The sequence below is a fragment of the Trichosurus vulpecula genome, chromosome 7 (genome assembly GCF_011100635.1).
Source record: "Trichosurus vulpecula isolate mTriVul1 chromosome 7, mTriVul1.pri, whole genome shotgun sequence".
NCBI lineage: Eukaryota > Metazoa > Chordata > Mammalia > Diprotodontia > Phalangeridae > Trichosurus > Trichosurus vulpecula.
The window spans coordinates 38,521,136-38,582,083 of record NC_050579.1 but is presented as its reverse complement, the minus strand read 5'-3'; the positions used below and the strand labels follow the sequence as shown (position 1 = coordinate 38,582,083).

At 43.3% G+C, this 60,948-nt stretch overlaps 2 protein-coding genes across 2 annotated transcripts in view; one reads left to right on the top strand and one right to left on the bottom strand.

Moving 5' to 3' along the window:
- Positions 1 to 276: 276 nt before the first annotated feature.
- On the bottom strand, positions 277 to 34,624 carry ADAP2 (ArfGAP with dual PH domains 2). The gene is made up of 11 exons (XM_036768648.1): positions 34,441 to 34,624; positions 33,668 to 33,798; positions 30,965 to 31,056; positions 26,265 to 26,344; positions 23,596 to 23,708; positions 21,953 to 22,099; positions 16,796 to 16,879; positions 9,481 to 9,543; positions 6,026 to 6,103; positions 4,559 to 4,787; positions 277 to 2,241 (listed from the first exon to the last, which is right to left on the bottom strand). The coding sequence occupies exons 1-11, from the start codon at positions 34,532 to 34,534 to the stop codon at positions 2,216 to 2,218; spliced, it is 1,137 nt and encodes a 378-aa protein (XP_036624543.1). The 5' UTR covers positions 34,535 to 34,624; the 3' UTR covers positions 277 to 2,215.
- A 17,618-nt stretch (positions 34,625 to 52,242) lies between these two features.
- Positions 52,243 to 60,948, top strand: part of TEFM (transcription elongation factor, mitochondrial) — an 8,720-nt gene continuing 14 nt past the window's right edge. Inside the window, exons 1-4 of the mRNA XM_036765937.1 lie at positions 52,243 to 52,331; positions 54,565 to 55,034; positions 56,819 to 56,968; positions 59,273 to 60,948. The exon at positions 59,273 to 60,948 is cut by the window's right edge and continues 14 nt beyond it. Of these exons, the coding sequence (XP_036621832.1) occupies positions 52,295 to 52,331; positions 54,565 to 55,034; positions 56,819 to 56,968; positions 59,273 to 59,710 (1,095 nt within the window). The 5' untranslated portion in view covers positions 52,243 to 52,294 and the 3' untranslated portion in view covers positions 59,711 to 60,948. The remainder of the gene's footprint in view (positions 52,332 to 54,564; positions 55,035 to 56,818; positions 56,969 to 59,272) is intronic.

Genomic DNA, 60,948 nt, shown 5'->3' with positions numbered 1-60,948 from the left:
TTTAAGGAGATGGTGTGATATAGTAAAATGTGGGATGGGTTTGGAGTCATAAAGGCTGGGTCTGTATCCCAGCCCTCTTCCCCCATTACCTGTGTGACATTGGATAAGTCTCTTAATTTCCTCAGTTGCATAATGAATTAGAGGAGGTGGCTGCTAAGGTCCCTTTCAGCTCAAAACCTAGGACCTTCCAAGGTTTGCAAAGAGTGACATATTATGTCATCGGATGTCATAAGATGTTGTTTAATTTGCCTTATTTAACTCTCAGGACCTTGGTAGTTAATTCAATAAATATTTATTGAGTGTCTTTCTATGTGAACGAAAGCAGACGATTGCATACTGGGCCACACATGGCCCACCCTACTCACCTGGCAGATATCGAAAGTCCAAAATGAAAAACTGACCCAGTTCTTCAAGGAAGCATTTTCCAGCATCCTCTGAGTCTTTTCCTTCCTTCACTTCCAAACCTAAGAAGCCTACAATAGGAAAACTGCTAAGCAAGGAATCTTGTTGAGGGCAGCATTCACTCCTGTGGAGAACATGATCTAGTTTCCCAGAATCTTCCAGCTTCGAAGAGTAAAGTGCAGTCAGATTTTCATTACGCCTAGAGGCAGCCTGTCCATTTGGTCCATGACCTCAGCCAGAGCCCAGAGTGGCTGTTTTTGCACTTTGGGGAAGCAGCAGAAAATTCAACCTAAATCCGTCTATTTAAGATAAATTCAGTTATGGGGGAGGAGGAAGGAAAGACCCCGAGACATAAGGCTCTGTGGGGGCAAATATACCACCCTATGTGTATATATGTGGGAGAACCAGAAACCCAGGATGGAGGCCTTAGGAGGATCAGTGTATGCTGCTGCTGGAAGAATCAGTATAAGGCAAGAGAGGGGAAGATTTTCACCTGGTGTACATGGGTGCTGGTGGGGAAAACATGACCTGGTGGCTTCCCATCTGAACTAATTTATCTCACTAACTAGATGCTAAGAATAGTTGTTTTCACCTCCTGAAGAACTTGAAGTGTAACTGGCACCCTCTAAATTTTGATGCCCTAGGGAAAAATCCCAGCCTCCCCATCCTAGTTACACTTCTATCTGTTCTACTTCCAGCACATGTTAGATTTGCTGTGGTATCATCAGCTTTGAAATCCCCTGGACACACACCACCACTGCTGTCTCCTAGCACGCATTTGAGGGATGTAAGACCATTTTAAAGTATGCTGGTAGAAGACAATCAGATTATATCCACTCTTGATTTTTTATGGATTCGAGGTCCAGATTCTCTGCAGCCAGCAAGCACTCTGTTCCTTTGTGCCTTCCTGGTACCAAGTGAACTGTGCCCTCAAATTTTTTCTGCATACTATCTAACTTATTCTATATTCAATTTATTCTACAATCTCATTATCTATTTATTCTGCATACTGTCCTCCATAGCCCAATGCTGTGTGCAAATATCTACTTAATGAATGTGCTTTCAGAAGGAGGGAGAGGAGAAAGAGGAGGAAGATGATGCCCAACTGGTGAGATTCTCTTCTACCCAGGATGATGGAGATTGTAGGTGTCAAGACGGATCCCTCAAGTTTGCTGAAGGTCTCTAAGCAGGATAGAAGACCACCAAACAGCCTTCTGATTTTGTCTGGGACAGAAGGAACATGGGCCTGAGAGGCTCAGGCATCAAGGAGAGAAGTCACAGTCCTGCAAGGAGGGTGCTCTCAGTTGGTTTCTTGCTTCCTAGACGTCCTGCCAGGATGTTGCAATCATTGCTGGCTTGGGTTCTAGCATTACCTATGCTTTTATTGCCCTTAGAGTCTCCACCATTTGATTGGTGAAGGGAAGAAGTCTTCCACTCAGTCACTATCAGGACTTACAGAGACCAAGGCAAATAATGGTCCCAAGGGAACTGTTGGGAGGCAGATGAAATTTCCATCTGTTGTCGTTTTTGTTGTTGATCCTTCATTCTTGAGGACCACAAATGTGATGTCTTGCCTTGCTCGTGAACTGGGTTTAACAGCTGTCTTGACTTTTGTCTTGCCTGATTTCCATATAGAGCAAAGCCTGAGACAAGAAAACCACTGACCACAGTTTGTCTTTTGCTAGTCCTTCCTACTACAGACAGAGATTATGCCCCAAGAGTGAACTTCTCCTTCCTGAAGCAGAATGGGCACCCAACGGCCCAAAGTCAAAGTTAGGCATGGTGAGAACTGAGCAAGTCCGCAAAGCCTTAGTCATCTCTGTCCAGCAGCTGCTGTTGCTGCAACAGAAGGAAAAGAGAGAATGATTGGGATCTTGTATAGAAATGAGTGTGGCAAAGAAGAGCAACCACTAGTGAGAGAAGAGTGAGAGAGAGAGGGAGAAGAAGAGAGAGAGAGAGAAAGAAATTGAGAGAGAGGGAGAGAAACAGAGAGAAAGAAAGAAAAAGAGAGAGAAAGAAAAGGAGGTTGAGAGGGAAAGGGAGAGAAAGAAACAGAGAGGTAGAAAGAAGGGGAGAGAGGGAGAGAAAGAGGAAGACAGAGGGTGAGTGTGAGAAAGAGGGAAAGGTAAGAAGAGAGGAGAGAGGGTGAGAGAGATAGAGGAAAGGAAAGAAAGGAAGAGAGAGGGACAGAGGAGAGAGAGGGAGAAACAGAGAGGGAAGAGAGGGAGACAGATAAACAGAGAGAAACAAAAGAAGAGAGAGAAAGAAAGAAAAGGAAGGAAGGAAGGAATGAGAGAGGACAGGGAAAAACAGAAAGAGAAAATAAGGAAGGAAGAAAACAAAGAAGGCAAAAAGTATGGGAAAAAGAAGAGGAAACAGAAAAAAAAGAAAGGAAGAAATAAAAATATTTAGCAAATATTTTTAGCAATATTTAGCAAATAAAAAAGAGGGAAAGGAAAAAAAACGAAGAAAAGTTTTATCTACTACCTTTAATCCAGAAAATTCCTACTACCATCCCCTCTCCCCCCCCCCCCCATTAAGGTCAAAGGCCACATTGCTTTGAGGGCTGAAATTAGTTTGTGCTCATTCAGGCCAAGTTTACTGCCTGTGGTGAACTTGGTCACTGCCCATGGTGAACTTGGCCGAGTGCCTCCAGGGGGCGCTGTGGGGTCACTTTCAAAGCCTGCTTTTTTTCCAGACCAAATTTTTTCTTTGGCCAGATCAAATTTCTTCTTTGGGCCCCTGTAGGAGGAGGGGCCCCCAGGCTTTGGGTCAGGATGCAAAGGGATTAAAAGAGGAACTTTGGGGCTTTTGGAAGTGCTACAGCTACTGGAGGGACTTAAGTTAGACCTAAAAAAGGACTTCCTGACCACAAAGAACACAAGACACTGGAAGGAGGGCTGGGGGATGGGGAGGCCAGGGAGCACATTTTCTCTTTCCTTTAGTATTTTTAAACACAAAAACAATTCTCATCATTCTGGGATTTCACAGGGTCCTGCCTGAGGCTGGGGAGAGGCAGATCCCATCTCCAGGTCTCTTCCTGTTCTGGGATTCTCTAGGATGTGTTTTTCGCATAAAATTTAGAACTAGAAGGCATCTTTGAGATAACCCGATCCCAACACCATACCCCCTCCCCAAGCCATGTTAGAGAGGAGGAAACTGAGTCTTAGAGACCACAAGGGACTGTATGCAGGGGATGAATTAGTATCTATATCTATAAAAGAGACAACTTTATTTTTTCTTTATAAAAATTATTGAATTACTTTTCCCATACACATCTCCACCTCTAACCTATCCCCATTTCTGCTGTTTGGGCTGGAATTTAACCTGTGAGATGGTCAGGTGACGAGAGAGAGAGAGAGAGAGAGAGAGAGAGAGAGAGAGAGAGAGAGAGAGAGAGAGAGAGAGAGAGAGGGAGGAGGAGGAGGAGAGAGACAAAGAAAAAGAAAGTTATTGGCAGTTCTTCTTTCTACTGAGTCGTAGCCCAGTGGTCAAGTAGGAAAAGAGGAAAAGTGGTTCAAGTTGGGGAGGGAGAAGGGGGGTAATTGGGGGAAAAGCAGACGCAAGGGGAAGGGAGTTGCTGACAAGAACAAAAAAGAACCGAGGCTAAAAATAGACTTCCCTTCCTGTATACTCTGAAAAGTCCCAGGGGTGGCCCAGTGGGTGCAGGGCCTCAACTAATAATAAATAATTCAGCAACAAGACCCACATTTTTCTCATGAGAAAAGGGCTGAATTTTCCCTCCACTAGAGATTTGGTGGATTGGGTAAGGTAGGGACCAACAGCCAGCTTCTAGTCTATGGTGGTGGCATTCCTTCAGAGTTAGCAGCATTGACTCCCCTGGAGGGGTGGGACCTGAACTGTGTGTACGTTTCAGGGATAGAGCAGGAGGCATAGCAGGAACGGCAGCGACCCTGATCTTCAGAGTCCTGGCATCCTGGGAACATCCCCAGGTGGCTGGAAGGAAATTCACCACCCTGCTCTCTACCTTTGTCTAAAAAAAAAAAAAAAAAGAGTGTTGCCTGGGTGACTTTGAACAAGTAATTTTGATTCCCGGGCCCTCAGTTTCTCCACTTGTAAAATGGGGAGATTGGACCAGATTGGACTAGTGCCCCTTCTAGCTTTAAGCTGATATCTATGATTTTGTGGGTCTTACCATGAGGACTGAGGGCAGTCATGGGGAGGGCCAGGACAAGCTGCAAACTCTCCAGCCATTCCTTCTGTTCCTTCTCGTTGGGACAGGCAAAGACAAATCTTCGCTCTGGGGTGACCATAGTGATGCCAGCTTTCCAGCGGTTCCCCCGGATACCCTTAGGCAGTTCATCATGGATCTCATAGCCCTGCTCCTTGCTCCCGATGAAAACCTGACCCTGCTCAAATGCATCCTGGAAGGAGAACAGCAGGTGGGGAGGTGATTGATGGTAAGCAACTGCTCTGACATGGAGGTAACTGTCACCCTGCATCAATGCGGCCCCACGGAAGGACTCTCCCCTAGAATAAGGCTTCTTCCTCTTTTCCCAAGGGACTTAAGGGTCTTCTGGATATTTTTTTCTGGGAGCCCTAGGATGTGATCAAGCAGCAGTGCAATTTGAAGCCATAACTAGGGTGGGACAAGTGAGACTTTTTGTTTTTGTTTTCTTCCCAGGGTACCAAAATTTAGAAGGCATTAATGGCCCTTGGGCACCTTTATCAGATAGGAACTACCAATCTTAGCATCTCATTAACATAAATAATTAGACCACATCCCTCCCTGCTGGACTCCCCAGTAGTAACCTCACAGCGTCCTAGGGTATGTGTCTCCCTCTCACAGAATGGTGCCAGGAGTCTCTCCCACCATAAGTTCAAAGTCTCTCCTCTTTATCCTCCTCAGCTGAATTTAGGTTTGCCCCAGGGTACAAGAGTTGCTAATTTCTCTGTTTCTGGATAAGGCGAAGATTTGGAAAATGAATCATTTGCATCCAGGACAAGAGTTCCTAACCTAGTGTACAGGACCTCCAGGCAGCACCAAAAGCTTGTCAAAGGAGTGTGAGGACTATCCTAAAATTAGGGAATTAGTGAGCAGGGGGGGAATTGTAGATTAGAAGGAGTACAGCTTGATGATACCATAAAATGTTATATACCAAATAAAGTTTGTAGGAGAAACATATATTCTTCTCTGCGTGTACATAGCAAAGTATAGAATTTATTTCCTTTCATATCGAATGGGGACAATGAGAAAGTTTACTGAAAGCCGAAGGGTCTGAAGACTGAAGAAAGTTGAGAATCCTTGAACCAGAGAACAATTAACTCCAGAAGTTATGCTGGCAACAACAACAAAAAAGAAACAGGCTCATTAGTTGTAGCAGGAAAGATTTAGGATAGATAGAGAAGCCCTTCCTGGAGGAAGGAAATATCTGACTCTAGAATGAACAACCACAAGGATGAGGCTGTCCATTGGTCTTATACAATTCGGGAGCATTTCTACCCTGAGACACAAGGCTGAATGAGATAACTCCCTGACATGTTTCTGTGTCCATTAGTAAGCTAGCATACCCTAGATAAATTGCAGTTATTGTCCACACTAGACTCCACACTTCCTTTTGGGGTCTGGGGCTTCCTTTGAGTCAACACAACTGTCTCTTACCAATGGGTTCTTGTAATACAGCAGCCTCCTCTCCTGAGGGTCAAGAGCGAACCATCGTTTCTTAAATGCTTCCCTCTGCTACGAGACAGAGACAGATATAGTAAGAGACAGACATAGTAAAAGAGAGACAGAGACAGAGACAGATAAACCGTGAGAGAAAGAGAGAGACACACAGAGAGAAAATGAACCTCTTTATCACATAGGATGGGGTGATGGGGCATCTCCCAAGGCTAGAAGTCAGAAACCAGACATGGACTGAGCCCGCACAGAATGCCAGTCCCCCAAACAGGCTAGGTACTTTCCTAGGGTGTCAATGGGAAGTGTTCAGGCATCTGGGATGTTGATGCTTCTCCTCCCTTCTAAACACCTCCCAGGAAAACAGCATAGATTATCCTTCCCTCACTTCTGGAAGAACCATAGGACCATGGATTTAGAGCTTGAAGGGAACTTATAGGACAGAGTCTAGCTCCTCATTTTTACAGATGAGGAAAATAAGGCACTGAGTGGGAAAGTGACTTGCCCCAAAGTCGATAGTTTATAAAGGGAAGAAAGGATTTGAACCCAGGTTTCTGACTGCAACTCCATTGCTTTTTCTGCTATACACACCCTGGAACCCCTTCCTTCAATTAATTAATCAACAGGCATTTGTTAAGTGCCTACTATGTGCCAGGCACTAGGCTAGGTGTTAGGGATACAAATACAAAGGATGGAGCAGTCCCTACTATCAAGAACTTTCCTTGGACTCATGATGGTGGAAAGCAAGTTGGGAATAAATCAACCCTTCCTCCTAGGAGTTTTCCCACATTCATTCCCTGATTCCCTCACTTGGCCTTGCTCTTACTCTCCTAATATAGCAAAAGGCCATTCATTTGGTGGAGAGGGGGTTAAGAAAGGGATTTGTAGAGAAACCCCACTAAGGTGATGAGAGCCATGCCCATTCTTTTCTATCCCTGTTTTTCCCATGGGTTGGGGACCCTGTAGCTCCCTCAATCATTTCCCCTCTCTGATGGGTCTTCTCAGGCTCTGAATATGGAGGCTCCTTGACCAAAAAGGAAAACGACAAATGCTGGAGAGACTATGGGAAAATGAATACATTGATATATAATTGGGAGAGTATAAACTGGTCCAGTCTTTCTGGAAACTAATTTGAAATGTGCCCCAAAAGTTATTAGGCTGCATATATCCTTTGACTCAGTAATAACACTACTAGGTCTAAACCCCAAAGAGATCAAAGAGAGAGGGAGAGAACCCAGATGTACAAAAGTATTTATAGCAACTATTTTTGTATTGGCAAAGAACTGGACACTGGGAGGACATCGCCATCAATTTGGGGGAGGTGATTGAACAAGTTGTGGTACATGAATGTTATAGAATGCTATGTTGTTATTCAGGTACTTCAGCCATGTCTGACTCTGTGACCCCATTCGGGGTTTTCTTGGCAAAGGATACTGGAGTGGTTTACCATTTCCTTCTCCAGCTCATTTTATAGAAGAGGAAACTGAAGCAAACAGGGTTAGGTAATTTACCAGGGTCACACAGCTACTAAGTGTCTGAGGCAGGATTTGAAATCAGTTCTTTCTGACCCCAGCCCTGGCACTCTATCTTAGTTATAAGAAATGATGATAGGGATGGTTTTAGAGAAATCTAGGAAGACTTGTATGAACTGATGCAGCGTGAGACGAGCAGAACCAGGAGAACAATTTATACAAATGAATTTGAAAGACTCAGTAATTCTTGTTAACACAATGATCAACTATGACTCCAGAGGACTCATGAAGAAACATGCCACTGATAAAGAGATGATGTACTCAGTGCAGACATACATGGGCAATGCGCAAATTTGCTTTGCTTCACTATACATGTTTGAAACAGGGATTTTGTTTCTCTTACTTTCTCACTGGGGGTGGGTGCGAGGGACAGAAGGCAGATTTTTGTTGATTGAAAAATTTTAAAAAAGAAAATGTAGTCACCACCATATACCCATCTCTGCCATCTCTACCAAGCACCTCTCTCTCTTTCTGAGCTGTGATCTAGAAGCCAGTAGGTAACCCTTTCAACAGAGAAACAAACGTTTCCCTATCTCAGGCTGTGGGCAAGACGTCCCAGAAAAAGGAAGCCCAGAAAACCAGACACGTCAACTGCTAGGAAGGACAAAAATCTAGGCCTTGAACAGAAACCAACCCCAGCCCCAACCCATTCTAGCATGTAGGCTGTGGGTCTGGGGCATGACGTAGTGGCTCTGAGTCATAGGGACAGTCAAAAAAGGAGTCTGAGGAGGCTATTTCGTTCCCTCTGTGAACCAGATACAGGGTCCCCAAGCACAAGGGAAAGAAAAAGAGAGCCTGTAGGTATCTCCCCTTACACATGAAATGTACAAGTGAGTCTTTGTATCTAGCATGTGTGTATTTGGGTAGTGTGGCAGGGTGGACTTGGATTGAGAAGGACCTGTTTTCATTTCCTGCCTCTGACTCTTAGTAGCTCTGTGACCCTAGGGAAATCCTTTGATCAGCGTCCTTCTCTGCAAAGCAGGAAGAACAGCATCAGCTTCACTGGGAGGCCATGAGGATCAAATAAGATAATGTATTGTATCTAAGTGCGAGTCACTATCATTAAGTCTGTGGGCTATTTTCTTGAGCTCGAAGTTACTTAAATCTGAATACATTGGACTTCCTGTTTTTAATCTCTTGGAAATAAAACAATTTGAGGCTGGCCCAATCTAACAGTAGAACAGGATAGGTGCTATGTTCTTTCTCTACTTCTGCATGAGCGGGGTTCCTTCAAAGTTATCTTATATTTATTTCGCACATAGTAATATGTTTGCATGTTGTCTCCCTGAAATTGAATGTAAGCCGCTCGAGGGCAGGGAGAATTTCATTTTGGTCTTTGTATCTCATGGTATCTGGCCCACAGTAGGTCTTAATAAATACTTGTTGACTGATTGACATCCCTGAAGAGATTTTATTGTTTACTTGTGATTGCTCAGAAATTGGGGTTGGAGAGGAAGAGTGACAGCTAGGAGGTAAGGTAGCTAGAGCGCTCAACCTGGAATCAAGAAACCCTATGTTCAAATCTGCCCTCAGACACTGGTTTTATAAACCCTGGGCAAATCACTTAACCTCTGCTTGCCTCTGCTTGCTCATCTGTAAAATAATAGCCCCTGTCTTCAAGTTGTTGTGAGGATAAAATGAGAAATGTTTTGCAGTCCTTAAAGGACTATATAAACACTAGCTGTTAATAATTAGGCTGAGCTTAAGGGACGTGTCCAACTTTTCACTGTGACTTGGAAAGTTCAGATAACACTACTTTTGGGGGGTGGGGTGGAGGTGTCTTCACCAGGGCTCTTCAGCTAAGAGATTTAGGGCAAACTGATTTAGAGAGGTGCCTCCCTCCTACCTGCCCCTGGCCTCTCTCCCCCATGATACTAGCTTCCCCGTCCTCCCCACCCAAAAGCTTACCTTTGGACCAGTCTTTTCCATATAGCCTTGTTTGAGGTAATTTCTGGTGATGTGAGGCAGGAGCTAGGATGGAAAAAGAGGAAAACACTGATTGCCCACTTATTCCAGCATGGCCCACTCCAGTTTGAAACCTACCCACCACAATGTGTTATCAAGGTTGTATTTGGACTCATAACCAAAGGGAAGATGAGAATGGGGAAGGAGGTGTGTTTGTTGTCCACAGGGTTATATTTGGAGTATGAGGGGTTTTAATACTGCTCCTGAAACAGAATCACTGCCAGGTGGGATGGCAGGGGACCCCTTTCCAGCTCCTTGGAGAAGAGCTCTCTGTCTTCTCTGTCTGGGGAAGTTGCAGGGGTGAAGGACCATTTCAAAATCATCTTGCCGGCTCCTAGCTCTATCTACCAACCTTTGTGAGAGAGGCTGGGAAAGGCTGGTGAAAAGGACAAGCTATCTCACACTCATGGCATAGGGTTACTCCTATACCACTTTTTCAATGTATTTTCAAGCTCTCCCCTACTGGCTCTTTCCCTACTGCCCTCAAACATGCCATGCCTCTCCCATCCTCAAAAAACTCTCACTTGACCCTTCCATCCCCAGTAAATATACCCTATATCTCTTCTGCCCTCTGTAGCTAAAATCCTCAAAAAGGCCATTGACAATAGAAGCCTCTTCTCCCTTTCCTCTCACTTTTTTCTTAACCCCTTACAATTTGGCTTCTGACCTCACCATTCCACCAAAACTGCTCTCTCCAAAGTAACCAATGATCTCTTAGTTGCCAAATCCAGTGATTTTCTCTATCCCCACTCTCTTTGACCTCTCTTCAGCCTTTGATGCTGATGATCACTCTCTTCTCCTTGATATCTTCTCTCTAAGTTTTCAGGACACCCTCTTCTCTCTCCTGATTCTCCTCCTACCTCTCTGACCATTCATTCTCAGTTTCCTTTGCTGGATCCTCCTCCAGATCATGCCCTCTAGGGTCCTTGGTGTCCTTCATGGTTCTGTCCTGGGTCCTTTTCTTTTCTCCCTGTATACTACATCAACTGGTGATTTCATCGTCTCTATGCTAAAGATTCTCATAACTACCTTTCCTGCCCTCATCTCTCTGCTGAGCTCCAATCTCTCATCTCGAACTGCTTTTCAGACATCTCAAAATGGAAGCCCAGTAGACATCTTAAACTCAATATGTCCAAATCAGACTCTTCTTCTTCCTGAACCCTCCCCTCCTCTTACCTTCCCTATTACTGTGGAAGGCAATGCCATCCTCCCAATCTCCCAGATTTACAACCTAGGAGTCTTCCTAGATTCCTCAGTATCTCACACCCTCTCATGTCTAAGCTGTTGCCAAGACCTGCTGTTTTTACCCTTGCAACATCTCTCAAACATGCCCCCTTCTCTCTTTAGGACACTGTCAACACCCTGGTACAGGCCCTTGTCACCTGAGCCCAGTATCATTGCAATAACTTGCTGATGGTCTGCCTGTCTCAAGTCTCTCCCCACTCCAATCCACCCTCCATTAAGCCACCAAAGTGATTTTCCCAAAGTACAAGTCTGATCGTGTTACTACCTCCACTCAATAAACTCTAGTGGTTCCCTGTTGTCTCCAGGATCATATACAAAATGCTTGGGGGCAGCTAGGTGGCACAGTGAGTCAGGAAGACCTGAGTTCAAGTCTGGCCTCAGACACCTGACGTATGTACTAGCTGTGTGACTTGGGCAAGTCACTTAACCCCAACTGCCCTGCCAAAAAACAAAAAAAAATGTTGTTTGGCATTCAAAGCCCTTCATAACCTGACCCCTCTTACCTTTCCAGTCTTATACCTTACTCCCCAACATGTACCCTTTGATCCAATGACACTGTCTTCCTTGCTGTTCCTTGAACAAGACACTCCCTCTCTCTGTTCTGCGCATTTTCTCTGGCTGTCCGCCATGTTTGGAATGTTTCCCTTAAGTACCAACTAAAATCCCACCTTCTACAGAAAATCTTTCCCAACCCCTCTTAATCCTATTGCCTTCCCTCTCTTAATTATCTCATATTTATCCTATGTATAACTTGACTTATAAATGTAGAGCTGAAAAGGACCTCAGAGGCCATCAAGTCCACAACCCTCATTTTACAGATGAAAAAACCGAAGTCCATAGAAGTTATATGACTTGCCTAAGGTCACACAACCAGTACATGTTAAAGGCAAGATTTGTAACACTATCTTCCTATCTCCCCATGTCTTCACTCTATCCATTACATCACCATCAGCTTTCCCTCAAGCTGATGCACTCTTCAAACAACAGTTTACCATCAGAGACTATAGGAAAAATCTGGACAAATTCATGAGTCTCATGAGCCCCCTCCAAACTTCAGAGACTACACGAAGCAATGAGGGAGAGGGGGAAAAAGCTTAAGGTCCTGAGCTCAAGTGAATGGTCTGGCAGCAGAGATTACAAGGAGGAAGCAGGGAAAGGGAGAGCTCAGAGGAGCACGTCTGTAGGGCAGAAGTGAAGATTCTGAGATGGGGAACATTAAGAACTGGAAACTGAAAAAAACTCAAAAACTGCTACCCAGGACTCAACAGTGAATGGTGAAGGTCAAGCAATGGTAGGCAGTTGGTGAAGGGAAATTGATCAAGGAGATGATTAAGTATCATGCCTGACCTCATGAATGGAGCTATAGAGGAGGAAGCAGGTCCAAGGGAGGATATAAAGGTCCTCTATCATGATCGAAAGAGTAGTTCATTTAAGAGGTGGGTGTCCATGGTTGAGGAACATGGCACATGATGTCTGATTTCTTTTCGGGGTGGGGGAGGATGTCTTTATTCATTTTTCTAATATTTTTCTCTTCTTTTTTACAACAAATTTTTATTTTTAAGGGATAGCTCTCTGGGAGGGAACAGAGAGAGGGGGAAATGTAGGTGATATTAAAAGCAAAATATATCAATACAATATTTTTAAAATAACTACAATATATAGCACTTTAAGGTTTACAAAGCATTATAATATGTTTTCTCATTTTTTCAAATAAAGAGCATTCAGTTTTGAGTGACAGAGGACTGAAATCCTGGCTAAGCTATTCATTGTCTCTGTGACCTTGGGCAAGGCATTTGATAACTCTTGGGGTCTGTTTCCAAATGAGAGGGTTAGACAAGGTCCCCTTCTGGTACTAAATCTGTAATCCAATGGATATGGCTTGGTGAAAAGATCATTGGCCCCAGAGAGTCAGAAGATCTAGGTTCAAGCTTTGTTCTGATACAATCTAACAGGGTAACCCTGGGCCAGCCTGACCCCTCCGTAGCTCAGTTTTGGTCTCTAAAAATGAGAGAATTGAGCTAAATGATCTAGAAGTGATCTAATGCTTCATTGTTCGAAATCAGACTCAGATAATTATTTGGGATAACAGGCCCCAAGAACAGGAACAGCCTGGGAAGAGAGAGGAGGAGAGGAGGGATGGGGTAGGGAGGGGGAGGAAGATAAAGGATTAAGATGGTTGAGGGAAAGGATGGGAATGAGATTGCTGACCAATGACTAACTTCCTACTGATGGGTCAGCAACATTTTTAAAGCCACTTCAGGTCAAATAAGGCTAAACATTTGTGCTTTGTCCTGTTTGTCACTGTTGAGTCGTTTTCAGTCATGTCCAACTCTTCATGTCCCCATTTGGGATTTTCTTGGCAGAGATACGGAGTGGTTTGCCATTTCCTTCTCCGGCTCATTTGACAGATGAGGAAATTGAGGCAAACAGGGTGAAGTGACTGGCCCAGGGTCACACAGCTACTGAGTGTCTGAGGCTAGATTTGAACTCAGGAAGATGAGTCTTCCTGACTCCAAGCTGAGAGCTCTGTGCACTCTGGAGATACCTAGCTGCTCCAACTTTGTCCTTTCAAAGGGATCCCTCTCCCCTGAAACCTACAGAAAACCCTGCAAGAGGGGAGGGTTGCCTCCCAGGCCCAAGGCCCAACAACGTATCCCCCTTTCATCTCATCAGTTGAGAAGCCCTCCTGTCCCCACCCATAATCCCAATGGAAAACACTTCCATTTTAACCACTTCGAAAAAATGCTTGGCTCCTTTTCAAAGCCCCAGGTCCAGCACTTAGCTCTTCCACTTCCACTTTTTCCCTCCCTCTCCCCACCCCACTCTGTCCAAACCCTCAGTTTGGCACACTCTTCCTGTTTCTGACCCCATCTCAGTCTGTGTTCCAGTCAACTCCTTCCTTAAAAAGACAGCTAGACTCCAGGCATCTAAATATAGATGTCAGATCTGTCCTGTTCCCTTCCTGTTTCAGTTATAATGGAAATGATCCAGCCTGCCTACCTGGGCAGGTGGTAGTTGTTGTTTGTCCTTCCTTCTCGAAGAGGACCGTGACATTCAGAGGGTGGTGTCATGACTTGCATGCTATCTGGGGGGGGGGACACCATGAGGCAAAGGCCCATCCCTTCCACTAGGCCAGGGGCACCTACCTAGCACCTACCACAGTGCCTGGCACATAGTAGGCACATGTACTTACTGAATTGAATGGATGGCCTGGGGTTCTAACCCTAGCTCTGCCTGGATTTCAAGCTAGAAGGGATTTTAGAGGTCAATCAGTCCTGAGGAGACCTAAGGTGACCCATGTGCCCCAGGTCACATAAACAGTAAGATCCGCCTCAGACACTAAATGAAGCATTCATTCCCCAGCACCACGCCAGACTTAGCTTCTCATTCTGTGAAATGGGGAGAATAATACCCATCCCAACCATTCTCACAGGGTCATTTTGAGGATTAAATGTGAAAGTGAATGGAAGCTATGCCTGAACACATTTTAGAGAGGGATAAGGGAATGACAACCAGCTGTTAAATTAATCTCCCTAAAGAATACTTTTTATGATGTCACTTTCCTACCCTAAAGCCATCAATGGTTCCCCATTCATTGCCTACTGAATCAAGGCCAAACTCTTTAGCTTGGCATTCAAGGTCCTCTGTGATCTAGCACCAACTTCCTTTCCCAGGTTTCTCTCTCTGTACTCCCCTCATCACATCTCCATCTCTCCCAGAAAGAGCAGGCTAAGAAATGGGGATAACTCAGCAACCCTGACACAGATCCTGTGTTTCACGACCTCCTCCATGATATTCTCTGATTTCTCAGCCTTAAACAACCTTTACCTATTCAGGAATCCCACCCACACTGTGTTCTTTGCCTTTAGCATCAGAGAGAGCGCCTGCCTGTAGCACAGTGAACAGAAAGCTGGCCTCAGTCAGGAAGACCTGAGTTTGAGTCTTGCCTCTGATACATATTTGGTGTGTGATCCTAGATAAGTCATTTAACATCTAAATCACCCAGAGGACTCTAAGATTCTAAGATGCATCACAAGTACCCATCTGTACCGGTAGAGAGAACCTCTGCATCCAGAAGTCCCTGAACTCTTCAGAGTTCTAATCCAAATACATTTTTTTTTACATTTGGTTTTGTCCCATTACTCATTTGTTTAAGAGGGGCATTTGGATATAGCAAGACCTGTATGAACTGATGCAAAGTGAAGCAAGAAGAACCGGGAGATTATCGTGCACAGTAAAGCAATGTTGTAATGATGATCAACAGCAAAAAGCCTTGGCTACTCTGGCCGACACAATGACCCAAGACCATTCCAAAGAACTCATAATGAGAAATGCTATCCACCTCCAGAGACAGAACTGATGAATTCTAAGTACAAATTGAAGTCTAATTTTCTCATTTTCTTTTTCTGGATTTTTAAAAAAATATGGCTAACGTGGAAATATGTTTTCACATGTACAATTGATATATTGCTTGTCTTCTCAGTGGATGGGAGAAGGGGTGGGAGGGAAGGAAAGAATTTGGAACTCAAAATTTAAAAAGAAAAGAATCTTTTTTTTTGTTGTTTTTGTTTTGCAGGGGGGGAAAGGCAGGGCAATTGGGGTTAAGTGACTTGCCCAAGGTCACATAGCCAGTAAATGTGTCAAGTATCTGAGGCTGGATTTGAACTCAGGTCCTCCTGACTCCAGGGCCGATGCTTTACTTGCTGCACCACCTAGCTGCCCCAAAAGAAAAGAATCTTTAAAATAAATAATTAAAATTGGAGGGAGGGGCATTTTGGTATGAAAGGCAACTAAGCAGGAGTGTGCTAGTAAATGTTTAACAAGCAGTTTGGGGGAGGGGGCAGACAAGGAAAGAAATAAGTTTAGTTATTTAACATTTTTCCATCATTTTCTTAAGTCTAGACAATCAAAAGAAGAAATCAAACCTTGATCTGTAGCATATACTAATTTCCAAGATGTCACTCTTCACACTGAAAAATTTAACAATCAGGCTCTCTCTGGTTTGAGTCGGCCCCAGCATACCCCTACAGCAAGGTGTAATGCAGAAAGAGCTGGCCTCAAAGCTGGGCAGATTTGGGTTCAAGTCCTACCTTTGACATGTCCTGGTGGTGTGACCTTCAACGCTCTAGTGGAGGGAGTTTCCTACCTGTGAGTTTCCTGTATTAGTGAAATCCCAGGTCCAGTCCCACCTTGATATAACGAAGGAACCACTGGGATGGGAAGTCAGGAGATCTGGGCTTGAATCTGATTTCTATCACTTACTAGCTTTGTGGCTATGGGCAAGGGCCTCCCCTCCCCAAGCCTCAGTTTTCTCTTCTGTAAAATGGAGAGGATAATTCTCACCACCTATCTCATGATGTTATTGGGAGGAATTCACATCTCAAGGATGTGAATTATTGTTATCATCATCATCCTGGTTGGAGAGGCGTCTCCAAGTGAGGCTGAGTCTATGCTGGTAAAATTCTTTGTTAGCCTCAGTTGGAACAGAAGTTGCTGTGACCTGGGAAACCACTGCAAGATGCGTAACCTCCAGCCTCCCAGGAGATGGGTCATAGAATCATAGGATCCTGCATCTGGAGTTGGAGACCTCAGAGGCTATCTAGTCTAATATCATTTTACAGATGAGGAAACTGAGGTGCAAAGTGGTTAAATGACTTGCCCAAGGTCATACAGTGCATTTCAGGGGCAGGTCTTTGGCTTCCTTTAGAGCCTACCCTCCAGTAAGTCTCTGGGTCTCCTGGCATTCAACCACCGGTATCAGTCTAAAAGCAAAAGAGGATCCTTTCAAACCCATGACTCCCTATCCAGTCTGACAAAAGCTCAGGGCTGGGGTGTTCAGGAAGTGTGGAAAACAGGAATTTCTTCTCTCTTCCCTTTGCATAGAAGACTGGGTGCAAACAAGTCTCTGCTTTGGATGATTGAGACTTAAGAGAAAATGAAAGATTGCAGCATGGGATTGAAGCAAGAGGAGTGTGGAAGAGTTCATTGAAATTAGGGCCCTCACATAGCTCACCTCGGACTCTGGGAGCTCAGGAAAGGCTGTCTTCAGGTAGTGTAGACGGGCTGCTCGGAGGGCATTAAACCAATCCACTATCTCCTATAGAAAAAAAAATAGAGTCAAGGCAGTTAGTGAAGTGGGGAGCCGAGCTCCCTACATTTGGGGAGTGGAGATTAGATAGGTTTCCTGGATGATAAAGAGTCATGTGCTGCCTAATCAGCCACACAATGCTCAACTCCTTCCCCCACCCCCAAAAAACAATATGCTTAGGTTTCTCTTATTCTACAAACCTCGTCTCATTTTCAAGGCATTGTTCCAAATCTTGTCCCTGCCTCTCTCCTAAACTCCAAGAAAAAGTCCTTTACATTTGCATTCTCCAAACTTTTTTTTAATCTCCTATCCCTATCAGTAAAAAAATTGTATATTTACTCACTTATAAATTATGTATATTTATAAATTTATGTGTACAAACAAACTAGTAATTATGTACGTTATAAACTTAAAAATAGAACTTACAAAAGGTTGAGATAAAGAGAAAATTATATTGGATCCTAGAGTCAATAGGGAGCCACTGGATTTTCTTGAGAGGAGGAGCAACAGGGGAAAACATGTACTTGGGGACAATCACTTGGCTAGCTGGAGTATGGTTGGAGGAGGAGGGAACTTGAGGCAGAGAGCCCAATTATAAGTAAAAGGAGAGGTATTGAGGAGCTAGACTAGGGCTTTAGCTATTTGAGAAGAGAGGAGATAAATATAATACATCACATCCACCAAGTTGAGTTAATAAGTCTTGCTTTGTTGGGTAAGGAAGAGTAGGGAATAAGGATGATTCCCAAGGTTATAAACCTATAGGCGCCTGGAAGAAAGTAATGCTCTTAACAAAAATGGAAACATAATAGAAAGAGACAAGAGATCTAGGGAAAGAGAATGAGTTTAGCATTGGACATGCTGAGTTTGAGATGTCAATAGGACATCCAGCGGGAAATGTCCGCTGGGCAGTTGGTGACCAAGACTGAAGCTCAGGAGAAAGCCTAGGGCTGGATATAGGGATCTGGGAGTCAAGTCGTCTACACAGAGATGATAATGGAACCATGGAAGCTGATGAGCTCACTCAGAGAGAGGATGTAGTGACAGAAAAAAAAGGGGCAGCCTAGGACAGAGCCTTGGGGTATGTATGGTATACCCATAGTTAGGGGATGAGATGCAATGCTCAAATCATGACCCAGCAAAGGAAACGGAGAAGAAGCATCCAGACAGGTAGCAACACAAGGGTCATGAAATCCCAAGAGGATGTCCAGGAGGAGAGGATGACCAGCGGTGGAGAGAAGTCAAGAACAAGGAAGACTAAGAAAAAAACAATGAATTGGCCATGAAGAGATCACTGGTAACTTTGAAAGGAGCAATTTCAGCAAAGTGTCAGGAGGTTAGCAGAAGGTTAAAAAAAGTGGGGGTAATGAGTGTCAAGGTGAGAGGAGATGGTTAACCTTGAAGTTTGCAATATGAGGCAGTAGGAGAAAACACTAAATTTGGAGCCTGAGGATCTGAGTTCAAATTCTGATTCTGCTATTTACTACTCTGCAACCTTGGACAAATCATTTAATTTGATCAGGCTCCAGTTTCATTATTTGTAAAATGAGGAGATTAGACTTGATCACAGGTGTCAAACATGTGGTCTGTAGGCCCCATGCAGCCCAAAATGCTCTGGGATATGAGCAGAATGAGATTAAAATGTAATGGGGAAATAGTTAACAAAATAAATAAAAATACAATAAAAATAGATAATGTTAACCTGTGGTTTTCTAAGTCAACATGTGGCCTCAGGGACTCTTGTGTATCGTTTAGTGGCCTCCCATCCTTTCTATTGGACTAGATTTCCCTGAGGTCCCTTCCAGTGCTGACTCGATGGTCCTGTCTACCTTAGCTCTTCCATCTCTATTATCCAAGACGTTGCTAAGTCACAATTCTGCTTTTACACTCTCTTATATCTGTCTCCCCTCTACTCACAGAGCCACAACCTAGCTTAAGGCCCCTATCATCATTCTTTTTTGTCTTTCTCAATGGTCTCCAAACCCTCTCAGTCCACCCTTCAAATTTATTGACCAGACTATCTTCCGGAAGCACAGAGCTGCTCAAAACCCATCAGTGGATCCTTTTTGACTCAAGGATAAAATCCGAACTTCTTGCCTGGGCGTTCAAGGCTCTCTACAATCCATCTTTCCAGCTTTATTTCACATAACTCCCATGCATCTTTTGTCCATTCTGCCTAAACTAGACTGTCATATCCCTCTGTCCTGCTGCTTCTGTGCACTTCCAAAGGTCCCCACCCCCATGTCTAGAGTTCACATCCTTCTCATCTCTATTTGTTGACATCCTCCCCTCTCTTTGAAGCTCAACCATCTCCTCCACAAAATCTTCCTCCAGCCCAGGTGAAAGTGTCTGTCTTGGGGCAGCTAGGTGGAGCAGTGAGTAGAGCACCCAGCCCTGCAGTCAAGAGGACCTGAGTTCAAATGCGGCCTTAGACACTTGACACACTTACTAGCTATATGACCTTGGGCAAGTCACTTAACCCCGATTAAGAAAGCGTCTGTCCTGCCTTAAATTTTTTTGGAGCCCTTTGGATTTCTCCTTTGCTCCAGTCATATTTCACCTTGGATTACGCTTATTTGCCTGTCTCCCCTTCTCTCATCTTTGTGATCCCACCATCCAGCACAGAGTCTGGCTTAATAAATGCCTGTTATTTTTGACCAAATTAAAACATTAGAACATCTCATGAGTCTATCTAAGGTATGGTTGACTTGCATGGCTAGAGAGACCTTAAAAAGAAAAAAAAGAGGGTTATTGAGACATCTCCTTTAAAAACACTGAGAACAGAAAGCTGGACAGAAGCACAGACAAGCAGGAAGCTATAGGCTGACCTAATAGTATATTTAAAAAGAAAAGCAAGCTGTACATAATAGAGACCTTCAGTTTTATGTATAATAATCTTTTTTTGTTCTCCTCTATGTGGGAATGTCACAGAGGGGGACAGGGAGGATAGCTGGGAGGGGCTTTATTAAGTTCAAAATAAAAATAAGTTTATTATTGGCCTTGATCCCGTATGGGACTATCAGCATCCATAACCAGTCCTTTCACAGGATATAACATGAACAGCCAAAATGTTACTGACACCTTGAAAGTGCCTTCCATTTGATCTGTGTATATATTATATGTACATAGTTGTTTGCATATTATCTACACCATTAGAAGGTAAGTTCCTTGAAGGTAGGGCCCATGTTTTTCCCTTTCTTTCCCCAGGTTTACAAAGTGCCTGGCACCTAAGAAGTGACTGGTAAAAACTTATTGACTGTGCCCCTTGAAGTGGGCTGCACAGATAGCAGAAAACAAGGTATTTGGAAGGTGCAGAGCTAGAGTACCTACGGTCAGGTGCCAGGGGATATTGGAGACCCATCTCACTCAGGCTGCTATTCAGGATGAGGCTAGGCTTGGTGGCTAGTGTCAGCACTGCTCCAATCACACTGTGAGAAATGAGAGGTGTGTGGAAATGGCCTTGGATTTGAAGCCAGAAGACCTTAGCTCCTAATCTTGGTCCTACCTACCACCTGTGTGGTCTCGGAGAAGATATTTTACTTCTCTGGACCTCAGTTTCTCCCTCTGTAAAAATCAGGGGTTCCATTGGATGACCTCTCAAGGCTCTTTTCAGATTTAACTTAAATTCTTTTTGTGGTCTCTTGGAACAACTCCAACCAGCTCACCAGAGCCAATGGTTGAATTTTCTGGGTGAGCATTTACACCTCAGAAATTGGTAAACAGTACAAATCAGGCCTTCATTTGTTTTTTTGTTATTGTTGATTGTTGGAACTTAATAAAGTGATGGAGAAAATGGTAACAATGAGGAGAAAACTGAAAAGTGTCATGTGTGCTTTTTTTTCTTTCTGGAGAGCCAGCTGTTACACATTTACCAACACCCCACTGGGTATACCCATACCTGTGATTTCATTAGCACAGGGAATTCCCAGTTTGGAAACTCCCTCTACCAGTGAAGATGCCACACCTTTCCTGGGACTTAATCTTGTTGCCTTTACCCTGAAAAGTTAAAGTGACTTGAGCAGGGTCATGGAGCTAGAATGTGCCAGAAGAAGGACATGGACCCAGGCCTTTCTGATTTCAAGGCTGGCCTCTCCACCACACCAAATGCCCCTCAATCTGTCTTCCTCTGACAGGGCAGGTGTTAGGATTCCTGGAGGGTGCCAAATCCTCTGTTTTTGGCTACAAATCAAGAAAGAACATCTGGTCTCTGCCTTTCTGAATTTCTGCCTTTCTCTGGAGGCTTTTACATATTGGCCAGCCCGTGATTGGCCACACCAAGAAGCAGGAAGCTGAAAACCTAAAACCTAAAACTTCTGCCCTACAACTGGTATATGGCTGGCATTTATGTAACATTTTACATTTTACAAAATGCTTTACAGAATTCTATCATTTGATTCTCCCAAGGTGAGGTAGATTGAACAAATATTTCCACTTTATAGAAGATTAAAAGGAGGCTAAGAGAGATCAGGTGATTTATCTAAGGTTCCACAGATAGTAGCAGAGTCAAGATCTGAATGGTTCCATCTTGCCTGTACTAAAGCCCAAGGTCCCTTGCTCAGCCTTACGCTGCTTGTATTCCTGTTGCCTATCTCTTCTTACAGATCAGACTCTATCTTCACCTCTGTGTTCGGCCTTTTGCTCTTTTCCTGTCCCTCTATGCTCATGTTGATCTCCTGGACCTCTCAACCTGGACTGTTTCACTGTATTTGGGACCAAGGCACCCAACCGCTCTCCCCCAATTTCTCTGGGCATCCCATCCACTGCCACCCTCACACTGAATCTAAAACTTCTACCTTCCATGGACTCCCCATACCCCCAGGACTCCCTCATACTAACTGATTTCCCCTTTGTGATTCATTGCTATCTAAAAAAACCCTGCCCCTGGGATTGTCAGGTCTCTGCTCTGCCTTGTTCTGATGCCTCCCCTAGATTTAGTGATTAGAGTTTAGTTAGGGTAATGCCTTTCATCCGTGGAGAGAGAATGTCAAGACACAGAGGAGAGTGATTAAGAACAAGTACATTAGTCAGCCAGAGGACCCTGACCAAACATCCTAAAAGAGAAACTGGGGGCTCTGAGCTATTTACCTTTCCACTCTCATGATATACAAAGAGGTTCCGGGTGTTGCCATCTCTCTTGTAGGTGATCTGCAGCCCATGGGGGTTTCCTATCTTCTCTGTCTGGAATGTGGCATTCAAGTCCTTTATGCTAATGATGGCTTTTGGTGCTTTTCCCTGAAAGAAAAACAATTACCTTGAAGAAACAGTCCCTTTACTAGACTAGAAGCTGCTGGAGGCAGAGCCCCCTTATTATCCACATTTCCTATCTCCCTAATGCTCTGCACACAGTAGGTGCTTAATAAGTGTTTATCGAATGAGTAGATGAATGAATGAAAAGAGAATGATGGGCAACATGGTGGCCCTATCCATCAAATGCCTCTCATCTCCTAGTTCAGCTAACCCAGAGATATTCACCATCTCACATATCCAACCCAGCCACCCCAGCTGCTAGAGTTTTCCCTTCCAGGGTTAGGTCCTGTCTCCTTTTTAGGTATCTTGCCTGTACCTATCTTCATTCATGTTGTCATTCCCATGAGAATGTATACTACTTGAGGGTAGGGTCTGATTTTGCCTTTGTATTCACAGGTCTTAGCACTGTGCCTGATACATAATCAATGCTTACTGACCGACTCTCTGGCCCTGCTCACTGAGCTCAGAGAGACGTGGTCTAGGCATCAGGAGACCTCGGCTCCAACTCTTCCTAACTGTGCGACTTTGGGCAAAGGGTTTAACCTCTCTGAGTCAGTTTCTTCATTGGTAAAGTGGGATCTTGGGACCGCAGATTTAGAGCCAGAGGGCCCTTGGAGATCACCTAGTCCAGCTCCCTCCATTTAAAGATTTGCCATTTACACTGTTAGCTGGATGCTGACTTCCCTTGCTACCCAAGGTCCTTTGAGCCTTGCCATCTACCCTGCTAGCTCAAGTACTTCCTGGCCTTTTCATCTGCCATAAACTGAACATGAGAATAAACTCCCCTCTATGTGTTGTTCTTCAGCCATTTTTCAGTCACGTCCAACTCTTCGTGGCCCCATTTGGAGTTTCCTTGGCAAAGATATGGGAGAGGTTTGCTTTTTCCTTCTCCAGTTCATTTTACAGATGAGGAAACTGAGGCAAACAGGGTTAAGTGACTTGCCAAGGGTCATACAGATAGCACGTATCTGAGGCCAGATTGGAACTCAGGTTTTCCTGTCTCTAGGACCAGCAATCTATCTACTATGCCAGCTAGCTGTTCCCCTTTACCTACTATCTCCTTTTAACTAAAATGTGAGCTCTTAGAGAGCAGAGACTGCCTCAATTGTCCATCCCAGCTCTAAAGACATAGTAAGAGCTTAATAACTGCTTTTCATTAATTGTTAAGAATACCTGTGGTACTAGGGTACAAGTGAGCACAATTGACCCTCTATTGGGATAATGGCTGACCCTATTGATCTAACCCAGGGGTTCTTAACCTTTATGTGTGTGTATTTCATAGATCCCTTTGGCGACCCAGTGATGTCTATGCTCCCCTTCTCAGAATAACATTTTTTAAACACACAAAGTATGATATGTAGAATTACAAAGAAAATTAATTACACCGAAATGTAGTTATTGAATTTAAAAAAAAAAACAAGCTTATAAACCCCAGATTCGGAACTCTGTTCCAACCTATTAGAATCAACAGTAACACTTACCTCTTCTTTAGAGTAATATTTCAAAAAGCCTTCTCTTGCCAAAAGGACAAACTTCCTCTTCAGGTACTGCCCATTGTCCCTTCCCCGCTTCCATAGGACCCCTTCTCGGTTGCCTTTAATTAACAAGGATGAGAAACAGACTCATCAGTGTCTATGGTCCTACTCCTAAATCCCCTCACCAAGGAAACTCTGCATTGATTTGGTTACTTCAGTTCAACAAGAGTGGAAGCTGCTCTCTGCCGCCAATGATGTCCAGAAGAATATGGCGGAAGAAGCATGGGACTTGGGACTTAGGTGAGACCTGCATTACAAGGTATGTTCTTTGCCTAAAACAAAATCTGGTATTTAATAATGACTTTTTGATTGATTAATAAACCCAAACCCAGCCTCTGATACCTAATAGATGTGTGACCATGGATGACCGAGTCATTCAACTCTCCTAGCCTCAGTTTCTTGATCTGTTCAATAAGGATGATGATAATACTGGCAGTACCCTCCTCATGGAATTGTATAATATACATAAAAAGCTTTGTCAACTCCAAAGAGCCATTTAAATGTCAGTTATCCTCATTGTTATCAAAAGAATCAAAAGTATGGATGATGCCAGTCGAAGACACATAGGCGTCCAAGCAGGCCACAGCATATTGAAAGCACAAACATGCCCAAAAGTAGGTATAAAAGACAACATCAAGGATGTGTCTAATGGGGAAGAAGTAAGCCAGTCATGTGGTCAGGGCAAGGATCAACAGATGGACTGCCCAATAGACTATAGAACTATCTGTGAGATGATAAAGGAGTTAGGAGGCCTTCAGAATGTTGGGGAGATCTTCTCTGGAGGAATGTGGAAAAGCACTCAAACAAAAAAAAAAGCAAACAGGATGAGAAGTCAAGGGTGTGTTCTGATTGGCATTAGCACCAATGAGAGCAGTGATAGTTGCTGGCTGTCCCAAGCTATTAAACTGCCCTAAGACTTTTGGGACACTTTATACATCAGAAGTTCCAAGTTAAGGACCTCTGTCCTAAGTGAGAAGAGCCATTTCTGACCCCTTTCCCCAAGCATCCACCAAATCAAATGCAGTTTTGTTATCCACATAGGGGTTATTTAATTTGTGGATTAGCTGTAGCAGCTTTTAAAAGAGGAAACTGGAAAAATAAACCAACAAACGTATTTGTTTTTTAAAAGAGGCCTCTGAGCCATCAGAGCCACCAGAGGGCCAGGCCCTTTGAACTCCAGAGCTACGATTCTCTGTGTGACTTAGGAAAGCAGTTTTATTTCTCTGGGCCTCAGTTTCCTCATCTGTACAATCCTTTCAGTTCTTGAACTGTGATCCTATGAATAGAAAATCCCAAGCTGGCTATCCCAAAGTACAATATATAAACTCACCTAACCCTGATTAATACATTCAATAGTCTAACCATAGTGACTTAATAGGACTAAGGCTAAGGACTGGACCTATGATTTCATTAGTAAAGGAAATGCCCAAGTGAGGAAACTTCTCTACCTGCATGCAGATCAACACCTTCTCTGCAGCCTAGTGTCTTAGAAGGTTGCCTTGGACAAATCAAGTAACTTGCTCAGGGTCACACAGTCATTTTGAATTGGAGGCAGGATCTTCCTGGTGACAGCAGCAGTTTATGGTTTCAGAGCCCTATGGAAGGCTCGATTCATTTGATTTGTTCCACCTTCGTGAAATAGGTGGCCGAATACTATCTTCATTAGATAGTGTTTTGTAGTATCTGTGCTACTGGTCCTTCTCACTGGCACTAGATAGCTGAAAGCTGACTACACTGATTTGGTAATCATAACCAGTCACTCAATCAACAAGTGCTTATTAAGTGCCTACTGTATGCCAGGTACTGTAATAAGCAGAAGGAATATAAAGAAAAGCAAAAGACAGTCCCTGCTCTCAAGGAGGTCGAAGTCTAATTGAGGAGACAACATGCCAACAAACATGTTCAAACAAGCTATATTTGGGATAAATCGTAGACAATTAACAGAGGAAAAGCAGTAGAATTAAGAAGGATAGGGAAAGGCTTCCTGTAAAAGAAAGTGAGATTCGGTTGCAAACAGCAATGATTTTATCCATCTGTACAATAGCCAGAATTACGTCTATCTGAAGTCTATTGAAAAAGATGAGAAGAATGGAAGCCAGCGGCAGCTCCTCCTTCATCACAGGGAATAGAGAGCCAGTCTCAGAGACAAGAAGACCTACATCAGACACAACCTGGCTGTGTGACCCTGGGTAAGCCTTTCACTCTTTCTGGGTCTCAGTTTCTTCATCTGTAAAATGGAGGCAATTGGATTCATTAGCCTCTAAGGTCCCCAATGGTCCCGATATGATCCTAGATAAGTCACTTAACTTTCCAGTGTCTCATGAAGCTCTCTCATACAGTAAGTTACAAACCAGGTTCTGATCTGCTACTAATGGATATAAAGTAAATTTTCTCATTAAGAATTTCCCTATATGAGTGAAATCAGAGGACCTCTATAAAATAAAGGAATTGGACTATGTCATCTTTAAGGACTCTTCCTACCTTGAATCTACTATCTGTACATAAAATATAACTGGGGATCCAGCATCCCTCTGTTAAGATTCTGCTCATGACACAGAAGTCACATTTCCTTGTGCCCATAAATACACAAACTTTAACGGCAGAATATGCCTTACCGGAGATTGTCCAGATGAGACTGCCAGACACAAATTCCTGTCTCTCATATTTGGCTCGGATCCATTGCTCCTTTAAGACCCTGAAGAGAGAAAGGCCGTGGTTAGTTAGCTGGGGCTGCAGCGTTCTTTTCCATGGGAAAATTGTGGTTTGTCCTTCGTTCTCAAAGAGGACCACGACATCAGAGAGATGATGACATGACTTGCAATTGAATTCGATTTGAGTGAGGGAGGGCTATGCAAAGTCACCAGCCTCACTTTCAAGCTTTTGATGAAATTCCAATACCTGGAGGGAAACCAGTGGTACAGCCTCATACTAGGTTGGTACCAGGCTCCCTCCTCCAAATGTCCCCTGTTTAGTGAAGCAGGGACCCTGATACCCCTAAACTGTTTGAACCCCCAAAAGGGCATTTGAATTTAGATAATTAAGCTTGCTGAGTCCATGTTCACCCTGTTGCCTATGACAGGAGTCAAGTAGCAACTTCTTGGCAATGTCACCTGTAACATCTGGAGAAAGAACACACACATACTATATATATATATATATATACACATATATATGTATATGTATATATACATACATACATACATATGTATGTATGTATGTATGTATATATACATATATATAGTATTCTAGATTCTAGAACTAAGAAGTCATCCCAAGACCTGAGTATTTGTGGTGATGGGAAAAACTGTGTCCAGGGTGGCCACAGCTTAGCAAGAATAAATATTGAATATTGAAATTAAATTGAATATTGATTATTAATTAATATTATTAATATTGAATATTGAAATTAAAAATTGAAAGGAGACCAGCCCTGGGTCTTGGTCTAGGGCTTTTAAAGAGTTTAATGGATTTCTTTGGGGCTTTTCCTTCAAGATAAAGCAGCTTAAAATGTCCTCAACTTTCTAACTCCTTTTGATCATATCCAATTTTATTTATATATATATATATATATATGCATATGAAATATGTGTGTGATACGTGTGTGCATATATACACATATCTCATTTACACATAGTTGTTTGCATGTTGTCTCTCACATTAGACTGGGAAATCCTTGACAGAAGGGACTGATTTTGCCTTTCTTTGCATCTCTAGAGTTTAGTTCAGTATCTGGCACATAGTAGGCACTTAATAAGAGCTTGCTGGCTTATTTGAGTTCTTAAGGAGTAAGGACTAGAAAAGGGTTCAAAACCGTCTCAAAGGCAGCCAGGCAGACCCCACCCCTTCACCCCACCTCCCCTGCCTTAGGTAAGTCCCCCAGGAGTTAAGTGCCTCAGTAGCACTCAGGCTACTGTTTCTCACTCCCTTACTAGGAAAGAGCATGCGCCCCTTTGCTGTCCTACCTTGAATTAGAAAGCTAAGTTCCTAGGGTAAGATTTTGCAGCTGACACAAGCATTTCTGTGGCATGTGGTCTCCCCCATTAGAATGGATGCTCCTGGAGGGCAGCACTGGGTTTCTTTGTTTTACCATCTCTTAGTACACAGTAAGCGCTTAATAAATGCTTGTTGTCTGACTGACTGACTGACTCTATGCCTCTGCTTATTAGGCTCAGGGAGACACAGTCTGGGCGTCTAGGTTCTAGTTTTGAGTCTAACTCTTCCTAGCTACATGACCTTGGGCAAATGGTTTAATCTGTCTGAGCTGGTTGAGCCTGAGCCATCGGTAAGGTAGGATCCTAGAATCATGGATTTAGAGCTGAAAGAAAGTCTTAAAGGTCACTTAGTCCAATCCTTCCATTTAAATATTCGCATTTTCTTTTTTATGGTTTTTAATTTTTTTAATATTCTCTTTATATTTAGTTCCAAACTCTCTCCCTCATTGCAGTTCCTTCCCTACCCATTGAGAAGGCAAGCAATATGATGACCACCATACAGATTTGCATCTTACGCTACCAGTTGGATTCTGACCCCTTACATGCCTTTCGTCTCTGTTAGAGATCTCCCCAAACCCCACTCCACCCTTAACTCTTTTTTTGGAGGTGGGAAGGCAGGGCAGTTGGGGTTACGTGACTTGCCCAAGGTCACATAGCTAGTGGGTCAAGTGTCTGAAGCCAGATTTGAACTCATGTCCTCCTGACTCCAGGGCCAGTGCTCTACTCACTGTGCCAACTACCTGCCCCACCACCCTTAACTCTTGAACACACTGACTTCTTGGTAGGGAACCATCATCCCTGACATTGCTCCCCCCAGGTTCTCAAGACCTTGCCTTCTGCCCTGCTGCTTTCCAAGTACTTTCTAGCCTTGTCCTTCCATGAAGAGAACAAGAATATGAGTCCTCTTGTAGGTGCTTTGTGTCCCAATTAGAATGTGAGCACCTTGAGGGCAGGAACTGTCTGGATTTTCCATTTATATGCTCAGCACTTAGCGTAGAGCTTGGAATATAGTGAGTACTTAAAAATGCTTTTCCATCCATTCCAGATGAAGAAATGCCTCCCTTATGGTCCTCGCAGAGTTGTTGTAAGGATCAAATAAGGCGTGAAAGCTCTCTGAAAACTGCAACATGATAGATATGGATGTGGATGGTACAGATATAGATTTGGTTAGACAGAGATATATAGGAGAAGCCAGGTGGTGCAGTGGCTAGAGCACTATACATGGAGTCAGGAAGACCTGAGTTCAAATCCAGCCTCAAAGACTCACTAGTTATGTGACTCTGGGAGAGTAATTTAGCCTCTGTTTGCCTCAGTTTTCTCATCAGTAAAATGGGGATGATAATAGCACTTCCTTCCCCTGGTTGTTGTGAGGATCAAATGAGATGATACTTGTAAAGTGCTCAGCACTGTCTTAGGCACACGGTAAGCGCTGTTGTGATTAGCTATTATCTATCGATGCCAATTATCATCACCTTCACTCACAGGAAATCTACTGCATACCGTTACAGCAGTTTCTGACCCCAGCCCACTGTTACAAGACAAGCAGCACTTAGAATGAAAAGAATGGCCTTTGGGATCCAATGTCTCACTCCTACAACATTCCAAATCCTTTCGCTCTATTGCAAAACTCTCTCCCCAATTCAACTCAATTGAATTCAATTTAACAAGCACTTTATTAAACGCATACCATGTGCAAAGTAAATTAAGTTCTGAGCAATGCAAAGACAAAACCCAAAGAGTCCCTGACCTCAGGGAGTTTACTTTCTACTTATTCAATTCCAAAGTTAGGTGACCGGGCAGTTCAGGGACCTGCCTTTTGCTTACCTACCTAAGTAGGCTGCTACATAGGGACCAGGCTGAGTGTGGGGCACACCCGGTGCTGTCTCTTGTAAAGGCAACTTGGTTCTTCCCTTGAGCTGACCTATGCAATCATTTTAAATGGTGAGATGCTCACCAGATCCAGAGAACCCCCACAAAAACATGCAAGGAGGTCGAATCTCAAGTCCATTTTAAATACACCCAAGATGGCGATGTTAAAGAAACAACGTACTCCTTTCTGTCAGTATAATAGTGGAGTTGACAGGTATGGCCAGGTCAGCAGAAGGGCTGCCTACGGGTTCTTTGGCCCCAAAAGAGTGCTGAGTTTTTGCTGCATATGTTCAAAAATGTAGAAAGTGGTGGGGAACTAAAGGGTTTGGATGTGGATTCTCTTGTCCATATCAATTCATTAATTAATTAAGCCTGTCCAGATTAATAAGGCTTCCAAATGCACAGGTATACTTACAGGGCTCCTGAACTAATCAGCTCACATAAGAGCAAGTCACTTACTATACTGATATGACACTTATTGAAAAGGAAGAACTCATTCCTAAACCAGAAGAGGAGGTTACTCAAAAGAAATGGAAGAAACCAAAACTTACTGCTCGGGAGTAAATGTGACTTGAACATGTAAATAAAAGTGGAATTAAAATGTTTTTAAAAAGAGAAGTAAGAACCCAGTCATCCTCTCCAACACTCATACCTGACTCCTAGTCAACCTTCTGGAACCAGGAATTATCTGAGCTAGATAATAAGAGGCTATTTAGTACAAATCCAGGGAAGGAAACAGGAGTTCCCTCACAAGGGAGATGACTTGTTCAAGGTCATACTAACTAATGAAGGAACTAGGACTAGAACGCAAGACTCCTGACTGCCATGCCACTGAGACTTCCCCCTCGATCACACTGTGTCCCTGAAGAGGAAGTCACCTAGAAGAGTTTGGCCTTGATATCAGGAAGAACATCTCTATTTAGAGCTGTCTCAAAGGGGAATAAATAGGCTGCCTTGAGAATCGGCAGGTTCCCCATCCCTGGCTGGTCTTCAAGCAGAAACTAGGCGACCACTCGTCTGGTGGGTTGTCCCGGGGGTTCCTTTCTTGTACAGTCTGGATCACAGGGCTGCTGAGCAGCTTTTCAACTCCCAGACTCTGTGATTCTGTGACTTAAATCCTGGTTAGATAGCAGCCAACCAAACATGGGCTCTCTCTGTGGGCGAGAAGAGCTTGAAGATCAGAATGGTGTAGTGAATATAGGGCACTGGACCTGAAGTTGAGAAGACCTGGGTTCAAAACTTGCCTCAGACACTTATTAGTTGTGCTATCTGGGTGAGCCTGAGGACCTCTCTTCTGTAAAATGAGAGAGCTGGACACAATGACTTTCCAAGATCCTTCCAGCTCTAAATCTATGATCTTATGAGAGCCTGAGGGTCCATGACTAGAAGTTCTTTGACTTGGGTGATAGTAATGGGAGGGGGACCAGCTCAGACCCTAAAAGAGCCCCACTTACAGGCAGTCCTCAGACTGGGGGATGTAGTAGAAAGCGGGGACTTTTGCTTCGTATTTTGCCTTGGAACAGAGGTTTCCGTTTCGTGTCATAAACTGAAAAACAAAAGTCAGCCTGGTAACTGGTCTCCACAGCATCAGTGTCTGGGCCTGGGCCCTTCCTCCTCTCCAGCCCCCGCCCTCCCCCCTGCCCCTTGCACTCCCCCATTTCCCCGAATGATCTTAGGGCCTAAAATATGAAATGAAACCACAGCGAGTGCAGACAAATCTATCCTTTCCTGTCTTTCAAGGGCAGCGCTCCATGGTCACCCCTGGTCCTAGACTCAGTGCCGGTAATTCTGCCATAAGCCTAATGGCTCCAAACTCCAATAGCGAGCTCTGGCCACGCGTAGCTGGGGAACCAATGGGGCCAACAGACAGAGCAACCTGGCATGCTGCTGGCCAGGATAGTGGTAGAGCAGGCTCAGCCAGGGTGGCCTTCCAAGAGAGCAGAAGGATCCACATCATGGAGCCGGGCAGATGTTTGCAGACACTAGGAAGCATTTGGAGGCTTGGCAATTGGATTAGCCACACATCTGATTTTTCCCTTTTGACCCGGATGCTTGTAGCCCCCTGAGGCTAACCATAGGGGGTGCTGAAAACAGTGGCTACTGCCGGACCAGGCTGGATGAGTGCCCAGGGAGGAGCAGAATGCCAATCCTGCTGTAATCACTGTTAACATTTATACAAAGTTCACAAACACTCTGCCCGTGTTCTCTCCCTTGATCCTCACAACTTGAGCTGCCTATAAACATTATTATCATCCTCCATTTTTACAGATGAGCAAGCTGATTTAGAAAGGTTCAAGGACCTTGCCCAAAGCCACAGAGTTCAGATGAGGCAAAGCTGGGAAGAGAACCACAGTCTTCTTATTCCAAATCCCCAAGCATTCTCTGCTCTGTCACAGCGAACCTTTTAGTTAAAATATCTGCCCATGGACACAGTTAACTCTCTATCATCCAGATTCACTTTCTGGATTGCCTGGAGGATCAGATTAACAGCTGGCTAGCTGCTTCTTAACCAGCACATTTCTGGAGAGCTTCCTAGCCATCAGCCTACTATAGGTCTGAAAATAAGTGTGTGTGTGTGTGTGTGTGTGTGTGTGTGTGTGTGTGTGTGTGCGCGCGCGCGCGCGTGGGGGGGGAGGGAGAGGGAGAGGGAGAGGGAGAGAGGGAGAGGGAGAGGGAGAGAGAGAGAGAGAGAGAGAGAGAGAGAGAGAGAGAGAGAGAGAGAGAGAGAGAGAGATTTCTTTGTTGTAGGAAACTCCCAGGCTAGGAAACTCCCTTCACTGATACAGCTTGACAGCTGCTCTGCACCATAAAGTCTTAGAGAGTTTTCCTGGGGCACTAACAGCTTAAGTCACTTGCTTAGGGTCTCAATGTCAATATGTGTTCAAGTTGGGATTTGAACTCAGGTCTTACTGACTCCAGGACAGCTTTCTATCTACTATTCCAAAATGCATTTTGCATTCTCATTTTAACATCAACCTAAGCTAAGCTGTAAGGAGGTAAATCTTTGGGGGAAAGGACTGAGTTCTATCTCCCCCGTCAGAGAGATCTGGGGGGATTATCTGATATTTGGGGATTTTATAGCCACCCTACCCTCTGTGAGAGAGGAAACCTGGGAGAGAGCTGGCTGCTGAACCAGGCAGAGCTGGCTCTAACTCCCTCCCTGACACACACTGACTGGCTTATTTATATTTTACTCCCCTCCACCACACACTCTATGAATCTGCCAGACTGACCAGCTATAAGTTCCTTGAATACACACCTAAGCCTTTCCATGTTGCATCTCAGTATCTTTGTCTGTCTTTTATGCCTAGAATACTCCCCTTCCCCCTTCCCCTTGAACCCCTGGCTTCCTGCAAGGTTCAGCTCAAATGCCACCTTCCACTGAAAGCCTTTCCTGGCCCCCTGCCAGGTGCTAGAGCCTTGCCCTCTAAAGTTACCTTCCAACTGCTCAGTAGGTATCTAGTGTGTAACTACTTAGGCACCTGCTTTTGACTACTAGACAACTCCCGAATTCGAATCTAAGTTCGTTCCTTGAGAGCAGAGACTATTTCTGCCTTTTCTTGCACTTAGCACTATGCCAGACACATAAGTGCTTAATAAATGCTGATTTACTAGGGGTTGTTGAAGCCCTTAACCTTTCAGTACCCAAGGCAATTCTCTAAGACTAAGTTGTAGAGACGGGGTTAGATCTGTCTTGGTAGAGAGAATTTCTCATCCAGGAGTTCTCTATACCAATGAAATCAGAGGTCCAGTACCTGAGCAGGGAAAAAGGAAGATTAGCACCAGGGAGGCCCATTAGTATCACCTTTACATCTGAGAGATGGGAATGTGTGGGGCTAGCCTAGAACACTGCTGCTTTGGCCTCAGTGTTTCTTGGCTAGGTCATCCTTCTTTCCTGGTGTTGTGGGGAAAAGCATTGGCTTGGGAAGCAAGGAATAAATCCCTTCTGTGCAGGTATCTGGTATGGAATTATGCTGCATGCACAACGTTTTTGATCGCCAGACTGTTGTCTGTTCCATCAGAATGTAAGCTCGTTTGGACAAATCGCTTCTCTCCCGGCCTCAGTTTCCTCCTCTGTAAAAGGAGAGAGTCTGGGAGTCCCTGTCATCTTTGACATTCTTTCGCCTATGATTCTCTAGCCCCGTTCCCGCTTCTACCTCCACCATACTGTCATCCCAGAAGTCCAGTCGAACCGATTTCACTTTACTGATCTCAGGGAAGTTACGATGCACGCCAGAACAATTCAGGCAGATGAAAACCCCCAGCTTGTAAGAGGCCCAGTCCGGATCTGCAGAGGGAAGAGAGAACAGCTAGAAAACTGGATTCGGGTCCGGATTAGGTGCAAACAGCCCAGCGTGCTGCTGGCACTTTGGGAAGTAGGGGTGGATTCTCATGGTGCGTGGGGAAGGCGCTGGTGTACAGTCTAATGGACACATGGAGGAAAACCTGGCCTTGAGACAGAGTCTGGGAATCAGGGTTACTGGCTCTAACTTCCATTCCAACACCAACTCTTAGAAAGCATTTTAAGGGAGCGCCCTACTTTCTCAACTTCAAAATCTTCCCAAGCCCCCTCTTCCCCAACAGGTGGACACCTCACCTGAGCAGGAGTCTTACTGAATACTAAACAGCCTTGTTGAAAGAACGGTGAATCTGAGTGAAGACAAATCACTGAAAGGTCCATTTCTAAGGGCATAGGAAGAACTGGGCTAGGAAATACCAAAGGAGTGAGGAGGGGAAAGCGGGTTTGGGCCAGGGAGCCAGTAGAAAAGCGCAGAGGAAATAAGGGAGTTAGGATGGGCAGGTGCAAGAGAAGACTGAGGACTCTCCGGGTGTGCGTCCGACTGCTAGGAGGCTCTGGATGCTAGGGTCCAGGCCGGGGGTGGGCTATCACCAGGCGCACCCGGGGCCCGCAGGTCTCCAGGTCTCTTACCTGGCGCCCCGCAGTCCGCGCACACCGCGTTGCCAGTGCCAGCCGCCCGCAGCAGCTCCAGTAGGCGCCTCTTGTTATGCTCCCGGTCCCCCATCGCCCGCCAGGAGCTCCCTGCTCAGCCAGTGCGGCCGCCAAGACGCTCTCGGGATTCCTGGCGAGCCCTGGCTCCGGCCATGGTGCGTGCGTCCGGTCCTCTCTGAGCTGTGTGGCTCGCCTCTCTTGGGGAAGAGTGACCGCTCGGGGGCAGAGCCGACGCCCTGGTCCGCCCCCCTCCGCTCAGTCCCCGCCCAGACAAGGACTTCAGATTTTTTTTCTTTTCTTTTCTTTTTTTTTTTTTTGTTTACTTATTAGCTTATGTTTGTCTCTGTGGGCACTGAAGTGCGAGACAGTGGTGGGGCGGGTCAGAGGGAGCCTACCTGTGTTTATGTCCTTGTAGCAGTGGACGTTAGAGGTTGCGTGGAGCAGTGGGAAAAGCGTTGAACCTGGAGTGAGGTACCTCCGGGTTCAAATTCCACCGCCAGCTCTTCCTAGCTGTGTGATCTTGAACTAATCATTTAATTTTCCCGGACCTCCATTTCCTCGTCTGTCAAATGATCAAAAAAGGAGCGAAAATCGAGAGTTGTAAATGGTGTTATACCCGTACATCACCCTGGAACAATAGCTTTATAATTGAGGAAACTGAAGTCCGGGAAAGTTGAGAGATTTGCCTAAGGACACCGAATAGAATTTGAACTCTTTCTTATCCCCAACTCCACACTTCAAATCACTTTTTTGTCCTTTCTGACTCCCTTCTCTTTTGTTCCAGGCTCGGAGGATGAGGTGGCCCTCCTTGTAAGCAGCAACCCCTCCATGTGTGATCCTCTTTCTTCTGGTAACTTATCTTCTCAATTATCTCCCTTTTCCCCTGAATTGTTTTAAATTAACCTTATTCGTATTGCCATATTTTGTTTTTACATCATATTAATTTCTGAATGTATTATTCCCCACCTCCTAAAGGCAATAACTTGACCCTGATAACAACCATTTAAAAAAGGAGAGGAAAAAAAAACCAACTGTCTTAGCCCCTGACAGTGTATATGGGATATTCCACACTTCATCTCTGTAGTGTGTAATATGCAGTATTCCATGGTCCTTCAGCTCTATAGTGAAGGGTCTCTTCCTAATTTAGAATCTCTCCTTCCCTATTTCTTACAAATGTGCCCCCATACCAGACTAGCGCTCTCTCCTCCGAGTTTGGTGTTATACCCATACATCACTAGCCTTCCAAATCCAGACCTACACCTAAGGGGGATGGCAATGTGATTTAGTGAATGGCACCCTAGACTTGAAGTCAGAAAGACTGGGATCACATCTAGCTTCATACACTTAGTAGCTGTGTGACCCTGAAAGGTTCTGAAAGTCACTGAAAGTTTCTTTGCTTCATTCTTGAATGGAGAGTAAGGGAGTTGGCTCCTTGCAGCTCTAAATTTATGATTTTAGGAGATTAGGCAGACACTTAGATGCTGTGTTTGAGGCACGTTGTTGGGTTCCTCTACTCGAAAATGCCTTCTCCAACTGCCAGCCCAGGTGCCTGTAATCCCCGTGGTTTCTCCTTTGCATCAAAATTTTCTTTTCAGAAAACCTGTTTAAATTCGAGGGTGCTGCGTGAAGCAGTTAGCGCTTTAACCTCAAAAATAAACAAATAAACCAAAGCTCCCAGACTTGTCACAGTCTTTAAAACCCTCACTTCATTCTACTAACCCCTGGAGCCATGCTCCTAAGTTCCTCCTCCCTTTCATAACCAAACTCCTAGAAAAAGCGTTCTTTGCTTCCACTTTCTTCTCACTCCCCTTTCACTTCTCCATCAATTATAACCTGACTTCTAAACTCCTCACTCAACCTCTTTGCAGCATCTGACACCAGTGACCCTGCTCTCCTCCCCTATGCTTTCCCCTCTCTGGGTTCTCTTGGCACTGCTCTCTCTCCTAATTCTCCTCCTACCTTCCGCTGCTCCTCATTTGGTTCACCATGCAAGTCAGATCCCCTGTTTGGTTGGGGGTTTTGTTGCTTTTTTAATCTGAACCTAACAAACATGAACTAAAATGAGCATTTCCATGTCAACAAGCATTTATTAAGTGCTCACTGTGTCGGGTCCTGTGCTAAGCACAAGGGATGCAGAAAAAGGCAAAAGACAATCTCAGCTCTCAAGGAGTTCACAGTCTAATAGGGGTGGGGGGAGGGAGGGAACAACATGAAAACAGTTATGCACAAATAAAATATAGACAGGAAAAATTGGAGATGATCAACAGAGGAAAAACACTAGCGTTAAGGAGAGTTGGGAAAGGCTTCCTGTAGAAGGTGGAATTTTAGCAGGGACTTGAAAGAAGTCAGGGAAGTCAGAAAGTGGAGGTGAGGAGGCAGAGAATTCTAGGAGTAGAATGAAAATGTCCAGAGTTGGGAGAGGGAGCGTCTTGTTCAGGGAACAGCAAGGAGGCTAGTATCCCTAGATTGTAGAGGATCTGGGGAGGAATAAATGAGTAAGAAAAACAGAAAGATAGGAAGGGGCCAAGTTAGGAAGGACTTTAAATTTGAGGATTCTGTATTTGATCCTGGAGGTGATATGGAGCCACTAAATAAATATGGAGTTTATTGAATATGGGGGTGATATGGTTAGACTTGTGCTTTAGTAATCAATCAGTATGTTAATAAATATTTATAAGCATCTACTACGTGCCAGGCACTGTGCTGAGTGCCTTGGGTACAAAGAAGGGTAACGGACAGTCTCTGCTCTCAAGGAATTAACATTCTAATAGGGGAGACAACCTGCAAATGACTATATACAAACAAAGCCGGGCCGGGGTGGGGGGGTAGTGAGAGGGAAAGAGGAACCAAAGGTAGAGTTGCACACACAAAAAAAAAAAGGAAGAAAAGGAAAAGAAAGCAAGAGGGTAATTGAAGCATTAAAAAAATACACAGAAGAGAACCAAATATGCAAGCAAAACAACTTTGAAAGATACATGTTGAAATTATTAGATAATTAAAAAGAAAAACAAATTGTCCATAATGGAGACTCTCAGTTTCATGTATATGACTTTTCTATTATACTGTGTACATAGAAATCACCAATGGTCTCTCAACTGCCACGCTCATGACCTTTTTCTCAGCCCTGGTCTTTCTTGACTCTCTGTAGCCTTTGGCAGTATTGGTGGTGATCTTCTCCCTGATACTCTCTTCTCCTTAGGTTTTCCTAACACTACTCCCTCCTTGTTCTACTCCCACCATGTGACTTCTCAGAATCCTTTGCTATATCTTCATCCAAATCACACCCATTAGCTTCTGGAATATTGGAAGGCTCAGTCCTTCTCCCTTTACACTATTTCACTCCATGATCTTATCAGCTCCCATGGATCCATTATCATCTCTACGAAGATATCAGATCTATTTATCTAGCCCTCATTTCCCTCCAGAGGGCAGCTAGGTGACACAGTGGATAGAGCACCAGGCCTGGAGCCAGGAAGGCTCCTCATCCTTAATTCAAATTGGCCTCAGACATTTACTAGCTGTGTGATCCTGGGCAAGTCACTTTACCCTGTTTGCCTCAGTTTCCTCATCTGTAAAATGAGCTGGAGAAGGACATGGCAAACCATTCCACTATCTTTGCCCAGAAAACCCCAAATAGAATCATGAAAAGTTGAATGCAATTGAACAACAAGAAAAAATTTCTCTCCTGACCTCCAGTCTCCTATCTCCAAGTGCCTATTGGACATCGAGGACTAGATGTCTCTTAGATATTTAAACTCAACATGTGCAAAACCAAAATCATTATCTTCCTGAAATTTCTCCCTTCCTAACTTCTCTATGGTTATCACAGTCCTCTGGATTACCTAGGTTAGAAATCTAGTTGTCATCCTTTACTCCTCACTCTTACTCTAATCTAACCTATTGCCAAGTTGGATCTACCTTTGTAAAAGCTCTCTTCTCTCCCCCAGCACTGCCAACACCCTGGTGCAGACCCTCATCACTTCGTGCATTATAGCCTGCTTGTTGGTTTGCCTGTCACAAGTCCCTCCCACGGTAGTCCATCCTCTACTCAGCTGCCCAAGTGATCGTAAAGCTCAGGTCTGATTATGCTACCCACTCAATAAACTCCAGTGGCTCCCTATCACCTCTACAATCAAATATAATCCTCTGTTTGGCGTTCAAAGCCCTTGAAAACCTGGCCCTTGCCTACCGTTCCAGTCTTCTTGCCTTATGCCTTACCAAGTACTCTGCAATCCATTGACTCTCGTCTCCCGGCTGTTTCTCAAACAAGACACTCCATCTGGCAGCTCTGGGCATTGTCCACTACATGGAATGCTCTCCCTCTTTCTCTCTGCCTCCTGGCTTTTCTGACTTCCTTCAAGTTCCAGTTAAAATTCCACCTTCTATGGGAAGCCTTTCCTGGCCCCTTCAAATTGTAATGCTTTTTCTCTGTTGGTTATTTCAAATTCACCCTAAATATACCTTATTTGTATATAGTACTGACCAGTGGAGCTATGAACTGATCCAATCTTTCTGGAAAAAAAAACTGAAATTATTCTAAGAAAGTACGTAAAAGATCCATACCCTTGGAATGTCATGTGCAAAAAAAATAAGAAGTCAGACAGTGTGAATGGGAATTGCTAAGTATATACTCCGAGGAGGTCAATGATAAAAAGAAAGGTCCTATATACTAAAACATTTGTAGTAGTACTTTTCATAATAAGCAAAGAACTGGAAACAAATTAGATACCCATCAATGTGGAGAGTGGCTGAACAAAATGTTTATGGAATTATTCAGTTCTGTTGAATGCAATAGAATATTATTGTGTTGTAAGAGACAAGGAAGATAAAGAAGAGAAGTATAAGAAGATTTAGACTTATGTGAAATGATGCAGAGTGAAGTAAAGTCAGGAAAACAATATACGCAATGGCTATAATAAATGAAAATAATTTTAAAAAGCTGAATACTATTTATAATGACTGAACTTAGTTCTCACCCCCAAACTAGAGATCTCTTCTCTCTTCCTTATTTGTAACAACTGACCCCCTCACCCTGGTGTAAAGCTGAGGGTGCATGGCACGAATACAACAGGGGATTGGCCAATCAGCCCAGTTTTTCTGAGTATGTTCAACATTTGTCATTTCCAGGTGGACTTTGGAGCATGTGTAGACATTCTGTAACTGATTCCAGTCTGCTAACCACCTGCTGAATAGGAATCTCTTGGATTGGCTACTGCTCGTCAATGGAATTATCCGGGTACACTCAAAAAGCACCAGACCTTATCATTGCTCTCCTGGTTTTGACTCTTCTGGTCTGAGTCAGCATCCCGGGAAGAGACAAACTAATTATCTGTGAAACCTTGGGCAAGTCTTTGAACTTTCTCTGGGTTTTAATTTCTTCATCAGTAAAACAAGGGCCAGAATCCCCACTCTAACAAGTTGTCGTGAGACTCTGATGAGATCGTGTGCATGATAATGGTTTGAAAACCAAGCACTGACAGAGAAATAAAAAGTGCTGCTATTATTTTTAGCCCAACGGTTAGTATCTGAACCACATCTCATCTATGCTGGAGGTCAGTTACTAGCCTGAATCACCACTCCGAGAGCTAGAGGTCTCTTCCATTCTTCCACTTAGGACTAAGTGATGTTAAGACAGTTGAGGGAATGTGCCAAAAATAATTCCAGGAATGAAGGGAATCTGTGACTGTGGGGGGTGAAGAGAGAACCACAGAGACTGGTCAGATTCAAGCATCAGTGGGAAAGGGTAAGATGGGGATCAAAGAGCATTGGGACGGCTCACTGCAAGGGCATAAAGATGATTCATTTCCTATGTTTAGAAGAGGAAGGGGACAGAAATAAATCTTTGAAGAAATGGATGAGAAAGAAAGTCTGAGGCATGAGAAGGGCTGGACAAACCAAGGAGACAATCATTTTTCCTCTTCCCAGGACCCTAGGCTCATGAAGTAAAATTTGTGTGAGAGACCCAGTGGCCAGAGCATAATAGTAAATATTTAACAAGAGGCTCTCTAATAAAGACAGCACTTTTTTATCTTTAGTCATCATTATTCACATTTTCCCCTTCACTTATTTACATCTGGACAGTTAAAACAATAAGTCAAGCCCTGATTTGTAGTTTTTGCTGCTTTCTGAAGTGTATTTGCTCACTCTGACCATTTAACAATCAGCTCTCCGGTGAAGTCCTGGCCCAGCCTTTCATCCTCTGGAGGCTGCTCTTCCATTCAGACAGACAGTTCTTAGGATAGTTGATTTTGACATGGAAAGGAGCTCAGAGGTGATTGAGTCCAACCCATTCTTTTTACAAATGAGGGACCTGAGGCCCATAGAGTTTAAGTAACTTGTTCAAGGTCACACGGGTAGTAAATGACAGAACTGGAATTTAAACTCAGGTCCTGTGACGTCAACTTCACTTCTCTCTTTTCCATGTTCCCTTTTGTAAAAAAAATCTGCCATCAGAAAACAATCTGCAACATGTTTCCATTGAGGGGTAAGTGTATGATAGCTGTAATCATCTCTTCTTCTGGGTTATTTGTTTGCATCTTAAGAGGTATCAAAGCCTTGAGCTAATGTCTTCAAGTTCTGAGTGGAGAGTTGCAGTTATTGTCCCTCCAGACTTTCGATCTGGGGCCCCTTAAATCACTCCCCTAGATGGTGCCCTCTCACCCAATAAATAAGGCCCTGCCTCTGATCTTTGCCCTCTTTGCCCTGGCTCCTCCTTTTGGGGTTGCTGCAGGCTGTAAAAACCCTAACTCAGTCCCAAAAGTTGAGTTCTGGGCCAGGAAACTTCGCAAGGGGCACAAGGGAGGGAAGAGAGGGACAGAGAGCATTAATGGCTTAAAAAAATGCTGTCTTTGCCTATTTATACCTGCCTTGCGCTGGTTGTCTTGGTGGCCTAACCGGGTTTTGCTGAATCAGTTTGATCCTCCATGTGACCAAGGGTACATCAGACAGCCAGCAGCTTGTGGTCATGCCTCTTCCCTCTGTGTAAAGCTGAATGGATCATTTCAGAATCACAAAAGACTCAAGAACTCGGTGCTCTAACCAGCTAGGACAATTGAGGGTTTTAATTCAATTCAGCTGAATTCAAAAAACACTTATGAAGTATCTACTAATCTGAAAGGCACTGTGATAGGAGGGCAAAAACAGTCTCTTCCCTCAAACAGCTTCTGTTCTTGGTGGTGGTGGTGGAGTTGTTTTCCATCAGGTCTGACTCTTCATGACCCCACTTGGGACTTTCTTGGCAAAGACACTGGAGTGGTTTGTCATTTCCTTCTCCAGCTCATTTAACAGATTAGGAAACTGAGGCAAACAAGGTGAAGTGACTTGCCCAGGGTCACACAGCTAGTAAATGTCTGTGGCTGGATATACTCTCAGGAAGATGAGTTTTCTCATTGCAAGCCCAGTGCTATATCCCCTGCACCACCTAACTGCCCACCTGTCCCCCATCCCACACCAAAGAAAAGACTCTGGCATTGCACAAATTAGGTTTGATTTGGGGGGCTTACCTCAAAAGAGTCAGTTTCTCTCTTTGTCTAGTGGTGTCACTTGAAATTGCTCCAAGAAAATCTCCTAATATACCTAATAAATAGCTTGTATCTGTATTTCCCTAAATATGGGTAAAGGCTCTCCTTAGGTTCTATGTAAGCACTTACTTTATGATATGTGAACTAAGTACAGGATAGCTTTTATTTCAACCCACAGAAAGTACATAAGATGTATAGAATTCATAGGACCCCGTTAAACCCAGAAAACAAACAAATCACTCAAATTATCCATCAGCTTCCTTAGAAAGGGATCTGACCTGAGGCATGATATTAGGACAACCCTTTGGCATTCTGGTGAGTCACTCTTTCCTAAAAAGTCCTGTACAGTATCCCCAAGATTTATATTGCTTCCTGTGGTTTGGATTCCCTGCCAGAAGATAGACCATATGTTGGGATACTGCTGGACAAACAATCCCTGTACTGTCTAACTCTTTGCCTTTGATCTCCAAGTAGGATGTGCAAGAGCAGTAGGGCTGATTCTTTTTCTCCAAGAACATTGCATCAGGAAATTGCCTTCTTCCTCTTTCCAACTTGGGACTCTCAACCTTGGAATTACCCATGAGGCACTGCCTGAAAAATCTCCCCATTTTGGCTAGGAAGCCAGATTCTAGGATTATGTTTTTTTAGGGAATTCAAAATCCCCCTCAATCTCATCCAAATGGGAGTTGGGGTTTGGAAGTATCACGTATGAACTATTCTTTCAGGTCACATGCAATTATATGTCCACATGCTTCTGTATAAGTTATCATCATTTGGTACTGGAGATGATAAAAGGAAAAGCATCTTCCCTCTTTTCTTTCCCCTTCCCTGCCCCACCAAAATTGCTTAATCCTAAAGAAGAAAAGATGGAGTCCTGAAGAGAGTAAAGGAGACAAAGAGGCACAGAGGGCTAGAACAAGGGGGACAGGAAGAGAAAGATAGAGTGAGAAAAAGTGAGCAAGGGAGAGGAGAGAGAGAGAAAGGGGGAGAGAGAAAAAGAGAGAAAGAGAGGAGAAAGGAAGAGGACAGAGAGGAAAAAGAGAGAGAAGAGAGAGAGAAGAAAAAGAGAGAGGAGAGAAAGAGGAGTGAGAGAAGAGAGAGTGAGAGAGCAACTACTTTAACATGAATCCATCCCCAAGCTCCATTCAGCCAATCATCTGGGTTTTTTTAATTAAATTTTATTTTTTTCAATTGTCGAGAATTTGTTTTCTATCTCACTTCTTCTGCATTGAAAAAAAAAAAGAAAAACAAAGCCCTTGATATACATATGTATGTATGTATATGTATATGCACAAACAAAACAAATTCCCATCTTGGCCGTCTTATCTGGCACTGTGAGTCTACCACCTCTCTGTCAGAAGGTGAGCAGCAAGCTCCAACATCACTTCTCTCAAATCAAGTTTGATCACTGTACTGATCAGCATTCTTGAGTCTTTCAAAGTTGTTCATCTTCATGACGTTGTTGTTATACTATAAACTGTTCAGGTTTAACCTGCTTGACTGTGCCTTGTACAAGCCTTCCCAGGTTTCTCTGAAATTGTCTCTTTCATCACTTATTGCAGCACAACAGCATGCCATAACTTGTTCAGCCATTTCCCAGGGGATGGGCATCACCTTAGTTTCCAGTTCTTTGTCACCGCAAAAAGAACTGCTATAAATATTTTCCTACAGATGACATCTTTACTTCTTTCTTTCATCTCTTTGGAGCAAAGGCGTAGTGGTGGTCTCCCAGCCAATAACTTTGGCAGCGCCAATAGTGATCTGCATCTAAGCAGATTGCTAGTCAGCATGCCCACTTGCTATGAGAGGGTGCCTCTCAGATGCCTCCAAACCTGTCTGCCTGCCTTTTTTTGAGCCTCCTAAAAAATATTTATTAAGTTTATACTATGTGCCAGGAAGGCATTGGGCTAGGTTCTAGAAGTACAAAGACAAAAATGAAACAGTACTGGCCTTCAAGAAGCTTATATTCTATTGATATAGATTAGCATAACATACAATGTTACATGATAAGTGAGTTTATTAGTTAAAAAACAAAATACTCAATGGATGAGCAAAGATGGGTAGGAGTGCAAACTTAGGAAACAGTCTATTCTATTCAAAGTCTATGCTAAGCAAAGGTGATGGGGTGCATGTTCAGAGTATGGAAGATTGTCTAATCTGTCTGGAGTGTGGAGAGGAGTAATAGAAGATAAACCTGGAAAAGTGAAGTGCTGCCAGATTACAGTGATCCTTGAATCCCTGGGAAAGGAACTTGAATGTTTTTATTATCATTAAACATTATTCGTGAAGCTCTAATAATGCCCAGCTTCGGGCTCAATACGATATAGACACATCCTTTTTTTAATCACTGTCATCTAAGGCCTTTTTTCAGCCCCAGTTGTCATATAAGTACACGGTACCTACTTCACAGAGTCATTTAGGAAGGCTGATCCTGCTCTCTGGGAGGCTGCCACCTAAGAAAGATGCACTGTCCTAGATATGGAGGGAGAGGAGCTCCAAACAGTTGAATAATGAATGCTGAACAACCACTTAGTTTAGGGTGAATATTTACATCTTATATAACAGAAAGCTAAGTGGGGCAAGAGTAAATAAAAGAAGAATGATAAAAGCTTAAAATTTAGTTAGATTGGAATTGGGACCAGTAAAAGAATAACTTCACAGAATTTTAAAATAGAAGGCATCTCAGTACATAGAATGATGGAGCTGAGCAAGACCTTACAAGAGAGAAGTTGGAACACTAAGTGTCAAATTATAGGATATAAATGTAATAAAGAACTGTTGTGCCATAAGAAATGGAGATGGAAGAAGGAAGGAAGGAAAGAAAGAAGGAAGGAAAGAAGGAAGGGAGGGAGGGAAAAGGAAGGAAAGGAAAGAGAAAGGAGAAAAAAGAGAGGGAAGAAAAGAAGGAAGATAGGAAGGAAGAGACAAAAGAGAAAAGTAGAAAGGAAGAAAAAAACAAGGGAGAGAAGGAAGGAAAGAAAGAAAAAGAAAGGAAGAAGGGCAGGAAGGTAGGAATGAAGAAAGAAGAAAAAGATAAGGGAAGAAAGAAATGAAAAGGAAAGAAATAAGAAAAAAGAATAAGAGTGAAAGGAAGAAGGAAGGGAGGGAGGAGAGCAAGAAGAAGGAAGGAAAATAAAGAGAGAAAGGATGAAAAAGAGGAGGGAAGAAAGAAAAGAGGGAAGGAAGACAGAGAGAAAGGGAGAAAATAGAGAAAAGAGGAAGAAAAAAGAAGGAAGGGAGAGGAAGAAGGAAAGAAAGAAAAAAAAGGAAGGAAGGACAGGAAGGAGGAAGAGAGAAGGAGGCAAAAGAGAAGGGAAGGAAAAAAGGAAAGGAAGGAAGAAAAAAAGGAGAGAAAGACCTTTGTACTACATAAGCATAAATAAATTCTCATGTTGGCCTCATCCAAACGTGTGCTTCTTATTTTGCATATTAGTCTACCATGTCTCTGCCATAAGGTGGGTAGTCTCCTCCACCAGTCCTGTGGAATTATGGCTCATTATTACATCGTTCAGAGTTTGTAAGTCTTTCAGAATTGCCTGTTTTACAGTCTTGATGTTACACTATCAAGTCTTCTTCTGGTTCTGCTCACTTAATTCCACATCAATTCCCAGATTTCTCTGAAACCATCTCTTTCTTCATGTCTTAAAATACCGTTACATTCCAGTGCATTGGTATACCGTAATCTGTTCAAGTTGAGCCACGCTGAAATTGATGGACACCCCTTCATTTCTACTCTTCAAACATGCCATCACTGATCCTGCTCTTGTAGATTCTCTAGTATGTGCTGGACCTTGTATTCCATTGGCGTAGTTTTGGATGCAGTAGAGTCAGTGGGGGCAGCCACGTGGCACAATGGATAGAGCACCAGGCCTGGAGTTAGGAAGACCTGAGTTCAAATCGTGCCCCAGGCACTTAATAGCTATGTGACCCTGGGCAAGTCACTTAACCCTGTTTGCCTCAGTTCTTCATCTGTAAAATGAGCTGGAGAAAGAAATGGCAAATCACTCTAGTAGCTTTGCCAAGAAAACCCCCAAAAGGGACCACAAAGAGTCTGACATGACTGACATGACTGAACAACAACAGAGTCCATCCTAAATCATGATGAGGCATTGGAGAAGGACTTTAATAGAGAAATATCTGTTTTTTAGAAGTTCTATTTAAAGACTAGGCCTCTCCCTAAGAAGTCTGTATTTTGAATTGGAACTCCAGAGATTCTGAATAAACCTAGCACAAGAACTAAGTGCGTGATGATAGTAACAGCTAGCATTTCTATAGCAGATCAAGGTTTGAAAAGTCATACAAAGTCATTGCAAGCTACATAAATGTTCTCTTATTTTAACCTCACAATAACCCTGGCATGTAGGTGTTTAAATTAGTATCCCCATTTTATATGTCTGGACTCAAATTTGAACTCAGGTCCTCCTGACTTCAGGTCCTGAAATCTACCTTTCCACCTGTCTCTAACTCTAGGTACTTAACAAAGTGATAACAACTTTGACTGTTTGGATAGGCTAAATCAATCTGGAAGAGAATTTCAATTCCATTATGAAGTAAATAAAAATTAAATTTATGATAATACAATATATTATTAATTAACTAATGATTAATTAATAATATATAATGTCATAATAAAAATTTATCCTGGTCGGGTTTGGGATTTCAAACTACGAAGACAATTTTATACTAAGGCAGGTAGCACCATGGTCCACAGAGCTCTGGAAATGGAGTCGGGAAGACCTGAATTCAAATTTGGCCTCAGATACTAGTGTAACCCTGAGCAAATTATTTGACCTTTTTAAGCCTTAGTTTCCTCCTCTGTAAAGTGAAAATAAAAGTAGTACCTCCCTCCCAGGGTTGTTGTAAGGATCAAATCACGCAATATTTGTAAAGTTTATTTTGCAAAACTAAAGCACTATGCCAATACTAGTAATTATTACAAATGCGTTCTTGGTCTTTGGGGTAAGCAGACCTCAGATACTTTCAAAAATACCCATCGTGAGTAGGTCAGATAAGGCCATCTGAGTCTTTTTGCACGGATGTCCATCGAGTCGCCTCTGGGTGGAGGGTCCCAGTCTAGTCAACCTATATCGCCAATTAACTTTTCTTTAATATTTGAGGAAAAAAATCATACTTGTATATTCATGCCTCGAAAATTCAAGGAATTAGCCAGTAAAAAGCCCCAAAGTTTCAGCGATCCAAGCTCAATGGAATATGGATATGACTGTCTGGTAGGTGCAATGGATTCCTGCCACTGAACCCAAGGATTCTGACTCCAAATTCTGTGCCCTTTCCACTATAGGTCAGTCTAATTTCTAAGTGGGGAGATGAGAATTTAAGCTAGTATCCTCTCTGCTAGGTCCTGTTAACACTTCATAAGGGAGTTTGTTCTTGAAAATCCATGACCTCATGACAGGCAAGCAGCCGATAAGGAGTTGTTTAACCATAAAATGAAGCCTCACGGGATGTCACACAAGATAGAAGACATGGATGGACTGCGATCTGCAGATACCATTTTTTTTTCGCTTAACTGTACTTCTTTGTTACAAAGAAAGGCTCTACTGGGGGCTGGAGGAAGTCACTGGGAAATGGCAACAACAGCAGAAGTTATAAAAAATACCTTTGACCTAATAATTTCATTGCTGGAATTAAACCCAGATATTTTTTAAAGGAGCACTAGCTATTCACTGATTTTTATGGGGGCAGCTAGGTGGTGCAGTGAGTAGAGCACCAGCCCTGGAGTCAGGAGGACCTGAGTTCAAATCTGGCTTCATATGCTTGACACATGTACGAGCTGTGCAACCTTGGGCAAGTCACTTAACCCCAATTGCCCTGCCCCCCCCAAAAATGAAAAAACAAAGATTTTTATAGTTGCATTATTTATAATTGAAAAGAAAAAAAATGGGAGCTGTCTAAATTTTCTGCTATTGGGGAATGGTTAAATAAATGGTAGCATGCTAATATAATGGAATACTATAGTGCAAATAAGATAAACAAATATAAGGAATATAAAGGAATCTGGAAAGACCTTTAAGAAATAAATCGAAGTGTGGGGGGGGGGGGGTGAAGAGGGGAACAGAACCCAAACAGAGTACATACTAACTATAACCACATAAAGGGAAAATTGAAGGAGAATAAAGAACAAAATAGAAAGCTGGAGAAGATTTACAGAAAGCAACAAAAATAAAGCAATCGACATGTATTTATTAAGTGCCTAATAGTTGCCTATTATTTGGGCAGCTAGGCAACGCAGTTCTGGGCCTGGAATCAGGAAAACCTGAGTTCAAATCCAGTTTCTAACACTTACTACCTGTGTGACTCGGTGAAAGTCACACCCTCTGTTTGCCTCCGTTTCATAGTGGTAGCCAGCTCCCAGGGTTGAAGAGAATAATTGCGAAGCCCTATGTTCACAGTGCCTGGCACGTAGTAATTGCAATCTAAGATAGAGTCTGAGTGACGGTCGTAAAGGAAGAACACATGAAGTCAAATCCTAACTCACAGGAGATAACATGTCTACCATGTTATATTAATTATTATTATATTATAATTATATTATTAATATAATGTTATATTAATAGTAGTTAGCATTTATAGAGTTTTGAGGTTTGCAAAACACTTAACATATACTATCTCATTAACCACAACAACCCTGGGAGGTAGGGGCTGTTATTACTCCCATTTCCCAGATGGGGAAACTGAGGCAGGCAGAGATTACATGATTTGCTCACAAGCACCCAGCTAGTAAGTGTCCGAGGCAAGATTTGAACTATGCCACCTAGCCTTCTCTATTACTATATCAAAATATTCTCTACCATTTTGTTTTTACCATTCATTGGTTCCTATATATTCATCCTTTCTCCCTAACCGGATTACATGTTTTGCAGAGAAGAGGGACTAAGTCTTTTTATCCTCATCTGACTACCTAACTTAGTGCCCTATATACGGTAGTAAGTACATAAAAATACTTCATCATGAGATTGGTTGGTTTATTAGGAAACCCATTGTATTTGGGGCATTGGGAGAAGAATTTTAGGGATGATGCAATTCATGAGTAACCAATTGATACGCACTATACTACGGTTTACGCTATAGTGGTTTTTTGTTAAACTATTCTGGCAACCAGGAGACAAACGATCAATCAGATAGACTGTTCTAGAACCAGCTCACAGTGGTTTTAGACAAGTCATTTCTGCTCTCAGCCCCACTGTGCTTAAGTATAAAATAAGGGGGTTGGAATAGATTATCTCTAAAGTCCATTCCTCTCCCATTCCAACAGTGAATTCTACCAGCAAGTTTTAATTCTCCCATGTAATTTATTTATAAACTCTTCCCAGACCCTCAGCCCACTCCCCTATCATTGTCTCGGGCACTGCCATCTTTCCAGGCATCTGTTTCTCACAACCTTAAATTAAGGTCACTGTCCACTCGTCACTTTCCTTTGTTTTATGTAGCCAATCAGTTTCCATGTCTTGTCAGTTTAATGCCACATCTCTGCCATCCCTCCCTTTCTCTCTGTTCACACAAACACTACCCAAGTTCAGGTCCCCATCATCTCTTCCTGGGCGTAACTTTCCATTTGTTCTCTTGGTTCAAGCCTCGAAGGACAGTATGATCTTGATTTACCACTGGCTTCACTCTTTTGACCGGACTCCTCCATCATCATTCTTCTTGGAAACCTCTTCACCAGGAAACTCGCCATCCTTCCAGATTGCATCATCTTTGGTACTCACATCTCTGCAGAACTGTCAAACATAGATACATCCCCCGGACACTTCTGAGGGCAGTCAGAACCAGATTAAAGTATAATTAGGAAATATTTAATGAAACACAGCAAAACATAGATAATATTACATTTTAAAACTAAGTCAGCATATGCCAGCCAGGATTCCTTTTGTTAGCACACCCACCCCCCCAACCCCTTTCTATTTGACTTTGTCACTGTTGACCTACAGTACCCTCTGCTTGGAAGGCAGATCAAAGAACTCCTCCCAAAGCCTTCATTTAGAGAGGGCTCTCAGACCAACCAATTCTTAGTTTCCCACCAGCTGAACTCCTTAGATGGACTCTACCACACCCTCCCTCCACCTCCACCCCCCCCACTTGCCTTTTTCTTTTTCTTTTTGTCTTCTCCCTTAAACTATAAGCTCCTTGAGGGCAGGGGCTATCTTTCTTCTTATTATTTGCATCACCAGGCCTTAGAACAGTGCTTGACACATAGTAGGCCCTAAATATTTTTTGACTGACTGATTTAGTTCATAGGCCACCGAATTTGGAGTAAAGAAAGACTTGGGTTCAAATCCCACCTCAAATACTTATTAGTTGTTTGACCGTGGGTGAGTTACTTCTTATTGCCTCTGTTTTTCACCTGTGAAAAGAGGAGGCTGGACCAGGGTCTCTAAGGTCCTTTCCAGTTCCAAATCTGCCATGCTATCATCCTCTATGCCATCTTTCAGCCAGCTGCTAAAGAGGTGTTCCTAAAGGCATCTCTGACTATTACTCCTCTCCCCTATAAACTTCAGTGGTTCCCCATTGGCTCTTGGATAAAACAATATTTGATCTGTGTTTCACAGATCACACACAGGAGGCACTGGAGGTTCTGGACTCCAGACTCTAACAGGTTCACTCTTCATCTGGTCAGACAGTAAAGACAGCTTTGGAGGGGTTAATAATAAGCTTTGTTCTAGTCTAGTCTCCTCGGATGGTTGCTGAGAATCAATTCCTACAGTATTCCCTACTCAAGCATTTCCTAATCACCCTTCTCGGAGGAGCCGAAACTACCCCTACATCTCAAAGGGGTGTGTTGGTAAGCAAAATGGCCTTTTTTTCTTTGAGTGACTCGGTGTATTTCATTGAACCTTGCTGGGTGCTGGGCCCCAGGCCCAGAGCCCTATTAGGTGTGGAACCTACGTGGGTGCAGATTGGTGACTGGGGTGGACCTAGGATGGGGCCTGCTAGGGGGAGGTGTTGACTCCAGAGCCATGCCCTATTGGGTGTTGACTTAATCTATGTGGATGTGAGCCTCCCAGGGTCCTGGGGGGAGGGGCCAACTCAAGAACCAATCACCAGAGCCTGGGCTGTGGTCATTCAGATGACACTTGATGATGTCAAAAACTCTATAAGAGGAGAGAAGACAGCTTGAAGATCCCTTTTCCGTTGGAGCAGCAGTGGTGGCAAGCATGACTCTGGGCCAGCCCTTGTTCTGAGCTCCCGGGCTGAACCTAGATGTTGGTAACTATGAATTGTATTGGGTCCGTTTGTTGATATTTGTAATTTGTTTGTATTTGTTCTGAAGTTCAGGATGCTGGCTTTTTCCCCTGAACTAACTGAATGCTGTCTGTATGCTGGATTAAAGTAAGCTTGTCAATCCCTTTACCTTGCTTTCCTTGGTTAAGCAGATCAAAAGAACCTGTGCTTTCCCGGCGTGCCGTCAGCTTTCTGGGTGCTGGCTGTGGGTGGATCTTACACCCCCACAGAAGCTGCTAGCTGGATTGTTAAAGCAAGGGATCAATCAAGACTCCCCTAAATTCCCTCAAGCCTCAACACGGGCTGGTTGAGGCAGGTACATGCATTCCTCTATATATCACTCATGGCTTCCCCAACTCATTAACCAGTGCCCTCCTGTCCTATAGGGCAACAGAGAAAGAAGGCATCTTACCAACATTAAGCTCACAAGTTAACTTTAGCAATATTGTCATTCTGCGCAAGCTTGGTAAATATCAATTATGTCACTCCCATACCTCACAGCCCAGCCTTAGTAGGACTGTCTGTCACTATAATTCTAAGAATTATTATCTAGGATCTTTGAGACTATTCTGGGAGTTATTATCTGACACCTGGAAACGAGACATTGCCATGGCCAATGAGAAAACAAACTCTAAAACGATAACAAAAATCCTCCTTACTGACAATCTGCATCTCATCCTTTTTTTATTTGTTTTTTATGTTTTATAATCACGTCTAACCTAGTACATTGTAAGTAATGGTGCGTTATATTAATGTAAATTATTGTGAATAAGTATTTATATAAATAAGTACACAATTTGGGGTGGGTGGGGTGTTCTAAAAATTTTTTTACTTCTGGGGAGCCCATTTCAAAGGATCGTGATAGCATCTGATCTGGGAGAAAGCCCCGCCCCTGTCATGCCGAAGGGTGACCGCCAGGGCGCACCAGAGCGCCTCCTCGTCTCCCCCTCCTCTCCCGGAACCGGACTGAGGCCGGAACGTTTGTGCAGAGCTCCAGAGCCGGAAGCCCTCTTCTAAAAGCTCAACCCCGACAGGAAGTCAGGGTCGGTGGGAAGAAACGCGGCGATTTCAACATGAGCTTCCCAAGCATCCTGCGTCTGTTCCCGGGAGGTAAGAAGGCCCCAAGCTAGTGGCCCCAAGCCTGTGTCCGTCCTGTCCAGGCACGTCTGGGCCCCGCCGGCAGAGCGAGCGGGAGGGGGGAGGGGGGAGGAGTGTATCCCGCTCCCCTCCCCCAGGCCTTGACAGCTCGTGCCTCGTTCGGACGCCCCCCTCCCCCTCCTCTCTATCCCTTGTCTACCCGCCTCCGTCCCCTCCCCCTCCCTTCCTGTCTTTCACCTGTCCTTTTCCTCCTCCCCCTTCTTCTACCTACCCTTCCCCCTCACTTATCTTCCACCGCCTCTTCCCCTCCCCCCCCATAACACAGAGTGTTTGCAGGCCCCCTTTTTTTTTCTTAAAACATTTCACCTTATTTTAAGCCCTCTTTTCCTTTTAAATTTTGAGTTCCAGATCCGCCCCCTCCTTTCCCCCCTCCCCCCGTGAGCAGGTAGGCAATCTATCAGTTATACGCGAAATCATGTAAAACGTTTCCGTAGCATGTATTTTTATATATTATATATTCTGTATTATATTTAAAAATAAAGTGAGAAAATTATACTTCAGTTTGCAGAGTTCATCAGTTCTTTCTCTGGAAGCGGGTGCCACTTTTTTCATCATAAGCCCTTTGGAATTGACTCGGGTCATTTTATTGATCAGAGTAACCGAGTCTTTCCTCGTGGATCGTCATTACAGCACTGCTGTTACTGTGCACAAAGATCTCCCTCTTCTCACTTGGCTTTGCGTCAGTTCTTACAGCCCTTGCTGTGTTTTTCTTGTTGGGTTTGGTTCCAGTTAGCATTTTTCTTTGAGGCTTTTTATGTGGCTGTCTCCTTCCCTACCCCCATAATAGCTTGTTATAGTCAAAGTCTTGGTTGTTTGCTTATTTGCCTACTTTTCCAGCCTGTTTTTTTTTTTTTTACTTTGAACTTTATGTTAAAGTTGGGCTCTGATCCCCCTGGGGTGGGGAGACCCTGTGCCAAGAAGCTTTAGACTTTTTCATGCTGGTGTTTTCACGGCTAGCTCTGGGGGTCTGTAAGTTTGTGGTGCTTCCACGGTGGTGTGATCCAGGGAAAGGAGTGATTTGTGCTCTAGTCTTCACCCAGGAAAGAAAGGCCTCTGGTCCCCTGCAGCCAAAAGCGCTGGTGATCCTCACTGCTTTGTAACAGAGACTAGAGCCCCTGGTCACCTGTAACCAACCTCCAGTGCTCCTCTGTACCAGGAACTGGGACCCAGAACTGCCTATGGGCAATAGAGTTGTGCCCAGTGCCAGCAAAGAGTCCCAAGAATCTCTTTCTGACCAGTTGTCTGACCCCCTCACCATCTTGGGGCGGAGAGCTCCCAAAGCTGCTGCTGCTACCGCTGTTGCCACTGCCACGGGTCTGAACACCAGACAGGCCTCCACCTGAATGCCACAGCCTTTAAGTTTTCTTAGGCCTGAAAAATGTCTTACTCCAACCTTTTGTTGGCTCTGCCACTCCAAAATTTGATTTGAGGTGTTATTTCTAGTCCTTTAGAGGGGAATATTGGGCAAGTTCAGGTGGGGGGCTGCCTCTAATTGGCTCTCTTGGCTCCACCGCCTCTGCAAGCCCTTTCTGCAAACCTGTCTAGTCTAAGGTTGTTTTGCATTGAGCATGAAGATCTTTAGAGGAAATGAAATTTAACTTTATGGATCCCTCCCCGCCTCTCCCCCAGATATGCAAAACTAGATACATTTAACTGTATACATAGGAAATAAAACTTGGGACCTATACCTAGTAAGAAAGGAGAGAGGGATTTGTTACAGGGGACCACATATCACAGTTTTGTCTGGTGGCAAGAGTGCTGGGTCTGATTATGAGGGCTTGGGTTCAAATTCTGGCCCTACCATTTATGACCTTACTGCTGGGTGACTTTGGGCAAGTTCCTGAACTTTTCTGGGATCTGATTTCCTCCTAGGTAAAGTGAGGGAGTTGAGTCAGCTTAGTAGCTCTTAAGCTTTGTGTGTGTCAGGTACCCCTGTGGCAATCTGGTGGAACCTACAAGACCCCTTCTCAGAATCATAGTTTAAGTACATAAAATAAAATACATGAGATTACAAAGGAAATAATTTATATTGAAGTATGGCTCAGAATATTTAAAAAAAAAACTAAGTTCATAGGCCTTGAGTTAAGAACTCCTGGACGTGATGAACTCTTAAATCCTTTCAGCTTTAAATATATGATCCTGTGATTCCAATTAACTACATGACCCTTTTTTTTTTCCATTTTAGGAAAATGGAAATATTTTCAGGTTTCAATGTGTCCATCTCTGTACCAACCTCTTCTGTCCTGCTGTCAGAGGAAACCCATAGCAGCAGTGAAGAAAACAGACTTTGTTTCAGTCACGTCGGAGGAGAACTTAAAGGACACTGGAAAAAGTTTGGAAAGCCTCTACTCTTCTGAAGAGAAATCATCGATTTTGCAGGTGCTCAACACAGCATCTGTGAATGAACTTGCCGCTTTCACATTTCTTCGAGGAAGGAAGTCTGTCAACATTGTAAAGCACAGGGAAAAGCATGGGCCTTTCCAAGATTTAGAGAGCTTAATGGAAGTGCCCTTGTTTCAGTATAAAACTACAGTGAAAGTGTGTGACTCGATTCTACAGCCAGTATTGGAAACTAAAAAAAAAAGGAAAAGAACACCAGAAAACTGGTCATTAGGAAAGGTTATCAAACCAAGAATAGACAAAAAGAAGCTTAAGGTATGCCTTTTTCTTAAAATCTGTCTTACCTATTCTGTGTAAATCAATGTCCTAGGCACTGTGTGATAAAAAGATATTGTTCCTGTCCTCAAGAGCTTCTGATCTATTTGAAGGTACAAGACCCATACATATACACTTAATATATACCCATAAAATATTCATCAGCAATATATGCTGAGTATTAAGAAACTAAGTGTCATCAATGAGCCAGGATCAAAGAAGACAATGAGAAAACTGTGGGCTTAATTGAGGAAAGTTTCCTTGATCTTGAAGAATGAGCAAGATTTGGAAAGGAGGAGAGGGATAAAAATAGCTTGTTTGAGGAATGGCAAATCGAGGAATCAAAGAATTATGGCTGAAACAAAGTGGTGAGGTATGTGAGGGAGGTGGTGAGAAACTAAGTTATTAGCTAAGGTACATTGGGGCCAGATTTCAGAGTATGGAATGATGCTAAAAGGATAAAAGAAGAAAATTAAATAGTCCCTGCCCTCAAGGAGCTTATACTCTAATACAGGAAATACAACATAGGATCATAGATTTAGAGCTAGAAGGGGCTTTAGAAGCCAAACTTTTCATGTTACAGATGAGGAAATAGGCCTAGAGAGGAGGTAACTTATGCAAAGTCACGTTTGTGTATAGAAAATTAAATATACATAAAGCATTTAATTTCTAGGGGAGAGGGCATTAGCAAATGTTGAAATCAGATAGGCTTCTGTAGGAGGTGTCACTTTAACTGATAGCTAGGGATTCTAAAAGGCAGAGGTGAGAAAGGCACGGACAACAGCCCTGGCTGTTTTAGAGATAGGCAATGGACTGTTTTATACAGGCAGTGGTGAACAGGCCAGTTTGGTGGAAATAGAAAGTGTAGGCCAGAGCTACTTTGGGAAGGTCAAGCAGTTGAACATGATCCAGCAGGCAAGACATTAAACAATCACTGGAAGAGGAACCATTAGGGAGTGATTTATACCAGTGGTGCCCAGCTTGATGGCTGTGCAGTTACTACACAGGGTCTGCAGATCTGTGCATGTTAATCCATGTCCTGTTTATCTGTATCACCAACAAAACATGCAGCCTGACTTGCCAGAATAAGCCCACTTACTTTTCTGTAGACTGAATGTCTTGCACATTTTTGTATATGGTTTTCAAATATAGATAAATATAGTTGTAACTAATAAAAATACAAATTCATGTAAGTGCTTCTTTTTGTTTTTCTCTGTCTTCTTAATCACTGGCTACTTATTGGTGAGGACAACTGCCATCACCTAATGGCCCGTGAAATGTTTTGATGTTAAAGAGGTTCTGACCAACACCTAAAACCTGTTAGAAAAAAAATGAGAAAAGCAGTTTTTCTTTTCCAGCACATTTGAAGAATGTCTTTTGTTTCTTAGTAGGACTTTTGTATTGTTCCCAAAGCAAGACTTAATTCTGTTGCTTCCTACAAATTCAAAAATTGGTTTCCATCTTTTATTTCTGAATACAATTCCCTGGCTTACTACAGTGAAATGAAAGGGTTTGGAGGATGTCAGCCTTGTGGTTTTCAGTAGCATCTCTCCAGGCAAAGCATGACCATATCCTAACGCTCATATTGTGGTGCTCTTCAAGCCTTAAAAATGTTGTGATTGCTTCCTCTTATGCTTGGTATATTACCCATATTATTTGTGGGTAACAGAAGACTAGGCGCTCGAAGAGCGACCAGGTATGCCATCTGTGTAAAGGGAATCTTTTACAATGCTTACACTCTCCAAGGATGTTAGCAGTTGAACCATATTTTTTATTTGTTTTAGGCAGCTAATAGTATTGTGTCTATTGTTTTTGGCAAAGAAAAAATTGCGTGGACTCATCTTGACAGCAAACTAATGGTTCTTGGCTGGCAACAAGGAAATAACTTTAAACTGATGAAAGAAACCTCCGTGCCATCTGCGTATCTAGAAACAGTGAGTAAGCTGTCCTTCCCACTGTCTCCCAAAGCTCCCAAAGCCCTTTGTGCATCTTAATCTGTGTCCTCGTACTGTAGGGAAGAGTAGGACAAAGAGAAATGTGGTCCAGTTCTTAGACCCCATCTGTTCTTTTTGTATTTGTTTTCAGCTGGGTCCCGCTGATCTTCCATCCCATTGGATCTTCATGTACAGCTGTCTCTAGAAATAGCATTTCTACAATTGAGTAGGATTAAAGTTTTATGAGTGGGCACTGGGAAAAATAGTACTAAGTTATAGTATTGTAAGTTTTTCAAAACATCACCACCATCTTACATAACGATAATCAACATTTATACAAGATTTTAAGGTGTGCCAGGCTCTTTACGTACATTATCTTGTCTGACACTCACACCGCCTGGTGATGGTAGTAGCTGCAGTTAAGGGGAATTGACTTGCCTATAGTCACACAGGGTCAGAGGAGAGATAGTCACCTAGTCCTAGATCTTCCTGACTCCAAAGCAGGCCTCCATGCTTTCATCTAAGGCTCACATTGACTGGAGGAGGTAGACGGGATAGATCTTACTTTTTGGCTGTTTATGTCACCATTAGAGACAAGTGACATTGCCTGTACGTCAACAGCTGGAAAACCTAGAATTAGGACCCAGGTCTCCTGAGTTTTGTCCCATGTTTCTTATTTAAAGAAAAAGAAAGAAATTAGGAGAACATGGAAAATTCTACCTGTTAGAACTGTGGATAAAGGAAGAATTTATAGCCAAACAAGAGATATAGAGGATCAAGGAAAGTAAGATAGATCATTTTTATTACATTCAATTAATAAGTTTTTGTACAAACAAAACCAGGGCAGCCAAGATTAGAAGGAAGGCAAGGCACTGGGGGGAAAAATTTTTTGCAGCAATTTCTCTTACAAAGGCCTCATTTTTCTAATATATAAGGAACTGAGTCAAATTGAGAAAAATATGAGTCATTCCCCAATTGGTAAATGGTCAAAGAATATGAACAGTCAGTTTTCAGAAGAAGAAGTTAAAATTATCAATAATCACATAAAAATCTGCTCTAAGTCACTATTAATTAGAGAAAGGCAAATTAAAACAACTCAGGTACCACCTCACATCTACTAGCAAGGTTAATGAGACAAAAAAGGGAAATGATAAATGGTGAAGGGAATGTGGAAGAGTAGGAATGCTAATTCACTGTTGGTAGGGTTGTGAACTGATCTAACCCTCCTAGATAACAATTTGGAGCTATGCCCAAAGGGCTATAAAACTGCATATCCTTTGACTCAGCAATACCACTACTAGGTCTATACCCCAAAGAGATCAAAGAAAAAGAAGAGGAGCTATGTGGACAAAAATATTTCTAGCAGCTCTTTTTGTGGTGACAAAGCATTGGAAATTGAGGGGATACTCATCATAATAGAATGCTATCAGAAAAACCTGGGAAGATGTATGTGAACTGATACAAAGTGAAGTGAGCATAACATTGTAACAGTAACAGCAATATTGTAACGATAATCAACTGTGAAAGAATTAGCTACTCTGATCAATACAATGACCCAAGACTTAGGATTTAGGATGAAAAATACTAGCAACATCCAGAGAAAAATTGATGGATCTGAGTGCAGATTGAAGTGGATCTTTTTCCACTTTATTTTTCTTGCCTTTTTTTGGCAACTTGGCTAACATGGAAATATGTTTTGCATGATAACACGTTTCTTGCCTTCTTAGTGAGTAGGAAAGGATGGGAGGGAGAGAGAAAATTCAGAACTCAGAATTTAAAAAAAAAAAAAAGAAAATTCAATACATTTATTAAAAGAAAAAGGAAGAAAAGCAAATTCAGCAAATGTTGATTTGAAAACCTCATGTGGTAAATAGCCATTTTAGAGTGCTTCAGGAACCATGATCATCTTGCTAAGTTGACATCCATTCATGAGCTGACTGAACCCAGAGACTTGCCCAAACTTTTTCCAGTTGGTTAGTGATAGAGCCAAGACTAGGGTGGCCCCGGCTCCTGGCTCCCATGTAACTGTTTTCCCATTATAAACCCACTTAAAAAATGTTAGTCCCTGTTGATTGTAAAAATAACCATTTCTAGCGTCAACTCTGAATAAAAATCCGATTTGAAAAAAGAACACAGATTAATGCAAACAATACTGAAGGATAATCTAGTTTTTCTGTATCAAATATATATAGCTACTAAAAGTCAGGGTAAGAATGTTTAAATAGTTTTGTTGTTTGACGTATCAAGGGGGAAAAAGCGACTCACCAATAACTTGACTTCTCTGTGACTCTTCTTTGCTTTTAGATTTCTTCAGTAGTTTCGGAAATCCCTGCAGCAGATTTCTATATTTTGGAAAAAAGAACATTTTCTCTTCAGCAGACGGCTTTGTTTTCAGTTGCATTACACTTCCATATCGTGGAGGCCATGCTGTATTCCTTGTTAAACAAAACGTTTGCTCAAGATGGCCACCATCGGGTGTTGAGCATGAGCCGGAACGTGGTAGGGAAACACTTTGATTTGATGCTTGGAAACATGCGGACTAGCGGCATGGCTGTGGTCCAGCAGTTTCTCTCAGACTCTACACTGAAAGCAGAATCCCGGGTGTCCTTTCCACCTGAGAGTGTGGTACGCTACAGAAGCATGATGGAGACTGACGGAAGAGAAAGAAAGGAAGAATTGTGGGATTCCCTGCTGCAAGCAGTGGCTTTTTATGAACTCTTGGTGTTCAGCCCTCATTCATAAAGCTTTTCCTGGGTGCAAGATGGCACAGGGCAGAGGCTCTTAAACCTTCTCCTGCTCACAGCATAGTGTAGTGGAGAGAGCACTGGACTTGGAGTCTGAAATCTCTGAGTTCAAGTCCTGCTATGTACGCTTTTTCTCCATGTGAGCCTGGGCAAGTTACCTCAGCTTCCCTATCTGTAAAACCAGGGGGCTGGACTCCATGGCCTCTAATTCTAAGCCCTTCTACCTCTAAATCGATGGCCTTCTCTCAGCACACTGGCCACTTAAGTTGGCAACAAGAAACATTTCTGAACCCGGGCCTTAGGATTCCCCTCCTCTCCCACCCATCAGTCCTCCATCGGCCTGTCACCCTCTTCTTTATTTTTTCAGGACTGGATGTAGAAGAGGTGCCTTTGCGTCCGCCTCTGTGGAAAGGGATAACACCCAACTTGGAAGGCTTTGGGTGGAGGCAAGGGGTCTGCAAGCTGCCTGGCAGAAACTCATGGCCCCCTGCTTTGAGAACCAGCAGATATGATCTCTGTTCGAGCCCCAGTTCTCCCAGCTGGGTGATCTTGAGCAGTTCAGAGTAACTTCAATGGCCTCAGGTTAGGGCCAGGATCTTGTCTATGTTGAGAGAAGAAAAAGGCATATGAGGATCTCCAGGCCTGCCCTGTCAGATTGCAGCTCAGGGAACTGAGATCTAGACAGCTGAGGTGACATTTGATACCAGGTCATCCAAATCTAGTACATCTAGTCTTTTTTCCCCTATTCCACACTGACCCCAGAAAACTGGCTCATTTGTAAAATGACAGTGGGTTGGACTCGATCATCTCTAAAGGCCTTTCCAGGAGTAACATTAAGATTCTCAATTATCATCAACTCTTACTAGCAGCATTTCTAAAATTGTGCAACTTAATCACCTTTTGATTTTTCATGTCAAAGCTTGGGAGAATGTGATAAGCTGAAACTGGGACTTTTAGATATCTGGATGGCTTGTACTTTTGTAGCAATCAGCTAAAAAATGTCATCAGTTTTTAGAATGCCTGCTAGGAGGTCGGTGCTAGAGTTACTGAGGTGCCTGCCAGCTCTCCTCCCCCTCCTGCCCTCTCAGGTAATGGTGCCAGAACAGTGAGAAACAGACCATATCACCATCCCCCTTGAAAGCTGTGCCATAGATATTACACTACAGTTTGGCAAATGAAATGTATTCCCATTTAATGTTTGTGATTCTCCAGGAAATATTGGAATAATAAAAGCTC

Coding starts and splice junctions, on each gene's coding strand:
- ADAP2 (XM_036768648.1), bottom strand. CDS start 34,534: ATGGGGGACCGGGAGCATAACAAGAGGCGCCTACTGGAGCTGCTGCGG. Junction 31,057..33,667: donor GGGATGACAGTATGGTGGAG/GTAGAAGCGGGA, acceptor TTTGTTTTTCAG/TTTATGACACGAAACGGAAA. Junction 26,345..30,964: donor CCCCAGTCTGAGGACTGCCT/GTAAGTGGGGCT, acceptor TTCTCTCTTCAG/GGTCTTAAAGGAGCAATGGA.